This window comes from Salvia miltiorrhiza, chromosome 2 (assembly GCF_028751815.1).
Source record: "Salvia miltiorrhiza cultivar Shanhuang (shh) chromosome 2, IMPLAD_Smil_shh, whole genome shotgun sequence".
In the NCBI taxonomy this organism is placed as follows: domain Eukaryota; kingdom Viridiplantae; phylum Streptophyta; class Magnoliopsida; order Lamiales; family Lamiaceae; genus Salvia; species Salvia miltiorrhiza.
In genome coordinates, this window is record NC_080388.1 from 13,081,256 (window position 1) to 13,144,444 (window position 63,189).

Below are 63,189 nucleotides of genomic sequence, written 5' to 3' on the forward strand. Positions count from 1 at the left end.
TTTTCATTCACTTTTTTTATTTCACATTTTAACTAAACATTAGCTTCTTAAATACCGTGCCCAAAAGAAACGCATTACCTTCATTAAAACGGAGAAAGTATTAATCCTGTAAATTAAAATAAACGTCTTTTAAATATATATACATACATATATATTGTGTGATAAAACCCTTCGGAATGGGCAGAGGCACATGGTGGATGCCACATCTCATTTGTCCATTCATATCGTTTTCTTAAAGGGATTTTTGTATTCTATGAATTAGCAGTGCGTGTAGGTGACTATCCCCATCATGCTTTCATGTTCCATAAATCTCATCAAAATAGCTTTTTTCCAATTGGAAATTCTCTCGATTTTATTACTTTATTAAAAAAATAGCATATATGGCTTTTTGTAATACAAAATTCATACTATATCATAAATGTATTATATATTACAAAAATATCTAAATAATTTGGAAAATAATTAAACTAGTACGTACTTAATTACTTCGAATTAAAAACCGCTCACCGAAAAAAAACAAAAACCTTAATTTGGTATTTTAACTTTATCATTTGGATTAGACTGCACCAGCCTAGCATCAGCATGCTAGTTCATGGTAATACATTTTCTGCATATACAAAACATATTATTCAAACTTATAATTTTGATTAGATGTAATAATTAGTTCGATTATTTAAGATCAGATCAACAATAATTAAACCCAAAGGCCAATTAACTGAAAAATTTTCCCCAACCCAACCACATACTCAAATTTAGTTTCTGATCTCTCATGCCAATGCTAATTCCGGCTGGCACTGTTGATGAATACTTTGTTATTATTATTAAATTGCGATTTTATTAGGAAAAAAAAGAAGAGAAAACCTAAAAGAAACCCTTGAAAGCACAAGAAAAGCAGACTAAGGGCCGAGCCTCATTAAAACCTTTTCACAGAAAACCCAGTGGGAAAAACCGTGAAAAGGGAAAAGAGTACCCGTCTAAAAACAAAAGCAAAAAGAGGGGAGAAGCGGAAGGGAAAGTTTCGGGAACTCCGGCCTAACCATCGTCCCCAAACGATCCCGGCTTTTCCCCCCCAAACAACAAAAGAGCAGAGGCAAATGGCCGGATTAATGCCGTCGCCAAAGTGCCAACCAATAAAGGCAACACGGCCGGAAAGAAACCATCGCCTGTTGCCCGGAAAGAACAAACCCAGATAACAAAAGAAAGTTACATGGCCGGTTATACGCCGTCGCCAATAACTTTCGATAACATCCCACAAAGAAAAGCACGCCAAAAGCCGGTAATAATCATCAAACGAAATCATCAAGAAAGAAGCAAGTCTGCAAGCATCGGCCGGTGATACGCCGTCGCCGGATACTAGACAGCTCGCCCTGTCCGACCCCCTATCTTTCATCCACCACCAGACCTACGAAAAGCTCACACAACCAGAGTCATGAACACAACCAGAAACGCTGCCCACCCCAGCCACCAGCAGCAGCGAAAACTCCAAACCAGAACCCCTAAACCAAGCACCCCAAGTGTTCGAGGAAAAGTCCCAACGAGTTGTCAACTTACAATAACTCCAAATCCCGTCGATCCAACGACCCCAAAACAAGAACCAACATAACCGAGTGAAACCCAAGCCCTGATCCCTACCAGATACACTGCCCGACCCAACCACCAACAGCAGCAAAATCTCCAAAACAGAAACACGAAACCGAGAACACCAGGTGTTCGAATAAAAGCCCAAGTGAGGTTTCAACTTATAACTAACGCAAATCACCCAAAACTTATCAGCCCCACCACCAAAAATCTTTGTCCAACAAAAAAGAGTGCACCACTCCAGCGCATGACAAGCGAAACAGTACCGACCCATCCAAGAAGAACCCACCCCACCGAGGGCAACACCAAGAGCACAAAGCAAACAAGAAAGGTCTCCACTGAAGCAAGAAGACCAGAATCTCAGCATTAGAATTTAATACGAACCCTGCTATGTGTGGCCATATCAAGAGCCACAACATTCTTAATTTCCTCAATCGCAAACGGCCACCAGCCCTCGGAACGATTTTGATTTGCCATGAGATCCGCAGCCGTGTTTCTTTCCCTGTAAATGTGAGACACTTGAAAGTTAAAGTTTGAGAGTAAACTTAAAGTCCTCTTCCACATAGCCATGAAACGCCACGGGATGTCATTAGAACGTGAGGTCAAAAGGTTAACAATGTAAGTAGAGTCAGCCTCAATCCAAAGGGAACACCATCCTCTATTATCAGCGATATTAATAGCATGAATGGCAGCGAGTAACTCAGCTTCAAAAGCGAAACCGACTCCACCTTTAAAATGGAAATATCCACGAACCCATCCAAAATTATCACGAAAAACTCCGCCAGCGGCAATATTTCCTGGTGTACCCAACGCAGAGCCGTCAGTATTCACCTTTATCCAATGCCCGGCTGGGGGCCACCAATGGACCTCAATCATGGTGGGAGGCGCCGCAGTACGTGTAGAAACCCCAATATTTCTGAGAAGCAAATAATCAGTCCAAGAGTTACTGGCACAACCGAGCTTGGGAAAGTGAGAATCCATTTCCTTAAACATAGACTTAAGAAATCCCGTAATAATATTCGGATGGAAACCAACATCATTGAAAATCGCTTGATTACGACAATCCCAAATTTTCCAGAGTAAATTCATAATACCCGCTTTCCAAAAAGAGACCACTTGCGTGCTAAAATTCTCATGCCAAGCCGCCATAAAAAATAGGTACTCCGCTTTCCCAAACCACGTCAAAAAATCAGTCCACACTTTCTTCAGCGCCCTGCATCTCCAGAACAAATGATCAATTGACTCCTCATCCTGACAACAGATGACGCAACGATTAGGGCCTGCCATGCCACGTCGAACAAGCCCATCGAACATAGCCATTTTCCTGTGAATAATTCTCCAACAAATCAAAGAGCGACGCTCCGGGATGAACTTTTCCCAAATCCAACGACCCCATCGGACCTCAGGAAAACGATGGTTCTGAGCAGCATAGGCCGAAGCCGCAGTCACATTTCCAGTAACAGAATACTTCCAGAAACGAGTATCTTTTTCCTCCCCAATAGGCAGCAGCAAGATATCAACAACTATATCCGGAAAATTAATGACAAAATCAGCAGTGAAATGCCAGATTCCATCAAAAAAATAATCACTAACCGCTTGAGTAAAGAAATCCATCATAAAAGGCGAAATATTGAGTTTATCCCACAACTTATACCCTAGCCAATCATCTCGCCAAAAGTAAGTGTGATCACCAGTCCCAACATAAGAATAAGATTGATCAATCAAATTATTCACATGCTCACGAACACCCGTCCAAACCGGAGAAGACGCCAGATAGCCTTTGGTATAACCAAACCTCGTCAGATACCTCGTGCTCAAGATGGAGTGTGCGAAATCAGTTCCTTGCACCAGTTTCCAAGCCATTTTCATCAGAAAACTTTTATTCATATTCGAGAACGACCTAATCCCCAAACCTCCTTCCACGCGAGACGCACAAGCCCGAGACCAGCTAACTGAACAGGACGGTTTTTTGCTCACATTACCGGTCCATATGAAGTTGCGGCACTTCCTATCAAGGTTGTAAATAAGCGATTTGGGCCAACGATACACCATCATCGAATGCGTAACCGAACTCTGTATAACAGATCGAACCAAACATATACGCCCTGCCATCGAAAGATGCAGACCCTTCCAGTTAGAGAATTGGTTAACAATCTTGTCATGAATGGCCATGAAATGCGAAGCCTTAATACGACCATTGAACAGAGGGACTCCCAGATAAGTGGCCGGCAGAGAGCCAAGAGCAAAACCCAAGTCCCGAGTAACTCCATTCTTGATAGAGTTAGACACGCCAGAGCTAAGAACACGTGAGACTTGGCGGAATTACAAAGCTGACCAGAAAGCTCACCATAGAAGTTGAGAATCCCTTTGATCTTACGCGCATTTTTCACAGTAGCTTTACAAAAAATCAAGATGTCATCCGTATAGAAGAGATGGGTGGGAAAAACCGACCTCCTACTAAAATCCATAGGAACCAGATGCTGTGATCTAACACAATTCAAGAATAAATGGCTCAAGACATCTTCAGCGATACCAAAAAGAATAGGAGAGAGAGGATCACCTTGTCTCACCCCTCTAGAGCAAGCAAAATAGCCACTCAACGACCCATTATAAAGAATGGAGACGCGAGCAGAGGTAAAGATGATAGAAATCCATCTAATAAATCTCTCATAATAACCAGTCACACGAAGAACCTGAAAGATAAAATCCCAACTCATCGTATCAAAGGCCTTATGAATATCAATTTTGCAAGCCATGTTTGATCGACGCCCTGTACGGTTCATGCAACAGAACCCTTCGGAACCCAACATAATACAATCGTGGATTGAACGCCCACTAATGAACCCAAATTGGTTCGGAGAAACACCAGCCGCCGCAACCACACTCAGTCTAGTCGCCAAAATTTTTCGAAATAATCTTGAAGAAGAAATTCGAGAGAATGATAGGTCGTAGATCCGCCACAGTATCCACGGTTTACTTTTTGGGAATAAGAATCAGCGTACTGGCATTACATCCAGAAGGTAAATACGAGTTGAGGAAAAAGGCTCTAACAGCACGAAAGATGTCGTCTTTTATCGTTTTCCAACAATTCTGATAAAAATGACCAGAGAAGCCATCGGGCCCAGGAGAGCTATTAGCATCCATACCAAAAACCGAAGCCATAATTTCCTCATCAGTAGGAATACCAGTAAGAATGTCATTCTGCTCATCAGAAACATAAGGATCAATAATCGCCTCAATCATAACCCTATCCACGTTAACTCTCCCCGCCCCTGTAAACAAGTTTGAGAAGAAATCAATTATGTGCTGTTGAATGGCCTCGCAATCATAAGAAATCGAGTTTCCAATCTGAAGATGCTCAATTCGCGTAGAATGCTTACGGAACCGAATGAGACGATGGAAAAAGGAACTGTTTCTATCACCATCAGTTAACCAAGTTGCCCGACTTTTTTGCTGAAGAAGAATGTTTTTCCGCGCCAAAAGAGTACTTAAATACGCCTGAGCGTCGACCTCCTCGTCAAAATACTCGTCGGTATAACCCAGATTCAAAATCTTATTTGAACCTCCATAAGCTTTTGTTGCCCTTCCTGAATTTGAATATCCACATGTCCAAACACAGTTTTGTTCCAAACTCGAAGATCCCCGCGAAGTCTTCTAAGTTTGTACATGACCCTGTAAATTGGACAGTTAGCATCCACCAAACCCGTCCAAGAAGAATCCACCATTTCCTGAAAATTAGGGTGAGACACCCACATATTGAGGAACTTAAAAGAACGACGCCCATTATCCAAGCCAGCTCTACACTGTAAAACCAGAGGAGAGTGATCAGAGGTGAGACGCGGCAGAACATGCGTATTAATCCCCATCCAAAGAACAGCAAAACTGGAAGAGAAAATGGCTCTATCGAGCAACGATTCCACATGACAAGGAAAAAACCGGCGACCAGACCAAGTAAACCGAAGACCCGAAGTGGGCGACTCTATGAACTCAGTGGCAGCAATAAAATCACAGAAATCCCGACAGGAGCTTCGAGAAGGCGACACCAAACTCCGACGCTCATGCGCTCCCTTAACGGCATTAAAATCACCAATAAAGATCGTGTTCCCGTCAACGAAAGTGAGAAGCTCAATCCATAACGAACGACGAGCAAGAGAATCATTAGCTCCATGCACCACAGCGATACGGAAACTCTTCGATTGCCAAACATAGTCAGCAATAACCGTCTGAGCTGAAGAGTGAATAATCTGAGAGCTCACCGAAGGATGAGCCAACAACCAAATATTAGAGCAGCGAGGCTGCCTACAATTTTGATGACGAGGGACCAGATTAATAGATCTCCAGAAACTCCGTCTAACTTTATGAAACTTTTTCTTAGGCTCAATCAAACCCAAGATCAAAGGCGAGAAGGAACGACAATGTTCCTTAAGAAGATTTTTGGATTCGTCCGTCAGGCCACAGACGTTCCAAACAAGGATATTCATAGAACTAATGGAGAGTCCTGGACTGGGAGTTGCCCAGATCCGCTTCATTACCCCACTGCTTGTGTACCACGCTATCCATTGCATGCAAACTATCAGTGTTACTATAATCCACCATGAAATCACGTGGCTTGTGTCCCGCCTCCACTGATTTCCTTAATCGATTTTTAATACTCTCTTGCTGCATCTGAAGCGCTTTGTTATGATTACGAGCTGCCTGATCTTGTCTGGACGGACGACCTCGGCCACGTTTGGGAGGATCCTCTTTCGCAGCCGAGACTTCAAACCCCAGCGCAATATTAATCCCTGAAGACAAACCGTGCGTCTCCTTCGATCCATCAATCTCCTGTAAAACATCTTTCTCACTATCCACAGTAGAAGCCTGCTGTATCACAATCTCACTATTATCGAATCCCTCCACACTAGAAGCCTGCTGAACCTTAATCTCATTGTGACCCGCAACATCCACTTTTTTCCCTATCGGACCAGAATCAACTCTTGTAGGTGTAGACTTGTCCCTTCCCGTCGAGCTGTCCGAGTCAAGAACCTCATTCAGCCTCGGGGAAGTAAGTTCAGTATCATGAACTATCAAAGTCTCCATCGCATGCAGACTACCCACGTTTTGGTCTTGATGTAAATCTTGCTGCGAACCCGTTCCACCATCAGTGTCATGAATTTCCATCTCAACCAGAGCTTGAAACCTGTTCTCATTGGTCCTCGTCGAATTATCCAAGTCCAGCCTCTTTTTACACACCGCCTCAAGGAGATCCGGTCCCGTGACCTCATTTTGTTGTTTACCAGAATCGGCAGCAGGAACATCCGCAGATTCCAAAACTTTTCCTGAGGACTTGCCAACAACATGCCATTCCGGCTCTTTCGATATGATCACTTCCTCAGCGGCCTTGGACCTTCTTCCTTTCCGACATTTATCCACCGAGTGCCCAGTTATTCTGCATCGAGTGCAAAAGAGCGGGAGATACTCGTAGCTGAATTCAATATTAAAGGAATATTCACTGATTTATGCCTAATTGTTCTAATTTTAGGGGTTTGCATGTGCTTATTTTAAGATTAATCTTCTGGAAATTGGTGCGTTTTATGGTCTATTTTATGCTTTGCAGGAGATTTAGGTTTTCGAGATGAAGAGTGCAAATCTTGGAGAGTTTGGGCTAAAAATCGTATGTTTGTGTCCACTCTGGCACGTCAGAGAAGCGAAGCGAGCGCGGAATGCCAGAGGAATCACTAGCAGCGAAATCACTAGCCAGAGGAGTCATGCATGCCAGAGAAATCGGATGCGCCAGAGAAATCGAAGCGCCAGAGAAATTGAAAATGCCAGAGGAATCATAAGCGTCAGAGAAGTCGCTAGTCAGAGGAGTCGCTAGTCAGAGGAATCGAGAAGTCAAAGCAGAGGAATCACCTATTCCTCTGCCAAGAAGCGCCAGCATCAGAGAAGTAAAGTCCAGCGCTCAATAGTCAGAGAAGCCAGAGAAATCGCCGTTCCTCTGGCGATAGCAGAGAATTCACCGTTCCTCTGGCGAATGCCAGAGCGGAAGCCATTTCGCTGGCGAGAGCCCCGAATTCGGCCGGAGTAGGAGTGTTCCCAGAGCGCGCGTTGCAGCTGGAAGTTGCCTTATTTTGCACGATTCTATTGCCTTTAGAATTCTTCTTTGCATGGCAACTTCCATGGTGATCCTTAGGAAATTGAAGTCTATAAATAGGGCCATACTTTTCATTGTAAAGAATCCAATCAATCTTTTGCCCTAGTTTTAGACGCCATCTTGGAAATCTGTTGGCATCCGAAGCTTAGGAATTTACTTGCTTTCATAGTTTCAAGTTTTTATTGTTCTAAGTTAGATTTCAATTTCGTTTTTAGTTTAGTTTCTTGGATTGTGATTGCGTGACACGATTACACGTTCAAGGATTTTACGGTATTTCGTATTTAATTTAATTTATTTCTGTTTAATCATGTTTACGTTTTTCATTCATGTTTATGCTTTCTTCTTAATTATGCAATTTAAATTATGCACTTTAGTTTATGCCTAGATTAGAAGTCTTTACTTTTACAAGTATTTACTTTCATAAGTAGGTTTAATTTAAGTTCTTTAAAATCTTGTCTAGGGTTTAATAGTTCAATTTGCCTAGCTTAGTTTTACAATTCGGTTTTTACTTAAGTTTTTAATTCTAAGTTTTAGTTTAATAATCAATCTCTTTACTGCTTTCTTTATTGTTTTTCCTGCGATACTACTAAAAGCCCTTAAAGACTTTCCTTGAGAGATGACACTGGGTCAGCTTACCATCACTAGAATGTCCTTGTCCTATTGCAAGTCAAACTAGAGGTGTTCTAGGTTGAGTCAAATTTTGGCGCCGTTGCCGGGGAAAGTTTTAGGCGTTTTAGTTGTGTCGTTTTCACTTGCTTTATTTAATTTCCAGCGTTTCTCGTTCTTGTTTTTACGTTTCTTCCACTCGGTGCGTGTAATCCGTTTGTTCAGTGTTGTGCATGCAGGGACGCCGTAGTCTTAAAGGCAAATTGGTTTCTCCTTTGCATAGTACGAGCGAAGGGATTTTTAGGAAGAATAGCTGCAAGGGAGTGGTTGGGGACGAAAGAGCAGACGGTTCAAACTCCAACTCTGACGGTGAAACACGTGACAGAACTGAAGATTTCTTCTCTGACTCTGAACCTGAAGTTCCAGAGCAGACTGTAGAAGAGGAAGAAGCCAGCTCTGCCAAGTCCTACTCTGATTCTGAACTACCAGAGCAGAGCGCAGGAGAGGAGGAAATAGATTCGCCAGCCAGCTCTGACTCTGAACCTTCAGAGCACCCAACAAAAGAGGACGCCAGCTCTGCCGATACAGAGCACACGACAGAAACGGCAAAACAAGCTAAGGAGGAAGAGGCCAGCTCCGCCAATTTCAACCCTAGGCAGAAATTAAACAAGGAAAAGAAGGAGATGGCCCAGCATATGGAATACATGGGAGACTTCACCAGGCCGGTAATTGGAGATACCAACACGTCGGCAATTGTGCTTCCCACTGCTGTGAGAAACTACAATCTCAAACCTAATGACTCGAGTTTACTGCCGGTGTTTCATGGGATGCCAAGCGAGGATGCGCTACAATTCATTCGGGATTTTTGCACACAAGTGCAAACGATTCCTCTGCTTACTCTCACGGAGGACCAACTCAAGCTCAAGTGCTTCCCCTATGCACTTAAAGACCGGGCCAGGACGTGGATGCTTTCTCTGCCGCCCAACTCTATCACTACATGGGGAGATGCTTGTGAAAAATTCATGCTGAAATACTACCCAAGTCACAAGACGCAGGAACTGAGAACGAGGATAATGGAGTTCACCCAAGGAGCGGACGAGCCATTGCATGAAGCATGGGAGAGATATGAAGAACTCATCCGTCAATGCCCTCAACATCAGTTCACCAATGTTATGTTGATGCAGTTCTTCTACGATGGGTTAGTGCAAACTGCCCAATTTATGGTGGATAGCACGGCAGGAGGCAACATAGCTCGGAAGACGGCAACAGAGCTAAAAGAGATTTTCAAGACTTTGGTCGAGAGCTCCCAACAAAAGTCAGTCCGTGGACGGAGAGTGGAGGCTAGTGCCGTGACAAACCAGTTTGAGCTGCAGAAGCAAGTAGCCGATCTTGTGAGACAAGTGCAGCATCTTACGATGGACAAGAAGGAAAATTCAGCTCCGGTGCAGAATCAAGCTCTGCCGATGTCAGCGCCGCCAAATCCAGCCATGCAGTACGTTGAACCTTGTGGTATATGTGGAGATTTCAGCCATGGAGCCAATGAGTGCCATAGAATGGGAGAGTTTACTCCGGAAGGACAAGCGGAGGTCTATGCGGCACAAGGATTTCAGAGCTATAATCAAATGCAGAGAAGACCTGGCTTCGTGCAAAACTACAACCAAGGGCAAAACCATAATCAAGGACAGAGCTATAATCAAGGGCAGAACAGACCACAATTCGGGCAACACTATAACCAAGGGCAGAGCAGATCGCAGAATTATAATCAAGGGCAGAATGTCAATAATGGATGGAGAGGTCAGCAGCCCGGCCCACCGCAACAAAATTTTCCCCAACAATATCCACCGTGGTATCAACAGCAAGGGAATTTTCAGCCTTCGCAGCAACACGCTCAGCCCCAGAAGTCATCACTTGAAGACACGTTGCAAGCTTTCATGGAGATTAGCAAACAAAATATGGAGATGACTAAGCAGAATATGGAGTCTCAAACATCCACCATAAAAAGACTTGAGACCACCGTAGGGCAACTGTCGGGCACCTTGAACCAATTGCAGCAGCAGCAGCAGCCCGGAAAATTCCATGGTCAACCCTTGCAAACTCATCAGGCTCAAGCTATCACTGTTCTCCGTAGTGGTAAATTGGTGGACAATCAAGTGGAGGTACCAGAGCCGACTCGCAGGCTAGAGCTGATCCGACCGCCAGTTCTAACAAAGCCGTTCACTCTGTCACGATCACCAGCTCTGACGAGTTTAGCCATGCCAAAGTCAGAGCTGCCGAAATCACCTCTGGCGAAGCCAGCTCTGCCGAGTCCAGAGATGCCGAAGTCACCTCTGGAGAAGTCAGCTCTGCAGAATTCCACCGCACAAGGTTCAGTTCTGCCAAGTTCCACTCTGACGAGCCCTTATGAAGAAGAAGGACCAGAGCAGAAGAAAAAGGAAGGAGAGAAGGAAGATCAGCCAAAAGACAGAGTGATGGAGGAAGGAAAAGAGGCTAAACTACACAAATCCACTACACCTTATCGGCCACCAATTCCTTTTCCGGGCAGATTGCGGAATGAAAAGATGGATAAACAGTTCGCCGACTTCTACAACATGCTTGCCAAGGTGAACGTGAATCTGCCCCTCCTTGATGTGATCAGAAAAGTCCCGGCGTATGTGAAGTTTTTCAAGGAGTTAGTCTCCAACAAGCGGAAGTTCGAGGACAATGAGAAGGTTCTGGTCTCAGAAATTGCAAACTCGATCATACAGCAGCCTCTGCCACCAAAGCAACGCGATCCAGGTAGCTTCGTTATTAAAATTGCTTTAGGAAATGGTAAGGAATCTACGGGAATGTTAGATTTGGGTGCGGGAATTAACCTTATGCCTTACTCTATTTTTAAACAATTAGAGTTAGGTGATTTGAAACCCACTCGCATGTGTCTACAACTCGTCGATAGGTCCGTTAGATACCCCCGTGGGATCGTAGAGGATGTTTTGGTGAATGTTGGGGGCTTGATTATTCCCGTAGATTTTGTGGTTCTCGAGATTGGGGAGGTGCATGAAAATGGTGTAGAGCACACACTACTGTTAGGAAGACCGTTTATGGCAACCACTAACACCTTAATTGACGTTAAGGATGGAAATATTAAAATGACCGTGTTAGGGGAGTCAGTGTCTTTCTTTGTGCATGATAGTCGTGCAATGCCGTCTGCAAACTTGATCAACGAATGCTCATTTATAGATCCTATTGATGGCTTGGTCGAGACGGTATTTGTGCAGGAACAAGAGTGTGTGGATGTTTTTGCAGGATCGGCAGACTTGGAAGAGCTAGCTCAGGAAGCTGGAGAGTTCAGCTCTACACTGCCCAGCTCTGCCCTGCCAGCTTTGCCGAGCTCCGCGCAGTCCAGCCTAGCTTTGCCGAGCTCAGCGCTGCCCTGCCATAAGGAGCTGCCCATTGATGAACAGATGAGAACCACGAGGCCAGCGCTGGAACTGAAGGAACTCCCAGCCAATCTCAAGTACATGTTCTTAGAAGAGAAGAAGGAGAAGCCGAGGTTCAGATCGGTAGCGTTGTCCCTGAATAAAGAAGGTGTGTTACTAAAGGACGTGTTTGACCCTGGTGCAACTCATTCTAAGGAGAATTTCAGAGGAGACGGACATCGCATGAAATCCGATTATGGGGAGATGAGTACTCCGATGGGAGTGGAGTCTCACATTCTACACGATCCTCATTGATGAATCAAAACTGAAGTCGGGCTGGAGACTCTAAATCTAGCGCTTGGTGGGAGGCAACCCACCGTTGGTTTGTTTATGTTTTTCTTGTTTTGTTTTTCTTGTTCTTTCCTTGTTTTTCGTTGTTTGTTTTGTGTTTTTCCTAAGTTTTGGATGCTTTGCGGATACTATGATGCTTGGTGAGCATATCTTATTTTCAGTGCTGAAATTCTCATACTACCACCACCAACTGCACTTCTCCGCGCTGCCCTTCTCCACTCTGCCACAGCCAGCGAATTTCCCTCGTCACCACCTCGCACGTTGCTTCAGGGTCTCCATGCCGATAATCAGGGACGTATTCTCTATTCTTATTTCTTTTGTGCCCTGAGGACATGGCATGCTTTAAGTGTGGGGGGGTGTTTTATTGTGCTTATATTTTCAATTGAGCGAGATTAGTCTTTTTATGCTTAGTTTTTGGTCTCAAATCTTGCTAATTTTTATGAATTTGTGGAAGAGTAGATGGTTTTCGATGCGAATTTCGGGTTTGTGAATGAATGGTGGTTATTCTTGTTCTACTCTTGATATATGTTTCTTGATTGTGCAAAGAATTTGAGTTTTGTTGCAACATGATTGTAAGTTAGTAAAACGTGATTTGTCCGGTAGATGCTAGAAAGAGTGTTGTCATTGTGATTGCCTACGATCGTATCTTATCTGTGAAAATGTTGGACGAATTGTCAACTTCAAAATTGCCAGCTCTGAAACATCTGGCCTGTTCTGAAATGTGATATCTCTAAGTCTCTGTTCCTCTAGTCTAACTATGAGCATGGGAAACCACGTGAAAAGACTTTGGAGTACATCCAAATGTTTTTATTTCATGAATTATGGCTCAACTGTCGAAAATCTTAAGCACACAAAGTGTGAAAAATGGTGATATTGATTATAAAGGCGATCACATTAGGGAATTCACTTCTAGCGGAGAATTGGGTCTGATCGAATTACTTGCATTACTCTTTTGTTGCTCCTTAAACTTTGAGTTACTTGCATGATCGAGAGATGTGTATTGATTGTAAAACTTTGAATTGACTTTGAGAATGTTTGGATGGAAATTAGCATTGTTGAAATCAATCTCTTCCTAGGATTCATACGGATTTTGCTTGAGGACAAGCAAAAGGCTAAGTGTGGGGGGGTTGATTTATGCCTAATTGTTCTAATTTTAGGGGTTTGCATGTGCTTATTTTAAGATTAATCTTCTGGAAATTGGTGCGTTTTATGGTCTATTTTATGCTTTGCAGGAGATTTAGGTTTTCGAGATGAAGAGTGCAAATCTTGGAGAGTTTGGGCTAAAAATCGTATGTTTGTGTCCACTCTGGCACGTCAGAGAAGCGAAGCGAGCGCGGAATGCCAGAGGAATCACTAGCAGCGAAATCACTAGCCAGAGGAGTCATGCATGCCAGAGAAATCGAAGCGCCAGAGAAATTGAAAATGCCAGAGGAATCATAAGCGTCAGAGAAGTTGCTAGTCAGAGGAGTCGCTAGTCAGAGGAATCGAGAAGTCAAAGCAGAGGAATCACCTATTCCTCTGCCAAGAAGCGCCAGCATCAGAGAAGTAAAGTCCAGCGCTCAATAGTCAGAGAAGCCAGAGAAATCGCCGTTCCTCTGGCGATAGCAGAGAATTCACCGTTCCTCTGGCGAATGCCAGAGCGGAAGCCATTTCGCTGGCGAGAGCCCCGAATTCAGCCGGAGTAGGAGTGTTCCCAGAGCGCGCGTTGCAGCTGGAAGTTGCCTTATTTTGCACGATTCTATTGCCTTTAGAATTCTTCTTTCCATGGCAACTTCCATGGTGATCCTTAGGAAATTGAAGTCTATAAATAGGGCCATACTTTTCATTGTAAAGAATCCAATCAATCTTTTGCCCTAGTTTTAGACGCCATCTTGGAAATCTGTTGGCATCCGAAGCTTAGGAATTTACTTGCTTTCATAGTTTCAAGTTTTTATTGTTCTAAGTTAGATTTCAATTTCGTTTTTAGTTTAGTTTCTTGGATTGTGATTGCGTGACACGATTACACGTTCAAGGATTTTACGGTATTTCGTATTTAATTTAATTTATTTCTGTTTAATCATGTTTACGTTTTTCATTCATGTTTATGCTTTCTTCTTAATTATGCAATTTAAATTATGCACTTTAGTTTATGCCTAGATTAGAAGTCTTTACTTTTACAAGTATTTACTTTCATAAGTAGGTTTAATTTAAGTTCTTTAAAATCTTGTCTAGGGTTTAATAGTTCAATTTGCCTAGCTTAGTTTTACAATTCGGTTTTTACTTAAGTTTTTAATTCTAAGTTTTAGTTTAATAATCAATCTCTTTACTGCTTTCTTTATTGTTTTTCCTGCGATACTACTAAAAGCCCTTAAAGACTTTCCTTGAGAGATGACACTGGGTCAGCTTACCATCACTAGAATGTCCTTGTCCTATTGCAAGTCAAACTAGAGGTGTTCTAGGTTGAGTCATTCACCATCATCAATAGCCATGGTCTCTGGCAAAGATTGGGCTAAATCAACTTCAACCAAAATTCTCGCAAAGTGCGCAACTTCATCATCCATTGAATTGCCATCAATTTTCAGAGGCTCCCAGCCAACGTCCAATACCTGCCAAAATTTCAGGATGCCAAAAATCGACAGGCAGGTAATAGATCCTCACCCACACTTGTGCTAACGAGGAAGATTCTTTGTACGGATTAAAATAACGAACCCAATCACCCAATCTAAGAGATCCCGCAGGCAGATCCCAAATAAGATTAGATTTCGCAATGGCTTTATCCTCCTTATTGTGAAACTTCAACGTATAGTAACCTTTACCCATCGGCATTAAATGCCATGGAGAGGTGATGTTCCATAGAGATTGTAGTTCAGATTTGAGTTCACGTGTAGACCTTGGTTTTTCTCCTTTATTCATCATGAAACGACCGATGAGCGCATGCTGAAACTTCGAAGCTTGAAGGTTATGTAATTCTTTCGGAACTTTCAGAATTCCGGTATCTCCTTGCCGGACCGGGCGAAGGGCACGAAAGTTATGCGCAGGCAAATCCGGTTTCTTGACACGTTGCGGCGCCGTAACTTTTGCATAAGAAATCAAGGGAGTAGAGTCAAGGGTCTTACAAGTTCCAGGAAGAGTAGGTTTCTTGTGATGAACGTCAGAAATCGTGGCACTAGGGTTGATAGAAGGTCCCGCAGTTGGAGGAATAGCAGATCGCTGGAAATTGTTCGACACCGGAGGAAGGTTGAGGCCACCCCTGTCAGTCGACAGCGGTGGAAGGGCGGTGGAAGACATGCACGGCAGAACGAACGGAGCGAATCAACGGCGGCTAGGGTTAGGGCTTGTTGAGAGAGAGAACGTCATGCTTTCTAACTATTCTTGATCTTGATGAATACTTTGTTAAAAATATCTATTTTGATAAAAATATGTTAAACTCACCTATTCTTTTTCCTATCGCCATTGTCTTTTTTCTTTGATTCCGGAAAATGAGAGCGGTGGAGTTTATTCTAAATCTCACTATTCACAAATAGAAATTCGTACTGCTTGATGTCCCCTTAAGGATTCCAATTGCCACTATAGAAAACACGCGGATTACCGGCGGCAATATAATCACCCATATACCGCCGGAAAACATGGCACCGACGGCGATACCGGCGGTGGCTCGCCTTCGGTATTTCGCTCGTCGGTGACTCCAATACCGGCGGCAAAAGACGGCCGCCGACAATTAACGGTGACCGGCTGCCGCTAAAGGTTGTCGGCGAGCGGCGATCCTGCAGTCGGTAATGTTGATCGGACGGAGGTGACGGTATGTTGTCATCGGTATTGCTTGCCGGACGGCGGTGGCCTCTCACTGTATATTACTGCCGGCGGCCGCCGCTAATAATTTTTTAAGAAATTTTTATTTATTTATTTATACCCCACAAGTATTTTCGTATTTATACTGTATTTTTAACTTAATTGCATACGTTAGACGAACTTCCAGTGGGTCACCCATCTTAGTTGTGCTCTAAGTGAAGCACGCTTAACCTTGAAGTTCCTTTCGAGTGGTCACCAGTACAGAACACTCGTATTATTGATATATCTAGTACCTATTAATTCATTTAAGCTCTATTTCAATATACAATATCATACATTCATAACCTTAGAATATGTCGAGAGTATATCCAAGAGATGTTGTAAATCACGGATCGGTCTCATTTCCGTCCGTATTTTTATTTCGAAAAATATTATTATTTATTATTATTATTATTATTATTATTATTATTATTATTATTATTATTATTATTATTATTATTGAGTTGATCATACTGACAATCACTGGGCTTGTGGTTGTGGGTGCATAGCAAACCTTAAGTCTGAAACACGTTTCAGAGCCAACACACTGGGTTGGACTTCTCCTTCTTAACTCGCAGTTGCTAAGAAAACACACGTCTAGCTTGCTGGAGGTTAAGAAACTCTGAGTTCAGACGGCTGTCTCGAACCCTCTCTATCTCAAACACTCTTTTCACTCTTGTAGAAAATGGGTTCTAATCTCCAACTATGATTACTGATAACAAGCTTTCAAGTAATCGAAAACTAGGCTAAGAATGGAAGAATATTTGCCTAGATGCTCTAAGAGAATTTATGTATATCAGATAAACTCATATTTACAACAATGGGTATTCTCTTCTTCGATTCAAGTATTTGGCTAAGGAAAGCTGAGTTTTGATTTTGGCAGAGCTTCAACATATGTTCTTAAATCGGCAGTGAGGTTGAAGGTTGTTCCTTGAGCTCTATTTATAGGCGGATGCTGGGGAATAGATCCGTTGGAGGGGATCCTTCAACAATATCTACCGTTTGACTTATCATTTCAAATATGGCTCAGGGTCTTCGTCCTCTATCTCCTTTACGCCGAAAGAGGTATGGTCTTTCTTACACTGGAGATGGTGTTACAGGATAAAGTAACATGGTAATGGAAACTCTGCAGGGTGAAGGACGATTCACCATATCCTTGCATTAAATGCACTGTCCTTAGCATTAAATGTAGCGTGTACTGGAAGTATTCAATTTGTCATTCGTTCACACAAAGTGTGTTATACATTACTCCAGCTTCAATCCGCATCTGCACTATCAATCCGAGGTTTCCATTTGAAGCATAACTTCAGTTGCATTGAATGTTTCGACTGATCAGGTGCACTTAAGTGTTTCCTTAACACATATACTTCAGTGCAGATCCTTTATTAAATTCAGCATTTAATTCAGGTGGACTTCAGTCTTCAGTATGGTGTATAGTGTAGCTTTAGTCCTTCATACTTCAGTCTTCAGTCTTTAAAGCTTTAGTCCTTTGGTGTTCAAGACTTCAGTCCTTCGGTCTTCAGTCTATACTAGAAAAATGAACTCCAACAGATGAGTTCAAAAAGAATTCTAGTCTAGTGAAATTAAAATCTAAGGGTTTTGGGATCATCAAAACTAAGGGTAGGATATTTCTTTTTATTTCCCAACAATATACATTTTTCATAAATTGTTATAAATATTTATTATTAACTGTTGAAGATAACCAAAACATATTTTACAAGCATCAAAATATTATTTATCGCATGTCGATAAAGCCCAAAACGAGCCGACCCAAATATACCGACAATTAAAAAAGGAGGGTTAAGAGCTGAAAAAGTTTAGCCCGAAAAAATTTCAGGCTAAATGGCCTGAACCGAAAATAGCCTGAGTGGGTTGACCCGATTAACCGAACTTTTTCTTAATAACTAATTTTCAAACTTTATTACTTTTCAAGTCGATAATAAGATTTGGATCCTTGTGGAATGTGTTTTGATTTTCTCCAACGGATAATAAACATTTATGAAATAAAAATCAAAGAAAAATAATCATTCATGTTAATTGTGTATTCAATTTTTATTGGTAACAAAGTCACATATTAGTTATATATGAATATCAAATTTTTTAGATTGTATAATATAGAGTGAATTTGTAAAATGTCCACTTTCATATTGTAAAGATAAAAAAATGTCCACTAAAATAAAAAACTTAAAAAATGTCCACTGTTACCAAAATGCCCTTCACATTAAAAATTTAAAAAATGTCAACTTCATTTTACCTTTAAACACTACCCCTTTAAAAAATCCCGCATTTCACAACCAGTCGAATTCACAACCAAAATTTGGTTGTGAATTAGACTGGATTCACAACTAGTCGAATTCACAATTTGAATTTAATTCACAATCAGAATTTTTTGGTTGTGAATTCACATGTAGTAACCCGCTCTGTTATCAGTATTTTAATTACAGTATTGTGTGTTTACTTACCTATCTGCCAGTAATTGAAGTTTTATGTTTTCTTTTATGTTGCTGAATTTATGAATCTCGGTGACAAAGTTGCTTAGCTAACAGTATGCTTTATTTATTTTCGCGTGTTTAAGACCGCGATGAGAATCTTTGAGTTGATGAATGATTATTAATCCGAGTTATAACCAACTTAGCTAAGTTGTGTTATTTAGCAAGACGGAGTTTATCTTCGCATGATTTACCAAGTCGTGAATTAATTCCGACTTCGAGGATAATTAAATCCACGAATTTAATTTAGGTATTAGAATAACGAACGCATTAAATCTACGGATTTAATTTAGCGTTATCAACTTTAGAAAAACAAGAAAACAGTATTTCTAATACTGAGAAAATCAACCCTGAAGGATTATAATTAGATTTTTCCTCTTACATCACTTCACCTCTCACACCACCCTATCCTACCACCTACCCACACAATGATTAAGAAAGAGAAGGAAAAGGAAGAAAGAGAAGAGGTGGGAAAAGGTGCTGCAGCCATGCCTATTGACTGGGCAGCCGAAAGGCCACCCCCTTTCCCCACGCAAAGCAGCAGCAGCAGCAGCTCCTCCCCCCCCATTGGGCAGCAGCCGAAGAGCCGCACGCCACCTCCACAGCACGGCAGCAACAGCGGCAGCAGAGCAGCAGCAGCTCCTCCATTGGGCGAGCAGCTGAAACGCCTCCCCCTCTCCCACGCCACGCAATGCCAGCCAGAGCTGCCACCCTTCGGCACTCAAGTGCACACAGCCGAGCTCCCCTATTTAAACTCCCCTTCACTCCTTTGTGCCACCCCTTCTCTCTTTCGGCACTCTGGAAATCCAGCAGCAACAGCAAGAGCTCCATTTCCTCTCTCTCGACGCCTTCCACGGAGAAGATTAGACCGAAGCCCTTGCTACACTTTCAAGGTAAGACACGGCCCTTTCTCCTCCCTTCGCCGTGTTCCCTTCCGTTGTTTTCAAGCCTAAGAACTTAGCTTTCATTCCAGTTTGAACCTCGACGATCGAAGAAGCGAGGATCCATCGTGCTTGTCCGACCAAAGCGCGCAACAACAAGGTAACTCTCGACCTCTAATGCTACTCTTTTCAGCATGAAAAACACGAACACTAGAAGCATGTTAGGTCACCTTTCCGGTAGAACCACGACTTGAAACTTTGTTTAAACAACGAGAACTTTAGGCTTTAGACGTAGATGAACTTGAACAAGCACAGCATGCTCACATAGGAATAGATTAGGGCCGACTGTTCGCTATTTTATTTGACACGCCGCAAGTGTACGGGTGCAATTGTGTACAGTAGCAAGCAAGGTCGTATTCCACAGAGACTGAATTTACCAATTCCTATCCTAAATTATCCTACTCTATCTGGACAAACGAAATTAAGAGTTTTAGTTTTAAAAGCTAAATAAGTAAACAGCAGGAAAGAAAATAAATCAAGCTGCGAAACAGAGAAACAGATAAGACAAGATTTCCCAAGGCAAAGGTTTCAACAGATTCTCCTAACTAACATGTTCAATTCAATTAATAAGATGATTCCTAAGGCAATCTCAAAACTAGTCTATACCCACTCCCGTGGCATACAAACCGTTGATTACATGCAAGGCTACCATCCCTGGATCACACTTCTAACATGTAACTCCTAAAAGTTCCTAGGATTAACGCCCTCACAATTATCAATTCCCTTTAGAATTAAAATAAATGTGTTCTATGTTCTTAGTTCAGGTAATAATTATCATCTCCCGATCTCAAATTAAAACCTATGATTATGCTAAATTGGTGGCCAATCAATAAAGCAAACAATTATAACAAGAACATAAAAAGGAAAAACAATCTCAATTAATTGAATCAAACAGTCAGAAATTCAAATCATGTCTACTCCCTAAACCCTGGGAAAAAGGATTCTAGCCACACATAGACATATGACTAGAAATCAAAATCTCAAAAATACAAATAAACATTCAACAAGAAAAACCGTAGTAAAATCGAGAATCTTCAGTCTTGCTCTTGCTCTGTTCTCCGTCTCTCTCAGCTCTCAGAAAAAGTAAAATATGATATAAGATGATAAAAGCTTGCAGAGAATAAGTTCTTGGGGAGTATTTATATGCCCTAGGTCTTGTAGCTCTCAAAATTACCCAAAATCACTGAAAAAACGAATTTTGGGCGGAAAAACGGCGTCTCGCGCGGCCGGGTCGCGCGCCCGCGCGCGCTGTCCAGCAGGTCTGTCTTCGTCGCGCGGCTGGGTCGCGCGGCCGCGCGCCTGGATCGCGCGACCTCGCGCGGCCTTGCGCAGTGATTTTTTTTTAGGCTCGTTCTCCCTCGTACGAACTCCGATTTACGAACCATTTGCGCTCACGAACTCCTATCGAGACGAACTACAACTTCTATTTCAGCCAAATCTTCCAAATTCGGCTTCTTTATTTCTGAAAAATACGTTCAAACACAAGAAAGTGACAAGTTCTTGACCAAAAACCAATATTAGCTCAAATAAATCAACAAACACACAAAATCCTCATAACTAAACATCAAAAATGACACACCATGAGGTAAAAATGCATGTTTATCACCAACGTACGAGCGAGAATCGAGGCAAGAAAGGACGAAGAACCCTAGTTCTGGAAACTGGAAACCCTCGTTGTTCTGCCCAGAAAATGCCAGAGCAGAGTGGAAAATGCCAGAGCAGAACTGGAAATGCCAGAGCAGAGTTGGAAAATGCCAGAGCAGAACAGAAAATGCCAGAGCAGAGCTAGAAATACCAGAGCAGAGCTGGAAGTTCCAGATCAGAGCTGGAAAACGCCAGAGCAGAGCTGACTTTCGAAGGCCAGAGCTGACTTTCGGAGGACAGAGTTGACCTTCCAGAGCCAAAACACCAGAACTGACTTTCCAGAGCTAAGTCACCAGAGCTGACTTTCGGAGGCCAGAGCTGACTTTCCGAGTAAATCGCCAGAGCTGACTTTCGGAGGCCAGAGCTGACTTTCCGAGTAAATCGCCAGAGCTGACTTTCCAGAGCTAGATTCGCCAGAGCTGACTTTCGAAGGCCAGAGCTGACTTTCCAGAGCTAGATTCGCCAGAGCTGACTTTCGAAGGCCAGAGCTGACTTTCCAGAGCTAGATTCGCCAGAGCTGACTTTCGAAGGCCAGAGCTGACTTTCCGAGTAAAATCGCCAGAGCTGACCAAACAGCCAGAGCTGACTTTCCAGAGCAGAGAACAATGAGGCAGAGCAGACGTGAGATAGAAAGAGAAAGAACTTAGGGTGTTTTGAGTTTCATTTCTTTTCCTTTACTCACGAAGGGAGATTATTATTAAATTAGCAAATTAGAACACCCGTAAGAGAGCAAATCAAAATAGTAATCACTAGATCTCACGAGACAAAACCTAGTTGGTTTAATTGCTTTAATACAAGGACTAGAGATAAGATTTCCCTTAATGTCACCTTAGTCTAATAACCAGAATATGAGCCATGCATAATCACGTTACGCATCCACAGTTATGTTAGATTTTCCACGGTCTAAGACCTTGCGTTTTTTTTCAATTAAGGTTGAACGCAAAGAGTTTAAGGCTTTAGACGTGAGTCACCACTACCAGGTGAGGCTTTCTTACGAAAACTAAAACCATATTATAGAATTGTTACAATTTTTATGCTTAAGATTTTTGAATGATATTGTCAATGCCTAAATGCTTTACGTTTTGTTGTTAATTACCTATCTGATGCTAATCGAATTCGGATTCTGGATGGGACCGCAAATCCCTTCGGAATTAGTGTACACCCTTATGATCGTGAGTCATCTAGCGGGTTGGCCGATCATAGTGTCCGTAGAGGGAGGCCTACCTCTCGGCACGAGTTACTGATATGGTGATTAATGATGTTAAAATGCCTGCGCGGGATATTTGTTAAAGAAATGATATTTTTGGTAAATACGAGTCTTTAAAGAAAAACCCTCGTATCTTACTACTGTTGAAAGGCTTGACAATAAAATGTTTGTATGTATGTATATTTCGGCATGTGTCCACTAAGTACCCTCGTACTTAGCCCTGCATGTATTTCTAAATGTGCAGGTTGAGCGATGTTTGGGAATGTGGTGTGCAAGTGGAGCTTTTGTCGAGCTAGGATGAGTACATCAGAGTAGGGTATATGTCTTCATACATATGCCTGAGTTGTTGTTATTCCGCCGCACACACTGATTTGCTAGATATTATGATATCCGTCAAACAATAATGTACTATTCAACAATGTCCTCACATACCCGTTTGGATAATATTATGTTTCCCCTTTGATCTCCATCAATATCTGTTGTTCTTAAATTGTTGTCTTATATAATGTTGAGTCATCAAAAGGTTAGATATGCCCCTTTCTAATCCCGCTCCTATACCCCCTCCCCTCGTCGCGATTTCCCCGAGTTCGCTATCCCTAGCGGGCGCGGCCGCGACAGAGTGGTATCAGAGCAGGTTTCCTCTGCTCTGATTACTAGTCATTCCTTCTAAGTCGAGTCTAGATTAAGTTACTAGTCATTCTTTCTAAGTCGAGCCTAGATTAAGTAAGTCAACATGCTCATGAACTAGTCGACAAAAGCTTGGCACTACATCTCGACACGCTCAACCGACGTTTGTTTATGGTAAGTACTTTCAAGTTTTAGTTAATTTCTTGAAATGCGTGAAATATGAATATGTATGATTGTCGTTTGAATCACGAGAACTTAGAACTCTTAAGATAGATGTATACTCACTTCGCGATGAAACATAGAGGAGTACATCATCACCGCATGATAAGCTTTAAGATCAGTAGACGACAACGCTAGAACTTTTAGATTGTCAAAATCTGGACCTCTTTAATGCAAATTATGATTTTGCGCTGGAGAATTTGATTTAGATCACCCCTAAGACAAGTGCATGAAAGCTAGGTAGATGATGTTGTGATGACTAGATTTTACGAGTTATGATCTTCAAATCGATTTTTGATGACCCAGTATAGACGTTTAGAACCTTACCGATTTAAGTTGCGTGCCGCGTTTTACTGTGAGTTGACGATAGATTTTTCCTTTCTTTCGTTAGATGGCGAGAACGGTCTACACACGACGACGACCTTTACCCTCGTGGGCTAGTCCAGAGGAAGTCGAGCGGTCCTACCGCACCTATGCCCCATGTCACGGGGATAACCTCGGGCAGTTCCTCGCCAGTTTCCATCGACATTGGGTCGAGGCGAGTGTGTACGGTGTGTCAGGGTACGACGGCATCTAGAGATTGATCCTGCTGTTACCCTCTGAGTGGCAGGGATGGGCTAAGCAGATTTCATCCTACTACATCTTCCCACGGGAGAACTACCACGACCTAGTGGGAGACTTTCCTAGCTTCGTAGCGGAGCTTCAGGCCTGCTTCACCTTGTGGGGCAGCGCCCCTCTAGGACCCTATGTTCTCCCAGGAGACTACGCGCAGGTAGGGACGCCTCTGCCCGCTGAGATACTCGCCGATGCACCTGAGCCCCAGGTGGCCTTGCCACAAGACCCCCCGCCGCGTACCTCAGTTCTAGGGCGCCGTGGTAGACACGACGACGAGGCAGGCCCCTCTCGTCCAAGAGCTCGTAGAGATTTCCCATCACCTCCCGACTCAGCTCTCCGGGAACCTACTCCACCACCACCACCGATGTCCACGGCAGAAGCAAGACTCGCAGCCGCAATGGCCAACGCTGACAGGGCCATAGCCAACACGAGAGAGTTCCTAGATAGGGGCAAGGCCCCTATGCAGGAGGAGGATATGGCACCAAGTGACGCAACGAGGAGGATTATTCACCCTAGGCCGTCGCCACCTCCAGTCCCGACTGGGCCTCGTGCCACGGCTAGGATCCGCACCGGGAATGACCCGATCCACGAGATTGCGGACGACATCTTCCGCACGGCCCAGATCATACGAGAGACGGGCGAGGGTCAGGGAGAGACCCCGTTGCCCAACGAGGATGAGGAGGAGGACCTAGAAGAAGACCCCGAGGAGGACCCGCTTATCTACCTTTTGCCATCGCCTAGGAACAGCCGTACCGCGTTTTAGGATCGCATATTTGATAGTCTTAGCTAGGGATGTTTTTTCGGAAACGATGAATTCGTTCCGATGTTTTGTAACCCCATGACCCTTTTATTTTTGATGTCAACGCTACGATGGAAACTTTTTATTTATGCAAAAGTCCTCGATGAGGCAAATTTTCCATGATATGCATTTTTTGACCCTAGTATGGGTTTTTGTGATAATTCAGCATATGTTTTATGTTACCCTACGGGTTCTATTCTCGACAAGTCAATTCATGATGTAGTATCTATGACTTTGCGACTTGTGCATGCCAGCAGTTCCTTATAAATTGCCTTAGCGATTTCCGTATAGAATGTGCTAAAATAGGTGCTACGCAGATTGCAGTATGCCGCCTAGACGAGGTCGCACCGCTAGAAGAAATGCCAACAATGATAGAAATCAAGATAATGAACCTGGGGTACCACGAAACGACAGGGAACCAACCCCACCCCCTCCACCCCCTGCTAGAAGGATTGAGGAACTTTTCCTTCGACAGAATCCGCCCACATTCAATGGAATGGGCGACCCAGCCGAAGCTGAGGCTTGGGTACGCGCATTGGAGCGCATCTTTACTTTTCTTCGCTGCACGGGAGAGGAGCGACTCTCGTGCGTGTCCTTCCAGTTAACGGGAGCGGCTGACTTTTGGTAGGAAGCCCGCCGAAAGACACTGACTCCCGAGCAATGGGCAGCCTACACATGGGAAAACTTTAAGACTGGGTTATACGATAAGTATATTCCTAAAAGCTACAGGAAGAAGAAAGAGGCTGAGTTCTACAACCTGAGGCAAGGGAAGAGGACAGTGACGGAATACGACAGGGAATTCTGTGATCTATCACGTTACGCTCCACAGCAAGTGGATACTGATGAGAAGATGGCGGAGAAATTTTGTGCCGGTCTGAGGCACGAAATTAGGATGACCCTAGCTAGTCATGGTGGACTCTCCTACACCGAGTCCCTGAACAGGGCACTGGACGTCGAAGCTGCGATGCCAGTGGAAAGGTTGGCTCCGCCACAAACTTCAGCGCCAGCCAACCTACCTGTACGTCCTCAGAACTTCAAAGGGAAGCGCAACTGGAACAACCAAGGAGGGAGTGAGAACCCGACTAACAAGAAGCCATGGCAAGGAGGTGCGCCGTCCTGGCAAGGAGGTGCGTCGTCATGGCAAGGGAATGCGCCGTTTGGACAGTTTCAGCCACAAGGACAAGGAAAGCAAAAGGGTCTTGCCCCGGACGGAGGCAACCAAAGACCGAACGAAGTACCTCCTTGTCCAAAATGCAACAAACCACATCGTGGTGTTTGTAGGGCTGGAACTGACGGTTGCTACACGTGTGGCCAGAAGGGTCACTACTCCTCTCAGTGCCCCAACAGACAGCAGGGCGCTGCAATTAGGGCCACTATTGCCCAACCCCTCCGAGCAGTTCCAGGGCAACAGCAGCCCCGCCAACAACAGCCACACCAGCACCAGCAGCGCCAGCAGCAACAGAAACAGCTGCAACAACCGCCGCAGCAGGCAAGAGCCTTTGCTATCACCCAAAACCAGCCCGAGAAAAACCAGGGAAACCTGGCAGGTATGGGCAAGCTTAAAGGTTTTTCCATTATGATTCTGTTCGATACTGGTGCTTCGCATTCTTTTATCTCAGCCCCTTGCGTAGATACCTTAGAAATCGAATCAGAACGAGCTAAGTGTGCCTTAAGAATCACTACACCCTCAGGAGGAAGATCTACTACCACTCATGTTTGTTCGAACGTAGAATTCGAAATGGGAGAACTTAAGATGGTAGCAAACAATCTTAATATTCTGCTTATGTGGGACGTAGATATGATCTTAGGAATGGACTGGTTAGCCGAAAATTACACCACCATCCTTTGTAGTGAACGAAAGATTTCCCTTCGACCACCCGGAAAAGAACCAACGGAATTTCACGGCATCAGTATGAAGAAGAGAGTACCAGTGATATCCGCACTACAAGCCAGAAAGGAGATGATGAAGGAAGGAAGCACAGCTTATCTCGTCTACCTAAACGGGGAAGCTGGTAGCGACAAGAGGGTGGAAGATGTGCCAATAGTACGAGATTTTCTGGATGTTTTTCCAGAAACATTGCCAGGACTACCCCCAGATAGGCAACTAGATTTCACCATTGACCTAGAACCTGGATCAGCCCCAGTATCAAAGACACTGTACAGGATGGCCCCAAAGGAATTGCAAGAGTTGAAGGTCCAACTACAAGAACTTTTGGACTTAGGTTTCATCAGACCTAGTGTCTCACCTTGGGGAGCGCCTGTACTCTTCGTCAAGAAGAAAGATGGAGCCATGAGAATGTGCATTGATTATCGAGAGCTGAACAAACTGACGCTAAAAAACAAATACCCTCTCCCGAGGATAGATGATTTGTTTGACCAACTCAAGGGAGCCAGTGTGTTCTCCAAAATAGACTTAAGGTCAGGGTACCACCAGCTGAAGATCAGACCAGAGGATGTACCCAAGACCGCTTTCCGAACGAGATATGGCCACTATGAATTCATAGTCATGCCATTTGGTCTAACCAATGCACCGGCAGTATTCATGGATCACATGAATCGAGTTTTCCATCCGTACTTAGACAAATTCGTCTTAGTATTTATAGATGATATCCTCATCTATTCCAAAAGTGACCTAGAACATGAAGAGCATTTGAGAATCGTCCTAGAAACTTTAAGATCAGAGAAGTTGTTCGCCAAATTCAGCAAGTGCGAGTTTTGGCTGAAAGAAGTGATGTTCCTAGGACATATCGTGTCAGTAGATGGAATCAAGGTAGACCCCGCCAAAGTGCAAGCAGTGCACGATTGGAAATCACCAACCACCCCTAATGAAATCCGAAGTTTCTTAGGTTTAGCAGGATACTACCGGAGATTCATCGAAGGATTCTCTAAGATAGCAAGGCCAATGACGCAACTACTTCGCAAAGGAATCGAGTATAAATGGACCGAAGAGTGTGAGGCCAGCTTCCAAGAGCTGAAGAGGAAATTGACAACTGCACCAGTGCTAGCAGTTCCAACAGCCGATAAAGAATACCTGATCTACACCGACGCATCTAAAAATGGATTAGGTTGTGTGTTGATGCAGAAAGGAAAGGTCATCGCCTACGCTTCGCGACAACTAAGGCCACATGAGTTGAACTACCCCACTCACGACCTAGAATTGGCAGCAATTGTGCATGCTTTGAAGATTTGGAGACACCATCTATACGGAGTTAGATGTGAAATCTTCACTGATCATAAGAGCCTTAAGTACTTTTTCGAGCAGAAAGACCTGAACATGAGACAGAGGAGATGGCTCGAACTCGTGAAGGATTACGATTGCGGTATCAATTACCACCCAGGGAAAGCTAACGTAGTAGCTGATGCTTTAAGTCGTAAAACTCAATCCGAGTTAGGCTTCTTCTCACTCAAGAAGACACGCTCGTAAGGGACTTCGACAGATTGAAGTTGGAAGTGGTTCAGCCACCAGCAACGACAAAAGCAATCATTGCAACTCTGGTAGCCGCCCCAGACCTCAGAGGAAGGATCATCAGTGCCCAGAGAGCGGACGAAAGCTTAGAGAAAGTTCGTCTTAAGATCCGAACAGGCACGCCCGGAGACTACCAAGAGGCAACGGATAACGCCGTTCTTTTTAAGGGAAGGTTGTGTGTACCCCACAACGAGGAACTCAGGAACGAGATCATGAGTGAAGCTCATGACACGCCCTATACCGCTCATCCCGGGAGTACCAAAATGTACCAAGATCTGAAACAGAAATTTTGGTGGGACGGGATGAAGCGAGATATAGCCTCGTTTGTAGAGCGCTGCCTTGCATGCCAGCAAGTGAAAGCTTTACATCAACGACCATATGGGAAACTACAGCCTTTGGAAATCCCAGAATGGAAGTGGGAGCACATAGCGATGGATTTCGTGACGGGTTTACCCAAGACGAAGAGGGGTAACACAGCTATTTGGGTAATAGTAGACCGTCTCACGAAATGCGCTCACTTTTTACCGATTCCAATTACCCATGGATCGGATAAACTAGCCCAACTGTACATCCGTGAGATTGTACGGCTTCATGGGATACCAATATCCATCACCTCGGATAGAGATTCAAAATTTACTTCTAGATTTTGGATCAGCTTGCAAAGAGAGTTAGGAACACGATTGAACTTTAGCACCGCTTTTCATCCTCAAACATATGGACAATCGGAACGGACAATTCAGACCCTTGAAGACATGTTGAGGACAGTAGTGCTAGACCGAGGAGTAAGTTGGGAATCAGTGTTGCCACTGATCGAATTCGCCTACAACAACAGTTACCAGGCGACCATTGAGATGGCACCTTACGAGGCGCTTTATGGAAGGAAGTGTAGATCACCACTTTACTGGGATGAAGTGGGTGAAAGAAAAATCCTTGGACCAGATGCAGTAAGCGAAATGATCGAGACCATCCGCCAGATTAGAGCAAGGATTAAAGAAGCCCAGGACAGACAAAAGTCTTATGCTGATACCCGACGAACCGAACTACAATTTCAAATAGGAGACAAGGTTTTCCTTAAGGTGTCACCCTCGAAAGAGATCGTTAGATTCGGTGTTAAGGGTAAGTTAAGACCCCGTTTTGTAGGACCTTATGAAATCTTTGAAAGAATAGGTCCCGTAGCATATAGGTTGGCACTGCCACCTAGCTTTGGAAACATCCACAATGTGTTCCACGTATCACAGTTTAGACGATACGTGTTTGACCCCAAACACGTGATCCACCAAGAGGGAATGATTCTTAACCCAGACCTGACGTACGAAGAAAGACCGGAAGCTATCTTGGACCGAAAGGTGCAAGAGTTGAGGAATAAATCTATCACGTCAGTCAAAATTTTATGGAGACACCATGGACCTGAAGAGGCAACATGGGAACATGAGGATCAAATGAAAGAAAAATACCCAGACCTTTTTACATAGATATGCAAATTTCGGGACGAAATTTTTGTTAAGAGGGGTAGGATGTAGTAACCCGCTCTATTATCAGTATTTTAATTACAGTATTGTGTATTTACTTACCTATCTGCCAGTAATTGAAGTTTTATGTTTTCTTTTATGTTGCTGAATTTATGAATCTCGGTGACAAAGTTGCTTAGCTAACAGTATGCTTTATTTATTTTCGCGTGTTTAAGACCGCGATGAGAATCTTTGAGTTGATGAATGATTATTAATCCGAGTTATAACCAACTTAGCTAAGTTGTGTTATTTAGCAAGACGGAGTTTATCTTCGCATGATTTACCAAGTCGTGAATTAATTCCGACTTCGAGGATAATTAAATCCACGAATTTAATTTAGGTATTAGAATAACGAACGCATTAAATCTACGGATTTAATTTAGCGTTATCAACTTTAGGAAAACAAGAAAACAGTATTTCTAATACTGAGAAAATCAACTCTGAAGGATTTTAATTAGATTTTTCCTCTTACATCACTTCACCTCTCACACCACCCTATCCTACCACCTACCCACACAATGATTAAGAAAGAGAAGGAAAAGGAAGAAAGAGAAGAGGTGGGAAAAGGTGCTGCAGCCATGCCCATTGGCTGGGCAGCCGAAAGGCCACCCCCTTTCCCCACGCAAAGCAGCAGCAGCAGCAGCTCCTCCCCCCCCATTGGGCAGCAGCCGAAGAGCCGCACGCCACCTCCACAGCACGGCAGCAACAGCGGCAGCAGAGCAGCAGCAGCTCCTCCATTGGGCGAGCAGCTGAAACGCCTCCCCCTCTCCCACGCCACCCAATGCCAGCCAGAGCTGCCACCCTTCGGCACTCAAGTGCACACAGCCGAGCTCCCCTATTTAAACTCCCCTTCACTCCTTTGTGCCACCCCTTCTCTCTTTCGGCACTCTGAAAATCCAGCAGCAACAGCAAGAGCTCCATTTCCTCTCTCTCGACGTCTTCCACGGAGAAGATTAGACCGAAGCCCTTGCTACACTTTCAAGGTAAGACACGGCCCTTTCTCCTCCCTTCGCCGTGTTCCCTTCCATTGTTTTCAAGCCTAAGAACTTAGCTTTCATTCCAGTTTGAACCTCGACGATCGAAGAAGCGAGGATCCATCATGCTTGTCCGACCAAAGCGCGCAACAACAAGGTAACTCTCGATCTCTAATGCTACTCTTTTCAGCATGAAAAACACGAACACTAGAAGCATGTTAGGTCACCTTTCCGGTAGAACAACGACTTGAAACTTTGTTTAAACAACGAGAACTTTAGGCTTTAGACGTAGTTGAACTTGAACAAGCACAGCATGCTCACATAGGAATAGATTAGGGCCGACGTACGAGCGAGAATCGAGGCAAGAAAGGACGAAGATCCCTAGTTCTGGAAACTGGAAACCCTCGTCGTTCTGCCCAGAAAATGCCAGAGCAGAGTGGAAAATGCCAGAGCAGAACTGGAAATGCCAGAGCAGAGTTGGAAAATGCCAGAGCAGAACAGAAAATGCCAGAGCAGAGCTAGAAATACCAGAGCAGAGCTGGAAGTTCCAGATCAGAGCTGGAAAACGCCAGAGCAGAGCTGACTTTCGAAGGCCAGAGCTGACTTTCGGAGGACTGAGCTGACCTTCCAGAGCCAAAACACCAGAACTGACTTTCCAGAGCTAAGTCACCAGAGCTGACTTTCGGAGGCCAGAGCTGACTTTCCGAGTAAATCGCCAGAGCTGACTTTCGGAGGCCAGAGCTGACTTTCCGAGTAATTCGCCAGAGCTGACTTTCCAGAGCTAGATTCGCCAGAGCTGACTTTCGAAGGCCAGAGCTGACTTTCCAGAGCTAGATTCGCCAGAGCTGACTTTCGAAGGCTAGAGCTGACTTTCCAGAGCTAGATTCGCCAGAGCTGACTTTCGAAGGCCAGAGCTGACTTTCCGAGTAAAATCGCCATAGCTGACCAAGCAGCCAGAGCTAACTTTCCAGAGCAGAGAACAATGAGGCAGAGCAGACGTGAGATAGAAAGAGAAAGAACTTAGGGTGTTTTGAGTTTCATTTCTTTTCCTTTACTCACGAAGGGAGATTATTATTAAATTAGCAAATTAGAACACCCGTAAGAGAGCAAATCAAAATAGTAATCACTAGATCTCACGAGACAAAACCTAGTTGGTTTAATTGCTTTAATACAAGGTCTAGAGATAAGATTTCCCTTAATGTCACCTTAGTCTAATAACCAGAATATGAGCCATGCATAATCACGTTACGCATCCACAGTTATGTTAGATTTTCCACGGTCTAAGACCTTGCATTTTTTTTCAATTAAGGTTGAACGCAAAGAGTTTAAGGCTTTAGACGTGAGTCACCACTACCAGGTGAGGCTTTCTTACGAAAACTAAAACCATATTATAGAATTGTTACAATTTTTATGCTTAAGATTTTTGAATGATATTGTCAATGCCTAAATGCTTTACGTTTTGTTGTTAATTACCTATCTGATGCTAATCGAATTCGGATTCTGGATGGGACCGCAAATCCCTTTGGAATTAGTGTACACCCTTGTGATCGTGAGTCATCTAGCGGGTTGGCCGATCATAGTGTCCGTAGAGGGAGGCCTACCTCTCGGCACTAATTACTGATATGGTGATTAATGATGTTAAAATGCCTGCGCGGGATATTTGTTAAAGAAATGATATTTTTGGTAAATACGAGTCTTTAAAGAAAAACCCTCGTATCTTACTACTGTTGAAAGGCTTGACAATAAAATGTTTGTATGTATGTATATTTCGGCATGTGTCCACTAAGTACCCTCGTACTTAGCCCTGCATGTATTTCTAAATGTGCAGGTTGAGCGATGTTTGGGAATGTGGTGTGCAAGTGGAGCTTTTGTCAAGCTAGGATGAGTACATCAGAGCAGGGTATATGTCTTCATACATATGCCCGAGTTGTTGTTATTCCGCTGCACACACTGATTTGCTAGATATTATGATATCCGTCAAACAATAATGTACTATTCAACAATGTCCTCACATACCCGTTTGGATAATATTATGTTTCCCCTTTGATCTCCATCAATATCTGTTGTTCTTAAATTGTTGTCTTATATAATGTTGAGTCATCAAAAGGTTAGATATGCCCCTTTCTAATCCCGCTCCTATACCCCCTCCCCTCGTTGCGATTTCCCCGAGTTCGCTATCCCTAGCGGGCGCGGCCGCGACATCACAACCAGTCAAATTCTCAACCAAAATGTTTTGGTTGTGAATTCACAACCATTCGAATTCACAACCAGAATTTAATTCACAATCAGAATTTTTTGGTTGTGAATTCACAACTAGGACGAATTCACAACTAGAATTTAATTCACAACCAAAATTTATTTTGATTGTGAATTCAAGTAATTGTGAATTTGAGTTTTTAAAGTTTGATTCACAATTAAAACTAGAATTTATTTTGTTTGTGAATTCAAGTTTTAGTTGTGAATTCATAGATCTCGTTGTGAATTCAAGAATATTAAGATGTGAATTCATCGAGTTGGTTGTGAATTCAAGAACATTAAGTTGTGAATTCATAGATCTGAGTTTGAATTCAAGAATATTAAGTTGTGAATTCATAAATTTGGTTGTGAATTCAAGAACATTAATCAATTATCCAAAATATGTTTCTCTTTCAATCGATCAAATCTCTTTAATAAAATCCACAAAATCCTCCGCCGCTCATTTATCACCTCATCCAATTTCAATTCCATGCTAGGGTTTGAGAATTCGTGATCACGATCTGCCCCAATCGGCAGCGCCAGCTGCCAAATCACATCCGTCATCAGCAACGGGATCACCTTATTCTCGGCCAGTTGGATCTCCGACGGTGTCCGCTTCTCCCCGCCGAAGAACGGCTGGTGCAGTATCAGCCCTCGGATCCTCATCGGGGCGGCGGAGCCACCTTCAGAAGCAGAAGCACATGGAGGAGCTGATGGCGCAAGTGGCCGAGCTCCACCGCCAGAACCACCAGATCCTCACCAGCCTCCGCGCCACCACGCAGCACCATGTCGCCGTCGAATCCGAGAACGCCGCTTCAGATCTAGGGTTTCCACAGCAAAACCCCCTAGCTCCGCCGCCAGAACCACCAGATCCTCACCAGCCTTCGCGCCACCCACCGTCGTCCGACCCCATCCTCTATTGCCTGCGCCAGATCTGCCGTTCAGTGGGTAGCTCATGGCCGCGCCAGATCTGCCCAGCCGCTGCAACGACTCCGGCGAGGCGAATTGGAATTTAGGGGCGGGGCGAGTCAGCAGTGGCGGAGCAACGCTTCCGCGTGCGCGGCTCCCTCCGTCTCAGAACAGCAGTGTAGCGGTGGTGGTGGGCGGCAACTGTGGAGCGGCCGCGAGGACGAGAAGGAGAGGAAGAGGGAGGGGGAGAGAGGGAGGGGGAGAGAGAGAGAGAGAGAGAGAGAGAGAGAGAGAGAGAGAGAGAGTGATGTGAAGGTGAAGAGAGAGATGAGAGAAAGAGAGAAATGAGTGGCCATTTTTTTTAATTTTAAAGTAAGGGGTATTTCTGTCTTTTCAATCAAAAAGTGGACAGTTTTTATTATTTTTATCTTAGTGGACAATTTTTATCTTTACAATATGAAAGTGGATAGTTTTATATATTAACTCTATAATATATGTATAAAAAAATAACAATTATCGTAAATATTTTTGGAAGACGGCGATAAATATTTGTAACGAATATATAATCATTATTATCATCATCATTTGTTCCATCTCGAATATGTGCACTGTGAAAATTCCTTCAGCTGATCTGACTTTTTACTGGATGTCATATCTTGAAGTTGTTCTTAGTCTACCATAACAGTATGCAATTGTGTCATAAATATGTTGATTATAAATATTCAAGAAATAATATATATATATATATATATATATATATATATATATATATATATATATACTCCCTCCGTCCACGAATTAAAGCCCTACTTGCACTTAAATTTTTGTCCACCAATTAAAGCCCTATTGTACTTTATGTACCTTTTTACTCTTCTTCTTTTTCTATATTTACTACCCTTTGCCACTAATAGATCCACCTTACAACAACTTTATCATTTTTATATTCTATATTTATTACACTTTATCACTAGTGGACCCACCACACAACACCTTTAACACTTTAGTCAACTACTTTATCACTTTAGTCAACTACCCTTATATTTCATCTACAACACCTTTTTTAGCTTTCTTAGTCTCCGTGCCCACCCTCAAACGGGGCTTTAATTCGTGGACGGAGGGAGTATAAAAGATTGTAAGTCCATGCACAATCATAAATTTATTAATAATAATTTTGTAATAATTTTATTTACGTTTATTGAATATTTTATTTATATTTATTGAACATATGTCATCATTTTTAGACAAAAATATGTTATTACATATTTAAAAAATATTATACATTATTATCACTATTATGCTTGCCTTTTAATAGAAAATGCCTAAAATGGATGGAATGCCCAAAAAAAATTTGTTTCCTATTATTATTATGCTTGTTGACTCAACTAGAAACACCTCTAGATTGACTTGCAATAGGACAAGGACATCCTAGTGATGGTAAGTTGACCCAGTGTCATCTCTCAAGGAAAGTCTTAAAGGGCTTTTAATTGTATCGCAGGAAAAACAGTAAAAGAAAGCAGTAAAGGTTTTGATTATTAAACTAAAACTTGAAATTAAAAACTTAATTAAAAACTGAACTTAAAATTAACTAGGCAAATTGAACTATTAAACCCTAGCCAAGATTTTAAAGAACTTAAATTAAACCTACTTATGAAATTAAATACTTGTAAATTTAAAGACTTCTAATCTAAGCATGAAACTAAAGTGCATAATTTAAATTGCATAATTAAAAAGAAAGCATGATCATAAACGAAAAACGTAAACATGATTAAACAAAATAAATTGAATTGAAATACGAAATACCGTAAACGTCTTGAACGTGTAATTGTGTCACTCAATCACAATCCAAGAATAAACTAAAAAACTGAATTGAAATCTAACTTAAAACAATGAATTCGAAAACTATGAAAAACTATGAAAGCAAGTAAATCCTAAGCTTCGGATGCCAACAGATCGCAAAGATGGCATCTAAAACTAGGACAAGAATGATGATGATGATGATATCTTACAATGAAAAGTAAGGCCCTATTTATAGACTTCAAATCCTCCAGGATCACCATGGAAGTTGCCATGCAAAACCGGACTCTAAAAGGAAATAGAATCGTGTATGAAAAGGTAACTTCCAGCTGTGACGCGCGCAGCAAGTAATCTCCACTCTGGCGGAAATCGCGGCTCTCGCCAGAGAAATGGCTATCGCCAGGGGAATGGGTCACGCCAGAGAAATGGATGATTTCTCTGGTGCTGACTTCTCTGATGCTGGCGCTTCTCTGCAGAGGAATGGTTGATTTATCTGCTCTGGCTATCTTCTCTGGCTTAGCGAGTTCTCTGGCTTAGCGAGTTCTCTGGCGCGACTTCTCTGTCGCGACTTCTTTGGCTTCGCGAGTTCTCTGACGGGTGATTTCTCTGCTCTGGCCAGCGATTTCTCTGCTCTGGCCAGTGATTTCTCTGGTCTGGTCTGGTCTGGCGTAAAAACGCCATTTTTAGCCAAAAATCCCCAAAATTATACTCTTCCACCATTAAAACCTAAATCTCCTGAAAAGCATCAAATACACCATAAAACGCACCAATTTCCAGAAGATTTAACTTACAATGAGCACATTCAAACCCCTAAAATTAGAACAATTAAGCATAAATCAACCCCCCCACACTTAGCCTTTTGCTTGTCCTCAAGCAAAATCCATATGAATCCTAGGAAGAGATGGGAATTTCAACAATGCTAATTTCCATCCAATCATTCTCAAAGTCAATTCAAAATTTTACAATCAATACACCTCTCTCGATCATGCAATTAACTCAAAGTTTAAGAAGCAACAAAACAGTAATGTAAGCAATTCGATCAGACCCAATTCTCCGCTAGAAGTGAATTCCCTAATGTGATCGCCTTTATAATCAATATCACCATTTTTCACACTTTGTGTGCTTGAGATTTTCGACAGTTGAGCCATAATTCGCGAAATAAAAACCATTTGGATGTAATCCAAAGTCTTTTCACGTGGTTTCCCATGCTCATAGTTAGACTAGAGGAGCAGAGACTCAGAGCTATCACATTTCAGAACAGGCCAGATGTTTCAGAGCTGGCAATTTTAAAGTTGGCAATTCGTCCAACATTTTTCACATTTCACAGATAAGATACGATCGTAGGCAATCACAATGACAACACTCCTTCTAGCATCTACCGGACAAATCACGTTTTACTAACTTACAATCGTGTTGTAACAAAACTCTTAATTCTTTGCACAAACAAGAAACATATATCAAGAGTAAAATAAGAATAACCACCATTCATTCTCAAACCCGAAATTTGCATCGAAAACCTTATTCTCTTCCACAAATTTATACAAACTAGCAAGATTCGAGACCAAAAACTAAGCATAGAAAAATCAATTTTGCCCAATTGACAATATAAACACAATAAAACACCCCCCCCACACTTAAAGCATGCCATGTCCTCAGGGCACAAAAGAAATAAGAATAGAGTTGAGAAAACGTCCCTGATTATCGGCATTGAGAAACTGAAGCATCGTGCGAGGTGGTGAATAGGGGGATTTACGGTCTGTGCAGAGCAGAGAGTTGCCACGTTGGGAGAAGTGCAGCTCGGAAAAGGGCATGCACACCAAGCATCATAGGATCCGCAAAGCAACCGAAGCTTAAGAAAAACACAAAACAAACAACGAAAAACAAGAAAAGAACAAGAAAAACAAAAACAAACCAACGGTGGGTTGCCTCCCACCAAGCGCTAGAGTTAGAGTCGTCAGCCCGACTTCAGATCTGACCCTTAGTGAGGATCATGCAGAGTGTGAGACTCCACCACCATCGGAGTACTCAACTGCCCATAATCGGGTTTCATGCGATGACCCTCTCCTCTGAAATTCTCCTTAGACTGGGCGACACCAGGGTCAAACACGTCCTTTGGCAACACACCTTCTTTATTCTGGGACAGCGCTACCGATCTGAGAATCGGCATCTCCTTTTCTTCGTCCGGGCCAGTGCTCATCACAGCAGGCTGGATGGGCAGCGCTGGGCTCGTCAGAACTGGCAAAAGATGTGCAGCACTAGTGTCCTTCGTCATAGTTGGCGGAGTAGTCAGAGCTGGGCTCGTCAGAGCTGGAGTGCTGGATAGAGCTGGCGGAAGACTGTTAGCGCTGAAATTTCCCACTTCTTCCACATGGTCAGAAATCTCAACAAAAGAACAGAAATACATTAAAGAGGTAGGAATAACAGGCTTCTTATCGAAAACCGAGAACGTTACCGATCTACCGGATCCCGCCATACTCACAGTTCCAGATCCCACATCAATGCGAGTCTGGGTAGTAGCCATAAAAGGCCGTCCGAGTAGAACAAGGTGTCCATTCTTTCCTATAACGCCCTGCCCTTCATCAAGCACTACGAAATCGGCTAGCACCGTGATTCCTCTCACCTTGACCTCAACATCTTTAAAAGACCACGAGTGCTACAATATGCTCCATCAGCTAGTTGAAGTCTTGTTCTCGTGCTTTTAAGCTCATATTCCTTCCTGCCCAATTTCTGAAAAATAGCAAACGGCAGGACATTGATTGCTGCACCTAAGTCTAACATTCCCGAGAACTCTCCAGCTCTACCCAAACCAATACTAAGAATAAAGCTGCCAGGATCTCCTTGCTTCGGTAATGGTTGGGTTGGATCAACAATTGGTGGTGGCAGAGGTGGGCTGGAACGTTGGACAACTTTCGGTGGTCGATACGGCGTAGTGGACTTGTGGAGAGTTAGCTCTGGCCGCCTTATCAACTCTGGCGCTCGTCTCAGCTCCTGTGCTCTGCTTAGCTCTGGCGTCCTTATCAGCTTAGGTGCCTTTCTCATGCCATAGTTTTGCAGAACTGGATTTGGCATGACTGACCATTGCAATGCTGCCCTTGGCAAGGCTGCACTCTGCGGGGCCGAATTTTGCATAGCTGAACTACGCATGGCAGGATGCTGCAGAGCTAGACTTGGTATAGCTGGCTCCTGCATAGCTGGATTCTGAAGTGTTAGATTCTGCAGTGCTGAAGGTTGCTCTGACTCTGGCAGAGGAGAGCTCGGCTGCTCTGACTCTGGCAGAGGGGATCTCGGCTGCTCTGACTCTGGCAGAGGAGAGCTCGGCTGCATTGGACTCTGCAGTGCTGCATTCGACAAAGCTGGGCTGGGCAGCGCGGCACTCGGTAAGGCTGGGCTGGGCAGCGCGGTTACCTTCTTCTGCTCTAGTACCGTGGTTGGTTCAGGCATCCACGTCAGCTCTGGTATCCTGGTCTTCTCTGGAATCCATGCTTGTTCCGGTATCCAAGTCTGCTCTTCGAGAGCAGTGATAGCTAAAGCTTGGTGAGTTTGCAGAGGTTGACCATGAAATTTTCCCGGCTGCTGCTGCTGCTGCAATTGGTTCAGGGTGCCCGACAGTTGCCCTACGGTGGTCTCAAGTCTTTTTATGGTGGAAGCTTGAGACTCCATAGTCTGCTTAGTCATCTCCATATTTTGCTTGCTAATCTCCATGAAAGCTTGCAACGTATCTTCAAGTGATGACTTCTGGGGCTGAGCGTGTTGCTGCGCAGGCTGAAAATTCCCTTGCTGTTGATACCTCGGTGGATATTGTTGGGAAAAATTTTGCTGCGGTGCATAGGGCTGCTGTCCTCTCCATCCATTATTGCCGTTCTGCCCTTGATTATAATTCTGTGGTCTGCTCTGCCCTTGATTATAGCTTTGCCCTTGATTGTAGTTTTGCACGAAGCCAGGTCTGCTTGGCCCTTGATTGTAGCCTTGAAATCCTTGTGCCGCATAGACTTCAGCTTGACCCTCCGGAGTGAACTCGCCCATTCTGTGACACTCATTAGCTCCATGGCTGAAATCTCCACATATTCCACAAGGCTCAACATTTGGCAGCGCTGCATGCTGCATAGCTGAATTCTGCACCGGGACGGGAGGTGTGTCCATCTTACCCATCTTAAGATGCTCCACTTGTCTCACAAGATCAGCTACTTGCTTCTGCAGCTCAAACTGTTGCGTCACAGAGCTGGCCTCAACTCTTTTCCCACGGACTGATTTCTGTTGTGAGCTCTCGGCTAAGGTCTTGAATATCTCCTTCAGCTCTGCTGCAGTCTTCCGAGCTATGTTACCTCCTGCAGTGCTGTCCACCATGAATTGGGCAGTTTCTACTAACCCATCGTAGAAAAACTGCATTAACATCACGTTGGGAAATTGATGTTGTGGACATTGACGGAGGAGTTCTTCATATCTCTCCCAAGCTTCATGCAAAGGCTCATCCGCTCCTTGGGTGAACTCCATTATTTTTGTTCTCAGCTCCTGTGTCTTGTGACTTGGGTAGTACTTCAGCATGAATTTTTCACAAGCATCTCCCCATGTAGTGATAGAGTTGGGCGGCAGAGAGAGCATCCACGTCCTCGCCCGATCCTTAAGTGCGTAGGGGAAGCACTTGAGCTTGAGTTGGTCCTCCGTGAGAGTAAGCAGAGGAATCGTTTGCACTTGGGTGCAGAAATCCCTAATGAATTGCAGGGCATCTTCACCTTGCATCCCGTGGAACACCGGCAGTAAATTCGAGTCATTCGGCTTGAGATTGTAGTTTCTCACAGCAGTGGGGAGCACAATTGCCGACGTGTTGGTATCGCCAATCACCGGCCTGGTGAAGTCTCCCATGTATTCCACGTTTTGGGCCATCTCCTTCTCTTCCTCGTTGAAATTCTGCTTAGGAATGAAATTGGCGGAGCTGGCCTCTTCCTCCTTAGTGTGTTCTGCCGTGGCTGTAGTTTGCTCTGGCTGGTCAGATTCAGAGCTAGCTTCAGAGTGTGCCTCAGAATCAGAGTCAGAGTATAACACGGCTACTCTGGTATGTGTGCGAGTGTTATCTAGCGGGGGAGTAAGTTTTCTTTTCAGACTACGGCGTCCCTGCATACACAACACTTAACACACGGAGTAAACGCACCGGAGGGAGAGAAAGGTAACAAAAACGAGAAAAACAGAAATTTAAATAAAGCAAGTAAAACCGACACAACTAAAACGCCTAAAACTTTCCCCGGCAACGGCGCCAAAAATTTGACTCAACTAGAAACACCTCTAGATTGACTTGCAATAGGACAAGGACATCCTAGTGATGGTAAGTTGACCCAGTGTCATCTCTCAAGGAAAGTCTTTAAGGGCTTTTAATTGTATCGCAGGAAAAACAGTAAAAGAAAGCAGTAAAGGTTTTGATTATTAAACTAAAACTTGAAATTAAAAACTTAATTAAAAACTGAACTTAAAATTAACTAGGCAAATTGAACTATTAAACCCTAGGCAAGATTTTAAAGAACTTAAATTAAACCTACTTATGAAATTAAATACTTGTAAATTTAAAGACTTCTAATCTAAGCATGAAACTAAAGTGCATTATTTAAATTGCATAATTAAAAAGAAAGCATGATCATAAACGAAAAACGTAAACATGATTAAACAAAATAAATTGAATTGAAATACGAAATACCGTAAACGCCTTGAACGTGTAATTGTGTCACTCAATCACAATCCAAGAATAAACTAAAAAACTGAATTGAAATCTAACTTAAAACAATGAATTCGAAAACTATGAAAAACTATGAAAGCAAGTAAATCCTAAGCTTCGGATGCCAACAGATCGCAAAGATGGCATCTAAAACTAGGACAAGAATGATGATGATGATGATATCTTACAATGAAAAGTAAGGCCCTATTTATAGACTTCAAATCCTCCAGGATCACCATGGAAGTTGCCATGCAAAACCGGACTCTAAAAGGAAATAGAATCGTGTATGAAAAGGTAACTTCCAGCTGTGACGCGCGCAGCAAGTAATCTCCACTCTGGCGGAAATCGCGGCTCTCGCCAGAGAAATGGCTATCGCCAGGGGAATGGGTCACGCCAGAGAAATGGATGATATGGATGATTTCTCTGGTGCTGACTTCTCTGATGCTGGCGCTTCTCTGCAGAGGAATGGTTGATTTATCTGCTCTGGCTATCTTCTCTGGCTTAGCGAGTTCTCTGACTTAGCGAGTTCTCTGGCTTAGCGAGTTCTCTGGCGCGACTTCTCTATCGCGACTTCTTTGGCTTAGCGAGTTCTCTGACGGGTGATTTCTCTGCTCTGGCCAGTGATTTCTCTGCTCTGGTCTGATCTGGCGTAAAAACGCCATTTTTAGCCAAAAATCCCCAAAATTATACTCTTCCACCATTAAAACCTAAATCTCCTGAAAAGCATCAAATACACCATAAAACGCACCAATTTCCAGAAGATTTAACTTACAATGAGCACATTCAAACCCCTAAAATTAGAACAATTAAGCATAAATCACTTGTCTTTTATTATTATTGATTCTAGCTTGTAATTTATTGAAAATATATCATTTATGAAAATATTTTTCGTTATTATTGTTATTATGCTTGTCTATTAATAAAAAATGCCTAAAATGTACGAAATGACAAAAAAAAAAGTTTGTAATGTATTGAAATTAATTTGTAATATATTAAAACTATATAGTATATGAAAATATTATTCTTTATAATTACTATTATGCTCGTCTTTTAATAAAAAATGCTTTAAAAATACAGAATGTCCCAAAAAAATTTGTAATGTATTGAAACTAATTTGTTATATATTTAAATTATATAATCTATGAAAATGTTGTTCTTTATTATTACTATTATGCTTGTCTTTTAATAAAATAATGCCTTAAATATACGGAATGTCCAAAAAAAAAATTTTCTCGGGGACTACCGCACCCGAACCCCCATGTAAGTTCATTCCCCTTCCAAATTAATTCCTGGCTCCGCCACTGATTTCATTCAAAAAAGAACACTGTAATATGATCATATTTGATGAGGGATGAGAACCTCACCAGCGTAGTCATAGGGGAAGTATTTTTTTTCCTATATCTATAAATTTTAGATTGTGTTAACTACGCAGGTACGTAAGCTAACCTCCCAGACCAAATCCTGAAAGAGCGAAGCCTACGCAGACGGTTTGGCAGCGCTGCTACATTGAGGGACCACTAGAGAGCAAGAGAAGTCTGTGCAGATGATTCGGCAGCGCCACTATATTGAAGGACCACTGGGGAAGTAAATGAAGTCTACGCAGCCAGATTCAGCAACACCATGATTGAAGGACAACTAGAGAGCTGAGCGAAGTCTGAGTGGTCACGTTCATCAGCGCAAAACAGAGAAAGACAACTAAAGAGGCAAGTCATCCTTCGAGGTTATCAGAGATGGTTGGATGGAACAAAGAGCAAGAAATACCTGTGCTGACACGCGAGACTTTGACCAGCGCATCATTAACCTGCAACACTGCGATCGTAAAGCTGCAAGTTAGTTAGAATAGAACAACCTTTTAGATAGTGACCGCCGCCCATATCAATACATGCAGAGTACGTGTGAAATGTAAAAAGACCTTCGTACCCTTTGCCCTTGTGATCCCTATAAATACTCTATGTAATTGTTGGGAACCCCATGGAATATCAGGTTTTATTTTGATGATACCAAAATCCTTAGGTTTAATTTGTAATAGACTAGAACTATTTTGAACTGAAGTGTTAGAGTTCGCTTCTAGTTTAGTTAGCAGTCTGAAGACTGAAGACTGAAGATACCAACTGAAGTATCAGTTGAAGAATCAGTTCAGAACTGATTACTTAATGCGTGCTTCGAGGACTTAGCAGACTGATACTAAAGTCAAGTATCAGTTAAACATTCTTCCTCGAACTGAACTTCCAACGTTCAAAGGAAGCCACGTGCTTATACAGTACAGCCGCATTAAATGCAGAGATCTCAGGATCATCCCTCTCTACAGAGGTCATTCCTATTTGGTGGCTACTTTATCAGAGACGTCACGTCTCCTGTCTTTCAAGAGAGCCGTTTCCACCAAACAAGGAACCTCGAAGATTGAAGCCTCAGCCCAAATTCGAAATGCTCTCCAACGGAAGAAATCTTGAAGACGTTCTCCGCCAACAGATCTATTCAAGACCTCTCCAATAAATAGCGCTCGAGGATCAACTTCAATCTTCACCGATTCAACGACCTAAGCTGAAGCTCTGCCGAAATTGCTACTCAGCCCAAAGCTTAATCTCCCTAAAGCTTGAATCGAAGAAGAGAATTCCAAAGCCAAAATACACACATTCTCTTAGACCTTAGGCATATATCTGTTTACCTAGAAGCCCAGGTCAAAACTTGCTCCAAGAACTTGTTCTTTGAAGTCTAGTTGGCAAGTTTTTCAAACCTCCTTTCGTAAGAAAGAAACCGAGTGTTTGAGTGAAAAGTAGTTCAGGAAGGTACTCTGACTCCGTGAGATCCTAGTGCAAGGTCGTGCTAGGAGTGAGAAATTCGACGCGAGTGAAGCGTGGGTACTGAAGTAAGGTCTCTTCAGTGAAACGGTTGTGTGCACCCGGCAAGCACACGGTTCGGTTTGCAGTGCACCAATTAAGCACTTGCGGAGTGGATTGTTGGTCTGATCAACCGACCGTGGATGTAGGAAAGTGTTTTCCGAACCACGTAAAACTCTCTGTGTTATTTACAGCTTTCAGTCTTTACATTCTTATCTGTGTTCTTACTGTTGATAAACTGAATACTGAATAACTGCAAAGAGAAACCTAAGACTAATAACGTGCTCAACCGAGGCTATTACGAAACAAGTTTATTTCCGCTGCGTGTGATATCAGTCTGACTGATCTATCCTCAGATAGTCAGGAAGACTTATATCATCTCTGTTTTAGCAAACTCGACTGAAGCTCTTACTTGCATCAGTTAAGTTTCAGTGACTTAACTGATAACTCATTACTGAAGAGTTTTCAGTATCAGTCGTCAACCCTGTTTGGTCAAAACTCTTTTCAGTCAATAGGTGTCATAGTTTGCGTGTAAAGTTTCGTTTTGATCTCATTCTTGAGATCCCTCTGTTTTTAGAGGAGAAATTGAAAAATAGCCCATAGGTGTATTCCCCTCCCATACACCTATTCGAGAACCTCCGGACCTAACAATTGGTATCAGAGCAGGTTGTTCGCAAGAACAGTCTGTTTCTGAATAGGTTCTAATTGAACTAGATCCTTTTCCTCAAAGGTCTCGAAAAACCTTTCTCTTTCAAGTAGTGCTTGTTATTTTCTCTTATTTGTTGTTATCTGTTGTTATGGAGACTAACCATGGCAGGTTATCTTCTTTACCTATGTTTAGTATTGAAAAATACGACATATAGAAATTTCGGCTTGAAAGCTTCCTCGTTGTCCAACATTGCCGAATGTGGGAAGTCATCACCAATGGACCAATCATCATCACCGAAACTGTCAAAAGAATTCCAGTTGATCCTACCGTGGATCCATTCGATGAAGTCCAGAACAAGCAGAAGGCAGACTTCACCACAGAAGAAAGGAAGCAAGATGAGCTTGACAATCTTGCCAATAGTATCATCTCCAGCACTGTGCCAGACAAGCATGTCACCAAGATCATCAAGTGTCAAAGTGCAAAGGAGATGTGGGACATTCTTGAAAGAATGTGCGTAGGCTCTGAGGAAATCAAGGAGAACGAGCTATCAATTGCATGTCAAAAGTTCGACTCTTTCCTCATGCTCAAGAATGAATCTGTCGAAGAGATGGAACTCAGATTCAATCAAATCCTGAATGAAGTTCAATCCATCTCGAAGGACAAGTACACTCAACGAGAAATCAATTTGAAGATTCTTCGAGCACTGCCACGAGGAGAATGGCAGATCTACTCAGTCGCTCATTAGCATAAGCCTGGATTCAGTCAGCTCCCGACAAACAAGCTTTTCTCTGATCTCATGGCAAATGAGTTCGACCTTCAGAGAAATCTTGGAATCAAGAAGGCTGGAGGATCAGACAAAGATGGTCCTTCAACCTCAAGAGGAGCAGCACTGAAAGCTTCAGCAAGAGAAAGCAAGAAGCAAACAAAGGAACCAGCGGAACTCAAGCCAGAGGACTTCTTCAGTCAATATGCTCTGTTGACTGAAAGATTCAACAAGATGGAGTCTAAATTTCGCAAGTACAGAAGGTTCCACAAGCAGCACTCCAAAGAAAAGGAAAGAGAAAACAACTCCAGACATTCCACTGATCGAAGCGGTGAAAGGAAGTCAGCCGCCTACGACATCAAAGATATGAAATGCTTTGGATGCAAAAAGAAAGGACACTTTCGAAATGAATGCCCTGAACTGACGCAGTTTGAGCGTAAAGAGTTGAACGCCAAAAGAGATTGCAAGTATGCGAAGAAGAAGGCGATGGTTGCTGAATCCTCCAAGGACACAACAGAATCATCTGAATTCGACTCTGACAGCTCAGATGATTAGAGTCAAGCTTTGATGGCCAACAAAACTGAAAGCGTGGCTGACAATAGCTATGACAATGGAATGAATGGCTCAGAGGTAAACTCTCATTCAAAAACTCCTTATACTGATAATTCCCTGATTTCTACAGGAGATCATTCAGAATCTGGAGAAGGCTCAACCTATGAAGCTGACGAGCTTGATCAGCTCATGACTGATCACTGTCAGTTGAGGAAAATGTTCGAAAATCTCCTCAAGCTGAATCAGATTATGGAAAAGGAGATTAATGATGAACGAGCCAAGAATCAGATAGTTATCTACTTTCCGGATGAAACTGGTCTTGATCAGCTAATCACGGAGAACAATCAACTGGAAGAAAAGCTCAGAATCTCCAACTCAGAATATGATAGAGCTTCTCATGAAATCAAGAGGCCAAATCACAAACTGGAAGAAACAGTCAAAGACTGCATGATGAAGTCTCCCATGATAAACAACTTTCTTTCGAAAGGTCTTGTTGAAAGCATTGGAGGAAAGATTGCAGCTGATAAAGGAAAGAATGTCATGATCAATTCAAAGGACGATACTTCTGAAATTACCACATCAGAAGAATCAAGAGATCATGATATGAATGAAGTTCACAAACGCAAACTGATGGAAAGAACAAATGTTCCACCTCCACGAAGCTACAGACGAGCAAATGAGGCCCTCAACAAGATCACTCTACTAAGAAGACTGGAAAGCAGATTTCAGTCAAAGATCGGGGAAGGAACATCCGAAATCAAGAAAAAACTTCCTCATCAGTCCAGGGGGAAGAACAGTCACATCAGTCAGAAACTGAAATCAGTTCAGTTTCAAGAAGAACAACATCCATGGAGACAAAGCAGTGATGAGTCTAGACGAGCCAAGCGACATCCACGACGACAAGCGACTGGACATCACATGACTCATGTCCCACGACATCAGTCAAGTCTCTATCAGGCTGGAATGACTCGAGTATCTCAAGGAAGATACTTTGCCGAGCAAAGAAGACCTCAACCTCTCATCAGACAGAACAACTACAAGAGTGAGGCCTTCAAAAGAAAAGCCCAACATCAGAATGCTCATGTGCCAACCAAAGATACGACTACTTCTGTCAGACGACTAGCAAAGCGCAAGAGATCAGCAAAACCTGTTTTGAAGCAGATATGGGTTCCAAAGGGAACTCGAGCTAACATTGAAGGACCTAAATCTTGATTGGGTACCTAAATTGACTTTTCCTTGCAAGCCAAGAATAGAAAATCCAAGAAGAATGAAGAAGTCAAAGCATCAATCAGAACGTGGTATCTTGACAGTGACTGTTCAAAGCACATGATGGGCTACAAAGAATATCTATCCCAGTATGTTGAGAAAGCTGGATCCAAAGTTACATTCGGAGATAACTCAATCGGAGAAACAAAAGGCTATGGTGTGCTTGACATGGGTAACGCCAGTATCAGTAATGTTAGCTTTGTTTCTGGTCTTAAACATAATCTGTTGTCTGTGAGTCATAGTGAAGATCAAGAAGGATGAATTGACTGTTAGAAACAATCAAAAGAAGGTGGTTCTGAAAGGATTCAGACAAGGGAGTCTTTATGTTTTTTCATGGGAAGACAGTCCTTCAGAAACATGTCTCATCAGCAAGAGTAGCTCGGAGCTCAACTGGCTATGGCACAAGAGACTCAACCATCACAATTTCAATACGATCAACAAGCTTGCTAAACATCAACTGGTAGAAGGTTTACCTTCTATTGTGTTCCAGAAGAAGCAAGAATGTGAAGCATGTCAAAGAGGAAAGCAGACGCGAATGTCATTCAAGTCAAAGTCAGGACACTCATCTGGAAGAATTCTTCAACTACTTCACATGGATCTGTTTGGCCCAATCTCCCCAAGAAGCTACAATGGTAGGAAGTACACCTTAGTTGTTGTGGATGATTATTCACGATATACTTGGGTTATCTTTCTCTTCACCAAGAAGGAGACACTGGAAGAACTGCCAAAGCTGCTGAGAAGACTGAGCGTGGATAAAGAAGTCAACATCATCAGCATCAGATCAGATCGTGGGACTGAGTTCCTCAATACTGTCATTCGTGAGTATTGTGATGAACATGGAATCAGTTATCCAACTTCTGCAGCAAGGACTCCTCAACAGAACGGAGTTGCAGTAAGGACGATGCTAACTGAATCAAAACTCCCCTTGAAGTTTTGGGCAGAAGCAGTCAACAACGCATGCTATATGCAAAATCGCTCATTCCTCACTCAACGACATGGAAAAACTCCATATGAGATATGGAATAACAGAAAGCCTTCAATCTCTTATTTTCATGCTTTCGGTTCTAAGTGTGTCATTCACAACAATGACAAGAGGAGATTAAACACATTTGATAGCAAGGCTGATCTAGGAATCTTTCTTGGATATTCTGGAACTGAAAGATCCATCAAAGCCTATCGAGTGTTTAATTCTCAAACTCTCTGTGTTGAAGAAACACCTCATGTTGTATTTGATGAGTCTGCTGATGAGTTCAGGAAACAGGAAACAGAGAATGCTGAAGTTTCCAGAACTGAAAAGCAGGACACCGAACTCTCTACAGTCCTGGTGTGGGGACCCGAAAAAGATGAAGATACTGAAAAGCTTCAGTATCAGAAGATCAGTCAAAGGTCAGAAGTTAAGACTGGAGCCAATGGAGATGGCATCAGTCAAGGGGGAACTCTTACCGATAAGGACAGAGCTGAACCAGCCGAAGATGAGCCAATTCATCTCTCACCAGTTCAGAACAATGCTCAACACCTCAGAACCATCCTGACCGAAGAGCTTCCTCCAAAACTAGAAGAGATCAAGAAGTATCGAAGATGGTTTGAACTTCATTCAAAGGAGAACATCATTGGAGAACCATCAGACGGTGTCAAGACTCGAAGATCAATGTGCAACCTCGTCTTTGATATAAACCAGAACTGCATCAACGAAGATAAGAATTTCAGCTGTTTCTTATCATCTACAGAGCCCAAGGGTATTGAAGAAGCTCTGAAGTCCACTGAATGGATAATTGCAATGAAAGAAGAGCTCAATGAATTCAATCAGAATTCAGTTTGGGAACTTGCGGATCGACCAGATGATGCAAAGGTGATTGGCTTGAAATGGATTTTCAAGAACAAGAAAGACGAAGAAGGTCACGTTGTGAGAAACAAAGCAAGGCTAGTTGCAAAAGGATACAGTCAAGAAGAAGGAATCGACTACGATGAAACTTTTGCACCGGTGGCCAGATTGGAAGCAGTCAGACTCTTCTTAGCCTTTGCAGCTCATAAAGAATTCAAGGTACATCAAATGGACGTGAAGTGCACTTTTCTAAATAGAGTGCTCACAGATGAAGTCTACATTGAACAACCTCCAGGGTTTGAGGTTGTAGGTCCAGAAAAGGTGTACAAGCTGAAGAAAGCGCTCTATGGATTGAAACAGGCTCCAAGAGCATGGTATGATACTCTCTCTGAGTATCTCATTGAAGAAGGGTTCAAGAAAGGATCAGTGGACATAACTTTGTTCACTCTCAAAGAAGGAGAAGATCTCCTACTTGCTCAGATTTATGTCGATGACATAATCTTCGGATCTAAATCCGAATGCATGTGCAAGAAGTTCGCTGACATCATGACCAACAAGTTCCAAATGTCCATGATGGGAGAAATGAATTTCTTTCTCGGATTGCAAGTCAAGCAGACCAACGAAGGAATACTGATCAATCAGTCCAAGTACGCCAAGGAACTGATCGCCAAGTTCGGTATTCAACACTTGAAATCAGTCAAGATCCCAATGAATACAAACTGGAAAGTGGATCCAGGATCAGAAGGGAAATCTGTATCTTCAACCAAGTACAGAGAAATCATTGGATCATTACTGTATTTGACTGCTAGCAGACCAGATATTGCGTTTGCAGTCGGGGTTTGTGCGAGATATCAGTCAGATCCAAAGGAAGCTCACATGGATGCTGCAAAGCGGATCTTGCGATATCTTAAAGGCACACCCAATTTAGGATTGTGGTACCCAACTGACGACGACTTCAAGCTCACCGGATATTCAGACTCAGATTTTGCAGGATGCAAAATTGATCGCAAATCAACATCCGGAACCTGTCAATTCCTAGGCAACAAGCTCATCTCTTGGTTTTCAAAGAAGCAAACTTCAGTCGCCACCTCCACAACTGAAGCTGAATATATTGCTGCGGGAAGCTGCTGTTCACAACTCCTATGGTTAGTCCAACAATTGAAGGACTATGGGATCGAAGAAAAAGAAGTCTCAATCTATTGCGACAGCTCCAGTGCTATTGCAATATCCCAGAGTCCAGTTCATCACACCAGAGTCAAACATATTGCTATTCGACATCACTTCATTCGTGATCACGTCGAAAAGAAGGATATCTCTGTTGAATGGATTCCAACCATAATTCAGAGAGCAGACTTGCTGACCAAAGCTCTTCCAGAAGAAAGGTTCAACGATCTTTGTGGAAGGATCGGCCTCATCAACCCTGAAGAGTGATGCTGTGTTTGAAGATTTCTCTCAAACAGTCATGATGATTGGTGGTCAACCAACTGCTGTTCTACGACTGCTGACGTGGAAAGCAATGAAGAAAACTCATCTTGATGAGTCAACCAAGATCAAGTGGTATCGACTGACTACAATGATCAGTCGATCAGTAAGTATTGTTTTAAGCTTACTATTTAAAATCAGTTATTTCAGTCAAGATTTATGTGTTTCCAAATCAAAATCTTTCTCTGACTGATCAGTTCCTTTCAAAATCTTTAACTGATTTGTCTTGATAGTTGGGTCATGGAATATCTTTGGAAGACGGGGATTTGATTAAGATTTGATTTGATTTGATTTGATGTGATCTGCCCTGATCTTTACCAAAAATATTTCCAACCTTTCTGCCTATGTGGTCAAACTCCTTGAGAATATAACTCGACATGATATATCTCACCTTTTGAAGCTTCCGTCCCCTGCAGTGACGGCGGACGTGAATTTTTCTTCAAAAACATTTTAGGCACAGTTTTCAAAAACCTTTTCATCTTCTCACCTGGTATTTGTGTTTATTTATACCTTGGTGTCTTCGATAGTATTCTGCATCAAGTAACAACTCTCCACAGCTTTCACTGTGAGAAAATTTCTAATTCTTTCAAAATTGCAGAGAAAATTTCTGTTCCGACTTAGGAAAATTCGATGACTGCAAAGTCATGGAGTGGAAGAATGACGCTCACATACTTGGTCTTCACCGGACCCTTCCACTGGAACTCAACGTCCCTCCGACGTCAAAGCTTGCGCTGTTCTCACTTGTATCCATCGACGCGAGCGTCTTCCATCCTCATGCCCGGACCATATGGCTTAAAGTACCTGTCTCAAGAAGACGGTCTTCACCTGTTCCTCAGGCGAGCTTCTCACCTTTTTGTGAAGCTTCCATGTGGTGCAACCACAATTTGCAGGAGCTCGTTGTCAACCGGCGCAACATCATCAGTGCTAGTCCTCACGACTACCACTGATTCGATTTTTCATCCTCACATCCATCCCTTACATGTTGGACGAGCCGCCCTTTGCATTACTTCTTTCACCAAAGGCTCGTCATGCATTTCTTTCATCTCCCGCCTCACCTCTTTCATTCCTCTTCCCAACCGCTCCTTATCTCTCTTCCTCTTCCTCAGGTTCGTTTGCATAGCCGCATTTCATGAATATCTCCGAAATGCTATGTATACTTTCATTTCCTTCACTTCTCCGTCTCCCTTCTCATCTCTCCACCTCTCCACTGGCGTCCTCTTCCTTCTGCATCTCGGGACCTCTACCCCTTCTCAAGTCCTCCCACGAGTGCTTGAGAGTCAGAGTTGAAGTCCCATCCGATCATTGCCTCCATCATCAGCTCTCTTTTTGATGTTGCCAAAAAGGGAGAAAAGTTGGAAGTCAGAGAAAAACCTTCTCAAAGGTTTTTCCTGCATCTTATTTCTTGACAGAAGATGGGACAACAAAAGGATCACCAGAAGTAGAAAGGAGGACGTTCCAGTAAATACCTCAAGTTGAAGGAAAACAAGTGGGAATAGAACAAGCTTAGGAACATGAAGACTGAAGACAGAAGATGAAGATCAAGAAGTTCAAAGCGAAGCCAAGCAGACTGCTGGAGTCCATGGGTTTTCCCATGAGTTTTTGTATTTACTTTTGTACTCCAATGTAAGTTTGCTCTGTACCTCGACTGATGTCTCATCAGTCAGATTATTGAAATGAAAAGAACTTCATTTTGATCTCAACCTGAAGACAATAACTTTTTGTCCAGGCTCTGATTATGGTTTTATGTCTTTGTCCTCGTTCCTGTTTTGAACTGTTGTGTTCATAACTCTGAAGTACAAGTTATTAGGTTCTATTGTTAAGGGGGGGACTGTTTTCACCCTGTTTTAGAACTTGTGCTCTGAGTTCAGTCTTTGTTTTGCTTAGAACTGCTGTAAGGTTTTGGCATCAACAAAAAGGGGGAAATTGTTGGGAACCCATGGAATATCAGGTTTATTTTGATGATACCAAAATCCTTAGGTTTAATTTGTAATAGACTAGAACTGTTTTGAACTCAAATGTTAGAGTTCGCTTCTAGTTTAGTTAGCAGTCTGAAGACTGAAGACTGAAGGACTGAAGGACTGAAGGACTGAAGACTGAAGATACCAACTGAAGTATCAGTTGAAGAATCAGTTCAGAACTGATTACTTAATGCGTGCTTCGAGGACTCAGCAGACTGATACTAAAGTCAAGTATCAGTTAAACATTCTTCCTCGAACTGAACTTTCAACGTTCAAAGGAAGCCACGTGCTTATACAGTACAGCCGCATTAAATGCAGAGATCTCAGGATCATCCCTCTCTACAGAGGTCATTCCTATTTGGTGGCTACTTTATCAGAGACGTCACGTCTCCTGTCTTTCAAGAGAGCCGTTTCCACCAAACAAGGAACCTCGAAGATTGAAGCCTCAGCCCAAATTCGAAATGCTCTCCAACGGAAGAAATCTTGAAGACGTTCTCCGCCAATGGATCTATTCAAGACCTCTCCAATAAATAGCGCTCGAGGATCAACTTCAATCTTCACCGATTCAACGACCTAAGCTGAAGCTCTACCGAAATTGCTACTCAGCCCAAAGCTTAATCTCCTGAAAGCTTGAATCGAAGAAGAGAATTCCAAAGCCAAAATCAGTCACTACTGATTACACACCTTCTCTTAGACCTTAGGCATATATCTGTTTACCTAGAAGCCCATGTCAAAACTTGCTCCAAGAACTTGTTCTTTGAAGTCTAGTTGGCAAGTTTTTCAAACCTCCTTTCGTAAGAAAGAAACCGAGTGTTTAAGTGAAAAGGAGTTCCGGAAGGTACTCTGACTCCGTGAGATCCTAGTGCAAGGTCGTGCTAGGAGTGAGAAATCCGACGCGAGAGAAGTGTGGGTACTGAAGTAAGGTCTCTTCAGTGAAACGGTTGTGTGCACCCGACAAGCACACAGTTCGGTTTGCAGTGCACCAGTTAAGCACTTGCGGAGTGGATTGTTGATCTGATCAACCGACCGTGGATGTGGGAAAGTATTTTCCGAACCACGTAAAACTCTCTGTGTTATTTACAGCTTTCAGTCTTTACATTCTTATCTGTGTTCTTACTGTTGATAAACTGAATACTGAATAACTGCAAAGAGAAACCTAAGACTAATAACGTGCTCAACCGAGGCTATTACGAAACAAGTTTATTTCCGCTGCGTGTGATATCAGTCTGACTGATCTATCCTCAGATAGTCAGGAAGACTTACATCATCTCTATTTTAGCAAACTCGACTGAAGCCCTTACTTGTATCAGTTAAGTTCTAGTGACTTAACCGATAACTCATTACTGAAGAGTTTTCAGTATCAGTCATCAACCCTGTTTGGTCAAAACTCTTTTCAGTCAACAGGTGTCATAGTTTGTGTGTAAAGTTTCTGTTTGATCTCATTCTTGAGATCCCTCTATTTTTAGAGGAGAAATTGAAAAATAGCCCATAGGTGTATTCTCCCCTCCCCCCCCCATACACCTATTCGAGAACCTCCGGACGTAACAGTAATCCTCTTCGGAGGCTCTCTCAGAATCTTGAATAGAAACAACAGATATTCTCTAAGTGTTGAGGAAGTTTTTCAGAAGTTTGGGTTTGCGTTTGAAGAGTTCTTGAATAAACAGGTCGATTTCTATCCTGTATTTGAGTGTTTAGTTTAGGTGTTGGTTTCGTGCTTTACCAATATTATATATATATATATATATATATATATATATATTATGAAATTAACTAATATAATAAATTATAGTGTTATGATTATGCTATGATTAAGAGGCGGATTTTAGAGTAGTCATACAAAATAGTGAAAATCAATAGTTGTTCCCCAAACATAATTTTAATAAATTAACCGTTTTGGACAGAATTACCCTCCATTCATTCTCTCTTGTACGTAACAAGACACAACCTCTCTTTTTCCTACTTTTGCACTCCCTCTCTCGCTAACCCTAATCCTCTTGACATATCGCTAAAACCTTTGCTTTGATGCACAACCACTACAAGAAAATACGCGCATGCATAACGATCGAAATTAAAGATAAAAAATTTCGGTCGTTAGTTATTTTTTATTAATTTATTATTTAATTTTTTTAACGACCGAAAATTCGGTCGTTAATATATTTTTTATTTTTTTTAATTATTTAGCGATCAAATTTTTGATCGTTAATATATATATATATATATACTCCCTCCGTCCGCGATATCGTTTCCACATTGTGGACGGCGCGGGTTTTAAGAAAAGTGGTAGATAGTAGTGGATATGTAGTGAGTGGAGTTTGGGTCCCACAATTGTTGTGAGTGGAAGTTTGTGGACCCTACTTCTATAAATGGAAGTGGAAACGATATCGCGGACGGACCGAAATGGCAAATGTGGAAACGATATTGCGGACGGAGGGAGTATTATTTTTTTAATTATTTTTTTTAAAGACCGAATTTTACCGTCGTTAATATTATTTTTTCGGTCATTAATATTGTTTTAATTTTTTTAACAACAAAATATTTGGTCGCTTACATTTTTTTGTTTATTTATTTATTTTATTTGTTTATTTATTTATTTTATTTGTTAATATTTTATTTTTATTTTTCATTTTTTGGTTGTTATATATATATAAATATTTTTAAATTATTTTTAATTAATTTTCTATTTAATTCTTTTTTTAAAATTATTGAGAATATTTTAAAATTGATTGTTATTTTTCATAACATTTTCTTTGTTTTAAAAAAATTACAATAATATTATCTTTTTATTATTTCAAATTCGATCGTATATTGACCGTCACTCTTTCGCCGGCATCACAAGTCTTAGATATCATCTCGACATATTCTAAGGTTATGAATGAATGATATTGTATATTGAAATAAAGTTTAAATGATTTAATAGGTGTTACTTATATCAATAATACGCGTGTTCTGTACTGATAACTACTCGAAAGAAACTTGAATGTTAATCGTGCTTGACCTAGAGCACTACTAAGATGTGTGACCCATTGGGAAGTTCGTCAAATCCTATGCAATCAAGTCAAAATACATTAGAAATACCAAAATACTTGTGGGATACAAAGATAGATTGATCAAATATATATATATATATATATATTGAAAAAATATATATATTTTTTTCGACCGAAAATTTTGTCGTAAAAAATAAAATTTCGGTCGTTAAATTTAACAATCGAAAAAAACGATCGTTGGGACTCGGTAGGACCGAAAATTCGGTCGTTAGAGCGGTGTTTTCTTGTAGTAAACCAGCGCTATATTACCATATAATCCGATCAATTTTTTCTTATTATTTTCAAAATCTCTATCTATATGTCTCTATTAGGTCCCTTGGGGTCTCGAATAGGTGTATGGGGGGGGGGGGGAAATACACCTATAGGCTATTTTTCAAACGAAAACAAACTGACATAACCTTTTTCAGTTAAAAGAGATTAGTGAAACTTTGGTTGGCAACAGATACTGAACACTCTTCAGTAAAGAGATATCAGTTAAGTCAAAGACTTTAACTGATCCACGTTAAGCTTCAGTCGAATTTGTAAAACAAAGGAGTAATATGAATCTTACTGACTATCCGGAGATTTATCAGTTAGATTAATATTACTGGCAGCGAAAAACTTTTCTTTCGAAATAGCCTTTGTGATTAAGCAAGTTGTCAAGGTTTGTGTTTCACTTTGCTATTAATAATTTTCAGTTGATAAAATATTTATGCACAGATTAGGAAAGTAAATACTGAAAGCGATAAACAACAAAGGGATTTTTACGTGGTTTGGAAAACACTACCTACATCCACGATCAGTTGCTCAGACTGACAACTTCATTGGGCTTGTGCTTACGGGTGCACAGCAAACCTAAACAACCGAAGATCCAATCTTCAGTACCAACACACTGGGTTGGATTTCTCACTCTTACCTTCACTGAGACAAAACTATACCTTTCCGCAAAGACTAAGATCTGTTGGAGTCAAAACACTGGTCTGAAGTCCTCTCGGCTCAAACTCTCGATTCGGTCGGTTGAAAAGAGGTTCGAAAACTTGTCAACTAGATTACAAAGAACAAGTTCTCAGTAATTAGTTATACCTAGGCTTTGGATATACAATATATGCCTAAGTTCTAAGAGAATGTATGTAATCAGCAGTGACTGATTTTTGGCTTTGTAATTCTCTTCTTCGATTCAAACTTTGGAATGGCTTTGAATTGCTGAGTGACGATTTTGGCAGCGTTTCAGCTTATGTAGTTGAATCGGTGAAGATTGAAGTGATCCTCGAGCTCTATTTATAGAAGAGGTCTTGAATAGATCCGTTAGTTGAAATGGTCTTCAAGAATTCATCCGTTGGAGATTGATTTGAACTTTGCTGAGGTTTAAATCTTCGAGGTTCCTTTGTTTGGTGAGAACGGCTACTTTGAGAGCAAGAGATACGACGTCTCTGAAAAGGTAATCACAAAAAAGAAAGGTTCTGTAGAGATAGCATGATCCTCGAAATCTCAGCATTTAATGCGGCTGTACTTCTGGAGTGCGTGACTTTCTTTTGGCTTTGGAGCTTCAGTCCGAGGAAGAATGTTTAACTGATACTTGACTTTAGTATCAGTCCACTGAATCCACGTGGCTCGCATTAAGTAGTCAGTCGCAACTGATTCTTGAACTGGTCAGTCAAATATCAGTATTTGATTGTGCCTTTCATCATTACATCAGTCGGCAACTTCAGTCTTCAGTCTTTCAGTTTCAGTCTTCAGTCTTCAGAACAACAACTAAACTAGAAAAAGAACTCTAACAGTTGAGTTCGAGCAGTTCTAGTCTATTACAAGTGAAACCTAAGGATTTTGGTATCATCAAGACTAGGATGAGGATATTTCATTAAGTTCCCAACAATTTCCCCCTTTTTGATGATGCCAAAACCACACATCAGTTCTAAGACAAGAAAAGACTGAATAAGAACAGCAAGTTACTAAATAGGGTGAATACTATTCCCCCTTAACAATATAACCTATTAACTTGCATAAGGAAAAACACAACAGTTCAAACAAACAAAACATAGACATAACTGAAGCAAATAATCAGAGCCTGGACAAAAACGTATTGTCTTCAGGTTGAGATCAAAAGAAGTTCATTTCATTTCTTTTAAGATAACTGATAAGAAATCAGTTGAGGTACAGAGCAGAACCTACAAAGGAGTAAAATCATAGAAACACATGGAAACCCATGGACTCCAGCAGTCTTCCTGTTTGCGCTTTGAACTTTGCCTTTGATCTTCATCTTCATCTTCATGTTCCCTAAGCTTGTTTCTTCTTTACTTGTTTTCCATTGACTCGAGGTCTTACTGGTTTGTCATCCTTGAACTTCTAGTGATCCGTTTACTTTACCAACTTCAGTTTTTCGAGAAAATGCAGAGAACCAACTTTGAGAAGGCTTTTCTCTGACTTCTACTTTTTTCCTTTTTGGCAACATCAAAAAGAGAGAGCTGATGATGGAAGCTATGATCAGAAGGTACCCAACTCCGAGACTCAGAAGCTCGTGAGAGGATTCGAGAGGAGTGTGAGTACAGAGATGCAGAAGAGGAAGACGCCAGTGGGAAGAGAGATGATGAGGGAGACGGAAAAGAGGAAGAGGCTTGGAGATGGAGAAGATGAGGGTTGATGAGGAGAAGAGGAGCGTGGATGCGGGTAAGAGAAGTGTTTGTGAGGAGAAGGAGGGTGGGAAAAAGGTAGGTATGCACAGCTCTTTGGAGATATTCATGTAAAACGGCTATGCATACGGACTTTAAAGGGAGGATGAGGGGCTTAAGATGGAGAGAGAGAGAAGAATAGGTTGGAGAAAGAGGGATAGTATGTGAGATGGGTGTGAGAGGCGAAAATCGAATCAGTGACAGTCGTGAGGACTAGCACTGTCGATTTGCCAGCACGAGGTCTATGTGGAGACGACCGAGTGCGGCTGGGGATACTGGCAGACAACGAGAGAGAGCTCGTTGTTGTTGCATGCCATGGAGGTGGGCAAGATATGTGAGATGAACTTGATGATCTCCTGAAGCTTAGAAGCTTCTTGGCGACTGGCATTAGGATGGAGGACACTCTTGTCGCTGGATATAAGTAAGGGTAGAAACAAGCTTGACGTCGAAGAAATTTTGATATCCAGTGGAAGGGTCCGGTGTAGACCACTTGGGTGAGCATCATTCTCCCACTTCATGACTGTGTAGTCATTGATCTCTCCATTGCTGGAATGAAAGTTTTTTGCAACTTTTGAAAAGTGTTCTCACAGAAGTGTCTGTGGAAAGTTGTTAGTTGTGATGAAGAAAAGTTGCAAGTGTGAAGTATTTAAAATACTAAGTAAGGAAGATGAAAGATTGTTCGAATTTTGTGCCTAAAAGCATTTTAAAGAAATTTTTCACGTCCGCCGTCACTGTAGAGGACGGAAGCTTCAAAAAGGTAGAAAAGAGAATAAAAATCATTGCAATTTGTCAAATCAAAGAGATTTTCAAGATTTTAGTTGCAGAGGCACAATAGTTGGATTTGATCAAAATAATAGACCTGGACAAGTTAAAATATTTTTAAACATAATTGAGGTACTTGTCCTTCTCGGATATTTCATTTTACTTTCCAACAATCAGTTAAAGCATTTTAAAAGCAACTGATCAGTTAGAGAAAGATTTTAAAAACTCATAACTGAATTTAACTGATATATAAAAAGTCAATGTAAGTTAAAGATACTTACTGGTCGACTGATCATTGTTGTCAGTCGATACCACGACTTTTGTTGACTTTTCTAATGAGGTTCCCCCTCAGATGAAGACTTATCTTCTTTGGTTGCCACATCATCAGTTAAGGACCACCTGTTGACTGAACAACAGTCGTCGTGACTGTAGTTTGAAATCTTCAAGAGCAGCGTCATTCTTCAGGGTTGAGGAGGCCGATCCTTCCACAAAGATCGTTGAACCTATCTTCTGGAAGAACTTTGGTCAGCAAGTCTGCTCTCTGAACTGCGGTCGGAATCCATTCAATAGAGACGTTCTTCTTTACCACATGGTCACGAATGAAGTGATGGCGGATTGCGATATGCTTGACTCTTGTATGGTGAACTAGATTATGAGAGATTGCAATAGCAATAGAGTTGTCGCAATAGATGGGAACTTCTTTTTTGTCGATCCCGTAGTCCTTTAGTTGTTGGACTAGCCATAGGAGTTGTGAGCAGCAACTTCCCGCAGCAATATATTCAGCTTCAGTTGTAGATGTGGCGACTGGAGTCTGCTTATTTGAAAACCAAGAAATGAGCTTGTTGCCTAGGAACTGACAAGTTCCTAAAGTTGATTTCCGATCGATTTTGCATCCTGCAAAATCTGAGTCTGAGTAACCGGTAAGCTTAAAGTCATCGTTAGCTAGATATCACAGTTCTATGTTGGGCGTGCCTTTGAGATATCTTAGAATATGCTTTGCAGCGTCTATGTGAGCTTCCTTGGGATCTGACTGATATCTCGCACAAACTCCGACTGCAAATGCAATGTCTGGTTTGCTAGCAGTCAAATAGAGTAGTGATCCAATGATTTCTTTGTATTTGGTTGGAGATATAGATTTTTCTTCAGATCCTGGATCCACCTTCCAGTTGGTGTTCATCAGAATCTTGACTGATTTCATATGCTGAATGTCGAACTTGTTGATCAGTTCTTTGGCATACTTTGACTGGTTGATCAGTATTCCTTCTTTGGTCTGCTTCACTTGTAGTCCTAGAAAGAAATTCATTTCTCCCATCATTGACATCTGGAATTTGTTTGTCATAATGTTAGCAAACTTCTTGAACATCCTTTCGGATTTGGATCTGAAGATGATGTCATCGACATAGATTTGAACAAGTAGGAGTTCCTCTCATTCTTTCAGTGTGAACAGGGTTCTGTCAATTGATCCCTTCTTGAATCCTTGTTCAACTAGATACTCAGAGAGAGTATCATACTACGCTCTTGGAGTTTACTTCTGTAGTGACCCGCTCTTTTGTCAGTATTTTAATTATAGTATTGTGTGTTAAATTTTCTATCTGCCAGTAATTGAAGCGTTTTATGTTTTCATCTATGTTTATGAATTTCGTATTTTGGACACTAGCAAGTATGCATTTATTTATCTTCGCGTGTTTAAGACCGCGATGAGAATCCTTGAGTCGATGAATTATTATTTTTCCGAGTTATAACCAACTTAGCTAAGTTGGGTTATTTATCAAGATGGAGTTTATTTCACATTGTTACTTAAGTCGTGAATTATTTCCGACTTTGAAGCTAATTAAATCTACGGATTTAATTTAAGTATTAGAATGACGAACGGATTGAATCTACGGATTTAATTTAGCATTTATCGATGTTAGCAAGCACGAAACCAGTATTTTAATACTGGGAGTGACCGACACTGAAGGATTTTATTTAGATCTTCTCTTAGATCAGTTCACCACTCACGCCACCCAATCCCAACGCTTGCCAACGCTACAAGTAAAGAAAAGAAGGAAAATTCAAAAGGGGACAAGAACCATCATGACTTGGCATTGGAACTACCAAATTGCATGCCACAAGGTACCTTCCATTGGTGGCAGCCACCCCCACCCTATCCTACCCCAAATTTTCGTGCATAGCCCCCCCAAAAGCAAGAGTGGCTGCAAACTTCTCCCATTCCATTCATTTTCACTCCAAGAAAGTGCTAAGGCAAGAAAGTGCTCTCACTCTCTTCTCCCCTCTCCATTTTCGTCCCTCCACATCTCCCCCACTCCCAAGACTCTTCTCCCACCATTATCACACTCCATAGAAGCCCTTGAAGCCCCAAGAGGAGTATCAAAGCAAGGGAGAGCATGGGAAAACTAGGGCGTAAAGTTAGAGTGAAGGTTGTGCTTCGAGGGTGAGTTTTCTTTTGTCTTCTCAACTGAAAATACTTTAAGACCACAGATTTTTACACATATGTGTGCTATATTGTGTGAGGATATGTTTTATGGTCTTGGATGTTTATTTTGGTAGAGTTTATTGGGTGAAAAATCGTGCATGAGGTAAAGCTGCGAATCTGCCATAAACACACTGCTCCGGCAGTATTTTGCAAGGCGATTTCAGCCGTCCAAACGGTGCCCAAAAATTCCCAAATTAATTATGTATCATATTTTATATGTTTTCTACACTATGGTATATTTTCATAATTTTTAGATCTCTTATGATTAATTTATGAATTATTAAACATCACTGCCCGTCTGGAATGCATTTCTGGTAAACAATCTTTGGGAGGCCACAAGTCACGTTTCAATCGGTAAAACCTTTTGAAACATTAATATGATACTCTAGACTCCCTTATCTTTCGTTTGAAACTGGACTCACTATTTTTGGATGAGGGATATGCCCGGTATAATTCTTTAAGTCTAGTTCTTATTCTGTGTATCCTCCAGTAGGTTTTACAAACCTACGACTTTGAGGTGGCAAAGGCCAACCTAAATCTTTGATTCTCAAGCCCATTTTTATATTGAATATCCTTTGACATGTTGGGAACTTATTTGTTCATTTGTAGAATTTTTGGTAAAGCCTAAAGTGGTTTTTCGGAATTAAACTTTGAATCTGCCGAACTTGAACTCTTTTTGTGCACTGAACTTTGGATGTTAATATCTCCTAAACCATGAATCTTCTTGGGGTAAATTCAACTGGAGAGTGTCACACTCTCTCCCTAGTTTTCAGATTGACCCTTGGAGTTCCCAGTGGCTTTTTGTAATGGGAGATATGAATTTTTAAAGAAGGCCCATTGACTTGGTTCTAATCTGGAAATCTGAAATATCCAGATTTTTGCTTGTTAAGTACCCATCTTTGAGTGGGCATATCTTGCTCGTTTGAACTCTGTTTCATTCGATTCAAATTGGAGAATGATCCTTGAAATGTCTAGTTTCCAGAATGTCCTTTGGAGCCTCATTTATAGATCCGAGGCAGAATTGGTGTCTGTTGCAAAACAGCCCCTTTAAGAGCTCAAGTTGTTGAATTATTTTCTAAGTTGAAAGTTGGTTTTAAAGGATGTTTCATGAAATATTATGTATATGTGCATGACGAGTTTGGGATATGTTTTGTGCAAAGTTTTCATGAAAATGAGTGAGTTAACCTAGATAAGGCATCAAGATAAGCTAACGTATGTAAAATGCATAATCCCTAGTTCGATTTTGCGTTGTAAGTCCGGGAATAGGTTGACCTAGAGATCCCAAGTAGACAACGGTTTTTGTTATCCATGATATGTGCTAAGAGTTAAGAACTCGTCTTGTAGGAATTGGCTCACAGGACGGTACCACCGCTTAAGATCGCCTCTCTTCCACACTGAGGATCAGGTGGGCATTACTTTCACTATACGTATATAGAGATCCCCTGCGTGGCGTAGGCCTCTTATACAGATAAATGCATGAGATGAATTAACTGTTAATTTCAGTTTTATATGACTATCAAACGAGTTTAATGCTTCCTTTGAACAAGTTATTTCGTTACAAAATCTTTGAATTAAAGTTATTTCAAGTATTGTCTTGCCATAAAATGTTTCAGTTTTAGTATGATATCTATCTGCTTTGGCTTTGCCAATGATGTAATCAAATTCGGGTCTTGAGCAGTTGATAGCTATCCTGCCTTGACTAGTGTACACCAATGACCGTGAGTCATCTAGCGGGTTGGCCGGTCAAGTGTTCGTGAGAGGTGGCCACCTCTCCGACACACAGTTCCAGATATGATAGAATACAAGAGAACTTAGTCTGATCAGACGAACTTTAAGAACCACAAATGAATTTAGTAAGCTTGGGCCTATTTAGCTAAAACTCCCTTGCTGTACTGTTTATAATGGCATGACAATTTACCGTTTCACGATGCA

The 63,189-nt window shown here is 42.1% G+C and overlaps 2 protein-coding genes across 2 annotated transcripts; one reads left to right on the top strand and one right to left on the bottom strand.

Moving 5' to 3' along the window:
- The first annotated feature begins 29,903 nt into the window (after window positions 1-29,903).
- LOC131008017 (cell wall protein RBR3-like) lies at window positions 29,904-33,610 on the top strand. Its single transcript, XM_057934920.1, has 2 exons — window positions 29,904-30,200; window positions 33,092-33,610. The coding sequence occupies exons 1-2, from the start codon at window positions 29,904-29,906 to the stop codon at window positions 33,608-33,610; spliced, it is 816 nt and encodes a 271-aa protein (XP_057790903.1).
- Window positions 33,611-59,730: 26,120 nt separating this feature from the next.
- LOC131008018 (uncharacterized mitochondrial protein AtMg00810-like) lies at window positions 59,731-60,144 on the bottom strand. Its single transcript, XM_057934921.1, has one exon. It carries the CDS (start codon window positions 60,142-60,144, stop codon window positions 59,731-59,733), a length of 414 nt encoding a protein of 137 aa, XP_057790904.1.
- Window positions 60,145-63,189: the final 3,045 nt, after the last annotated feature.

Excerpts from the sequence above, each read along its gene's own strand:
- LOC131008017 (XM_057934920.1), top strand. The coding sequence starts at position 29,904 with ATGATTAAGAAAGAGAAGGAAAAGGAAGAAAGAGAAGAGGTGGGAAAA. Across the intron at positions 30,201-33,091 it reads TGCCACCCTTCGGCACTCAA|GGTTTGAGAATTCGTGATCA; the intron begins GTGCACACAGCC and ends ATTCCATGCTAG.
- LOC131008018 (XM_057934921.1), bottom strand. The coding sequence starts at position 60,144 with ATGTTCAAGAAGTTTGCTAACATTATGACAAACAAATTCCAGATGTCA.